The following is a 66,943-nucleotide window of genomic DNA, read 5'->3' on the forward strand; positions in this document are numbered from 1 at the left end:
CTCTCATTCATTTGGACTAGTAATTAGTTTTGGCCTATAAAATGCCACCCTTTAATCATCCAAAGGCAGATGTGATTTGCAGTGCAATTTAATCTTGCTTTAATGAAGAACTAATGGATGCATTGCAAATTACTTTTTTTTTTCCTGTACAGGAGGGAAAAAATCTATTTCCTGCTTTTGAAAAGATCAAGAGTATCTTTGATAATAGCCGGAGAGGGCCGGAGAGCTCCACTGCATCGAGCCAACAAGCTCTTTTACTCGACTCACTATTCAATAGAAAGGAGGCCACAATTAGCAACAAAGCAGTGAAAATGCATCTGTACACCAGAATTGCTCGTCGTGGCTCAACCCCTCGGCTCCCGAAGCCTTGTTAGCGGCAGAGCTAAAGTGTCACGGAGGAACAATGGGCCGTGATAAATTACCCTTCCCCCCAAAAAAAAGATGTACGGCTAATTTTCAATTATAGCCAAAAATGCATTGCAGATTGAAGAGAAATTGGACATGCGCGGGGCACAAACTAATAGATATGCTCGCTCCCGTGTCACCCTCTTCAGTTTTGTCTGATTATGAGAAAATAATTATCATTTTTCACTGAGGAAGATTTTTTTTATTCCCCCCAGTTATGTGCTCTATATGGGTATAGCTCAAAATATTGATGTTTACAAACTTGCGTGCCGCAATACCAAAGTGTTATGGGATGAAATCTGAGAAAATGTAAATTGAGTTCATTTAGTGATAATAGCACATTCATTTTTTGCATATCAAAGGATTTTCATTTCAAATGAAAAGCTGAAAATGTTTGTCTCTGACAGAAATACTGGGAACCAAAGTGTGTTTGAGCAGATGCACCCTTGTGAAAAAGAAGTGCACTTAAATGTATTGAATGTGCACTTGTAGTGTACTTCAAATCTTGAAAGTATATTTTATAAGGTCACTTAAGTGTACATGTTTCACACATAAATATGCATTTAAAAAGTGCACTCAAATGCAAAGTTTTTCTGTAAAGTAGGCCTACATTTTAAATAATGTTTTAATAAACTTTTGTTGTGCATAAAATAAGTAAACTTAAGTAAAATAAAATTACCTTATTATAATTTAAACTGTAGTGTGTTATCCAATGTTGGGGGTAACACAAGTAACATGAGTTAGGTAATCAGATTACTTTTTCAAGCAATGAGAAAGTAACGGATTACTTTTAAATGTACAAAAAATATATCTGAGAAATTTAGTTTTTCAGTTATTTTAGTTACTAAAACAAAATAAGCAAGCACAGCCCAGGTGAGAAAAAGTAACGCAAAAGTAATAAAAATACTTAAAAAAAAAAAAAACACAATTAGTTACTTTTAGGGAGTAACATAATATTGCATTACTTTTGAAAGTAACTTTCTCCAACTGAACTTACATTTAAGGTAAATATCATTTTAATTTCAACTTCATCATTACAAATGTGTAATTATAAATGTATTTAAAAATATATGGCATACAAGTTTCAATTGAAATTACATTAATTTACTATAATTGCTTGTCGGTACATTCAGCAACACTTTAACCACATTTCAAAGGCAAAATAAATAGTTATGAAAAAGTATGAAATTGTATATAAAGATGTACTTAAGTCCTACTTAAGTGGATCACTTTAAAGTTCAGCTAATTGCATTTAATATAATTTCCATTTTTATTTAATTGCAATTAGTATATCCTTTAAAGTAGTATATAGGTAAAGTAAGTAAGCTAAAGTGTACTTCTTACACTTTTTAGGTAACTTTACTTAATGTCTTAACTTAATTGTAAAAATCTAGTAATCTGTACTATTCACATACTATACATTGTTTACTCAGAAAACCCAAGTTATGATTAATTGTTTGGTTTGAGTGCCATTTTGTCAAGCAAAACATCAACAACAACAAAACTCACCATTATGGTGATCAGTGTTCCCTTTGGTTGGGCACTTGGAACATTCATATTATTGTAATTCTCTTCCCATTGATGCAGCGATGCAAAATGTTTTAAAGGAAGATAAGTAATAAACAGGTTGCTTTTAAAAGTTGACCTAGCTTCTGACTGAATACTTAACTTTTAGTTAATGATTAAGTCAGAAATTCTGTCATCTTTTAAGTCTTTCCCCACAAGCATCTAAAAAAAAAGTTGCCAGCCAGTGTTTTTGATAATTTTCACAAAAATGTAATGGCCCATAGAATATTTTGTTGTATGAATATCTGAGCATGCAATATATCAAAAGAAAGACCCTCTGCGTAAAAAAATAAACAGTTTTATTCTAGCTTCATGCATTCCTTTTTTATCAACACTTAAATATGGGTATGTTTCATAAAAAAACATTTTGAACAAAAAGCTGAGAAAATCATGTTTTTGTCAAAGACTACATCCAGATCAGATTCAGAGTGATGATCAAACACAGATGGAGTAGATGGAGTCCATCAACACCCCTAATACTTGCACAGTCCTATAGTTCATCCTGGGTCGACATTTCATTCAGTAACATTCGATCGTTTTGATTTATATTAATGTTGATGATCACGTTATTTTACATATGCATCTGCTTACATACGATCTCGTGTTTTTGTGCGTCTTCTTCGCCTGTGTTTTGATCAGGAGATTCTGTATTCATTCAGAAGATGCTTCTATTTCACTTGTTTTTTTAAGGCAATCGGTTTGCATGCTTTTTTAAAGTAAGTCTAATTTGATTTAACAGTGTAGTTTTGTATAGTAATAATGATTTTTGTTAGCATCTAAGACTGTCAGCACTGAAAAATTGAAGATGGATTTCAGCATATAAACGCATTAAAACCATTGAAACTAAGGACGGGGCTTGGCCAAATGAGTCCTGGAGTATCTCAGTGTGTACGCGTGTTTCCTAAAAATGAGAGAAGACGAAATCCTAATAGAAGTTGGGCTTAACTCCAGAAACAGCCTGCCTGTATATCTGATTACTAGCGGCCAGTAATTTCTTTTTTAAATAAGGGAAAAATTGGATAGAATGAATGAAATTTCCCTGTCATAGTGCAATGGTGGTACCACGGGAGATTATGTATTTTTATAATCATTCATCAGCGGTGAGAGTGCTCGGGCTTAGCATAATGGAATTCGTAAACTGGTTTAAGTCTGAATATGGGGCTATACTATCAGTCAAACCATAAATGCTTATATGGCGGAGCGCTGGTGAACCCAGTCAAACATCTGCACCGGCACACGCTGTGGGTTATTTGCCTGGAGATTTTACACATCTGGGGTGCGAGTGATTGCGGAGACCTTGCCCCAAATATTTATTCCCAGAAACATGAGGCTCTCATGATGAATAACATTTGCCTGAGCTTTGGGCACCCAAACATGATAATGCATGTAAATGCTTAATGCATATCAAATATGAATATAAATCTATAGTGAATGAGTGTTCTGTAAATAAAATATGTGGCATGTGACCTTGCCTATTCCAGTAATGAATTATGTGGACTACAATTTTTAGTATTTTTTATTAATAATCAATGTTAACATTTGAGCATTGATAAGTAATGCTGAAAGTGTGTAAAAATAATTATACATAAATATAATTTCTAAAAGATTATTTGGTATATAAATATACGTTCAAATGAATAGGCATACAACTTATAATAATATTAAGAGGTCATTGTTTTGCTTGACAATCTATTGTTTGTTATTATTTTTCAAACATTCTCTTTTAAAATCAAATATTAATGGCTGGTATCAGTGTATGAGAATATCCAAATAAAATTATTGGTATTTCACCACTAGATGTCAGCATCAGATTTGCACTATTTTTCCAGCTTCTTGCACTTGATTTGTGATCTCATTCTGCTTATGATCAGTTTATCAACAAAGTCAACTTGAAATAAAATACAGTGCATCAGATAACATTTTGGCGTAAGATGCAATTCCAAGTCATCTTAATGGATGCATGAGTGTTTCATATCCAGAACATGGAATGTTTGATTGATTAAATATTTATTATACTCATTACTATGTAATTTCATAATACAAATGACAGCCAAATTTTATATATTTTGTTTTGTTTGTAAAAAATAAATAAATAAAGATATTTTTTTTAACATAAAATGATAATAAAAATATGCTCTGTGTGATGTAAAAGTGTAGGAAAAGTGGGTATAATAAAGGATCAGAGTAATTAAGTGCATCGTACTTAAGTAAAAGTAAAGATACAGTTATGGAAATCTGTTTAACCCTTTCATGCATAGAGATCACTACAGTGGACAGCTATACAAAAAGCATTTACTTGCGTATGCATGGATTTTGATGGCATAGTCGCACATTAACCACTAGTGGACACTAGTGCATCATCCTATAAATTGCCACCAAGTGGCAAACCGTTGTATGTGGATTTTTTCCCCAAACCAGTCAGAAATGCCAAGTTGCTCCAGAATATCAATCCATTCCTTCTATCCTTCACACAGAGAAAAAGGGTGTCAAAATTGTAGCTTTAGGGGTACAACAGTATTTATGTAACAGCTTTAGGCAGTACCCTTAAAAGGACATCTTTGTACCTCTTTTAATCCTAAAAGGTGCATATTAGTACCATAGAGTACAAATGCGTACCCTTAAGGTACTATCTTTTTGTGGTAAAAAAGGTACAGATATGTCATTTTAAAGGGATAGTTCACCCAAAAATGAAAATTGTCACCATTTACTCACCCTCAAGTTGTTCCAAACCTGTATGAGTTTCTTTGTTCTGCTGAAAACAAAGGAAGATATTTGGAAGAGTGTTTGTAACCAAGCAGATAGAGCAACCATTAACTATCATATAGGGAAAAAAATACTATGGTAGTCAATGGTTGCTCTCTCTGCTTTGTTACAAACATTCTAAAATATTTAAAATATCTTCTTTTGTGTTCAGCAGAACAAAGAAACTCATACAGGTTTGGAACATCATGAGGGTGAGTAAATTATGACAGAATTTTCGTTTTTGGGTGAACTATCCCTTTAAGGGTACTGACCCAGTGACAAGCTGTTGTACCCCTAAAGGTGCAATTTTGACACCCAATTTCTCTTTGTAAAGAAGTAACAAATTAAAGAGTCGTATTTAGATTGGGAGAAAATTCTGATTAATCATGTGTCAACTAAATCGGACATCAAGAATCACTAGCTATATTTCAGCTACAATTCTGTGAATGTTGTTCTTGAAAATAATTCAGCTGCAGTAACGTTTATAACATAATAATGTATTCCTGTTATTAGAATGCAGTTACATAAAAAAAGTAATGTAATCCTTGTTACATCAGAAAAGTAATCTGATTATGACGCAATGCATGTTACTTGTAATGCTTTACTTGTTACATCAGAAAGGTAATCTGATAACATAATGCATGTTACTTGTAATGCTTTACTTGTTACATCAGAAAGGTAATCTGATAACATAATGCATGTTACTTGTAATGCTTTACTTGTTACATCAGAAAAGTAATCTGATTATGAAATACATGTTACTTGTAATGCGTTACTTTACTCGTTACATCAGAAAAGTAATCTGATTACATAATGCATGTTACTTGTAATGCTTTACTTGTTACATCAGAAAAGTAATCTGATTACATTATGCATGTTACTTGTAATGCTTTACTTGTTATATCAGAAAAGTAATCTGATTACATAATGCATGTTACTTGTAATGCTTGACTTGTTACATCAGAAAAGTAATCTGATTATTACGTAATGCATGTTACTTGTAATGCTTTACTTGTTAAATCAGAAAAGTAATCTGATTACATAATGCATGTTACTTGTAATGCTTTATTTGTTATATCAGAAAAGTAATCTGATTACATTATGCATGTTACTTGTAATGCTTTACTCGTTACATCAGAAAAGTAATCTGATTGTGTAATGTATGTTACTTGTAGTGCGTTACTCCCAACACTGCTCAGTTCAGATGACATTTGAAAACACATGATCGCTAGTTTTTCATTGATGTTGAAAACATCAATAGATCAACGCAGATTTCAGTCTGAGGTTTTCTCGGAGAGGAGAGCTAAATTTGTCCATTTTGAGCATAATCAGAATTATCAGTTAATAAGGGTAAATCAACATACTCCAGTAGACTGGAGGGAGCAATGGTTGTAGAGATCTTTGATGGAATCACATCTTTATGTTATTCTGATATCAAAGACTTGTTAAACTTGTATGAAGTTCTTAGTTTGCTGGTCAAAAAGGAACTAACTCAAATGTGTTTGCAATAATTGAAGCTGTATCATATTTTTTGTAAATATGTTATAGTTTTCACATGCTTTTATCATTTATCATTTTATTCATTGTTTGTTAACTACACACAGTATTGCTATGTTATTACTATATTATGTTTAATACTGTATCTCTGCAGTTAAAAACAAAAACGTATACTGTCCACTCAAGTGGACATCTGAAAATCTCTTTGAAAAATATGTGTAAAAAAAAAATCATGTCCCAAGAGTAATAAAAACATAACAAAAATCCTGACTGGGGTTGTCATAATTCATGTATGAAAGGGTTGATGATAATATTTGTGAGAATACTTGTATGATGTTTAAAGGGGTCATGAATTGAGAAATCAACTTTCCCTTGAGCTTTTGATATATAAAAGGTCATCGCAATATAAGAATATCCTGTAAGTTTCAGATCTGAAAACTTCATTGTTAGTCAAATTATAGCCAAAAATGCATCGCAGATTGAAGAGAAATTGGACATGCGCGGGGCACAAACTCAAAATATTGATGTTTACAAATTTGCGTGCCACAATACCAAAGTGTTATGGGATGAAAATTGAGAAAATGTAAATTGAGTTCATTTAGTGATAATAGCACGTTCATTTTTTTGCATATCAAAGGATTTTCATTTTGAATGTCTGTCTCTGACAGAAATACTGGGAGCCGAGGTGTGTTTGATCAGATGCACCCTTGTGAAAAAGAAGTGCACTTACAATGCATCCGGAAAATATTCACAGCACTTCACTTTTTTCACATTTTGTTATGTTACAGCCTTATTCCAAAATTTCTACAATTTCTACAAGTTGCTCCCCTGTGCTTAAAGAAGATTAAAGAAAATAGTCCAACGCCGTGGTACAACGAGCACTCTCGGGCCCTTAAAACAGCAGCCCGAAAAATGGAGCGCAGCTGGAAGAAAACAAAATTGGAGGTTTTTCGCATTTTGTGGAAAGAGAGCATGATTGCATACAGAAAGGTCGTAATAACTGCTAGATCTGCTTATTTCTTGACTCTCTTAGAAGAAAACAAACACAACACAAGGTATTTATTCGATACAGTGGCTAAATTAACGAAAAAATAAAGTTTCAACTTCTGATGTTTGTAAACAGCACAGCAGTAATGACTTTATGAACTTCTTTACGTGTAAGATTGATAATATTAGGAAAACAATTATAACCATGCAGCTGTCTACTACAGTATCACATCAGACAGAGCATTGTAGTGTCACTGAGGAAAAATTACACTCATTCACTGCTATAGGAGAAGAAGAATTTGCTAAACTCGTTAAATCATCAAAATCAACAACATGTATGCTCGACCCTATACCAACTAGGCTATTAAAAGAGATGCTTCCAGAGGTCATAGATCCTCTTCTTAATATCGCTAATTTATCCTTGTCATTAGGATATGTACTGGAAACGTTTAAGTTGGCTATTATTAAACTACTTATTAAAAAAACGCAACTCGATCCTACAGAATTAGTAAATTACAGGCCAATCTCAAATCTACCCTTTCTGTCAAAAATACTAGAAAAGGCAGTGTCCTCACAATTATGCTCCCTTTTTAAGAAAGGAATGGTATCTGTGAGGATTTCCAGTCAGAATTTAGACTGTATCATAGTACTAAAACTGCTCTCATCAGAGTTGCAAAATGATTTACTCTTATTATCCGATCGTGGTTATATCTCTCTATTAGTGTTACTCGATCTTAGCGCTGAATTTGATACTATTGACCACAACATTCTTTTGATTCTTTTGAAAATGATGTTGGCATTAGTGGAATTGCAGTTTAAATCATACTTATCTGACTGTTATCAGTTGCTGTAAATGAAGAGATGTCACACCGTTCACAAGTTCAGTATGGAGTACCGCAGGGCTCAGTGCTAGGACCGTTGCTCTTCACCCTGTACATGCTGCCACTGGGAGATATCATTAGGAAGCATGGCGTTAGTTTTCATTGTTATTGTAATGTGACTGCTCTGAGACACAAAGGAATCCAAACGCAGCTTTATTAAAGGACAATCCACAATCGTAGTCAAAAAACTGGCAAAAGTTCATACACAGGCAAGCAGTCCAAACAGGAAACAAGACAGGAGAGAGAGGCAAAAGGGGTAATCCACGGAACAGGCAAGTTATCCAAAACCAAGAGACAAGAAACCAGGGAAAATGCTCATAAATGCAGTTATACAACAAACAAAACTTCACAATGAATGATTAAGATAACCAGGCTTATATAGGGTGAGGTAAACAGGGTAATCAGGGATGATAAATCCGGGCAAAGGATTATGGGAGATGTAGTCTGAGATAGTATGGCAATAGTCCAGGGTGGAGTGCCCTCTGGTGGTAAATCACAGGCACTCTCACTGGTGATCATGACATAGCCCCCCTCCTAAGGAGCGGCTTCCAGACGCTCCTATCCACTTGTTAAGTTGTGACGTAAGGAACGCCGTTTCTGGGTCCAAGCCTCAACTCGTTTCACTTGAGAATGCCATCGACGGCCATTTATGAGTGCTATTTATTCATATTAAACATCAAACATTTTAAAAACGTAAACATTTGAAATACTTACAGTCTACACAACAGTCTCTGTGCTCACAGCGCACATTGTGTGTGTATATTAGAACCGTTTGTTGTTTTTCTTGTGGTATGAGATGGCCAGTGGAGCGGAAGAGGGCCTGGAGACTGTGGCAGAGCAGGAGGCCAAGGCAGAGCAGGCTGGGCAGATGACCAGGGTGGCGAAGGCTGGGCAGATGACCAGGACGGAGCAGGCGGCCAGGGTGGAGCAGACTGGGCAGATGAACTGGGTAGAAGGGCTGACCACCATGGTGGAGCAAACGATCCCCAAAGTAGTGCAGACGGTCTTGAAGACATCCATGGTGGAGCCGGCTGAGCAGGTGGCCCGGTCGTAGTGCTCTCTGGACTCGTGACAGGAGGCGGAGTCCTCTCTGGACTTGTGACGGAAGGAGGCGGAGCCTTCTCTGGACTCGTGACGGAAAGCGGCGGAGCCCTCTCTGGACTCCTGACGGAAGGAGGTGGAGCCCTCTCTGGACTCGTGACGGAAAGAGGCGGAGCCCACTCTGGCCTTGTGACGGAAGGAGGCGGAACCCTCTCTGGACTTGTGACGGAAGGAGGTGGAGCCCACTCTGGCCTTGTGACGGAAGGAGGCGGAACCCTATCTGGACTCTGGCCACGGGGCGGAGCTGGAGCCCTTTCTGGACTCTGGCCACGGGGTGGAGCTGGAGCCCTCTCTGGACGCTGGCCATGGGGTGGAGCTGGAGCCCTCTCTGGATGCTGGTCAGTGGCTGGAGCCATCTCTGAATGCTGGTCAGTGGCTGGAGCCATCTGTGGACGCTGGACGTGAACAGGAGATGTCACTAGGCTCTGGACGGACACTAGGATGGAACTAGACTCTGAACTGACGGGTACTGCGGGAGTGCAGTGTTCCTTTTCCACAACATCCACAGTAAATGTGGAACCACTCAGTTGTAGCGCAATGTCTATATAATATTCTAAGGTCCAGTTGGGATTATAAGGCAAGGCAAGGCAAGTTTATTTGTATAGCACATTTCATACACAGTGGCAATTTAAAGTGCTTTACACAGAAATGAAGTTAAAATAGTCATAAGTGAATAAAATGAAATATATATAGTATAACAGTTATAATAGGAATTAAAATAAAATAAAAATAAAGATGAAATCCCCTATCTGGGGTGGAAGAAAATGGAGAGTCAGGTTTACTTGTATTAATAATATTTGTCAGGTAACTGTGTGTTTAGACAGTACCCTTACAGACAAATCTTCCTGGACAGGAACACCAGGGCTATCTCTACTTTGTTCAACCATCAGAGCGAATCTACACGGTCCTTCCTCTTACCACCAAGGCTATACAGACCTATCGGTCAGAGCATCTAACCGGATTGTCCTCGGGCTGGAGGGATTTCGATTTATCGCTCCCCCGTCTCTCAACCTCTTCCACCCAGAGAGCCTTAACAAAATAAAAAAAATTAAAAATTACATTAAAAAAAGTATAATTAAAACTAAAAATAAAACAGGGTTAAATTGAAACACATAATTAAAGTGCAAGCAGTTCGGACAAAGCACAGAGCTCATTCAGTAAATGCATAAGATAAGGTGCAATCAGTCGGACATACAGTGGCACAGCTCATTCAGCTAAACAGATGTGTTTTTAGTCTGGATTTGAAAGTGGCTACTGTTGGAGCACACTACGGCTGGCATAATAGCTAAAAGCAGACTCTCCTTGCTTTGAGAGAACCTTTGGTATTTCTAATTGACTTGATCCTGATGATCTGAGTGATCTGTTGGGTTTGTACTTTATCAGCATATCTGCAATGTATTGAGGTCTTAGGTCATTGAGTGATTTATATACAAGTAATAGTACTTTAAAATCAATCCTGAATGTAACTGGAAGCCAGTGTAAAGATCTGAGGACTGGTGTGATATGGTCATATTTTCTGGTTCTGCTCAGAATCCTGGCAGCAGCGTTCTGTATGAGCTGCAGCTTTCTAATGGTCTTCTTGGGAAGGCCGGTGAGGAGACCATTACAATAGTCCACCCTACTGGTGATAAAAGCATGAACGAGTTTCTCTAAGTCTTGCCTGGAAACAAAGCATCTAATTCTTGCAATATTTTTCAGATGATAGAAAGCTAATTTAGTTATTGCTTTGACATGACTTGACCATTTGTACAATGGTATTCATGAACTGAGCGGCTCATTAAGGCCTCCTCGAAAAAATATCAGACATACCTTGTCCATAAAAGTCAAATGCGCCAGCTCAATAAAGTCCTCAACATAGTTCTCAATAGATTTTTTTCCTTGACGGAGATACAATAACCGTGCTGCTGGATTAATTGTGGCAAAGTCTTCTGTAACAGAGACTCAGGTAGATTGGGATCCATGTGCAGTTTATTAAAAGAATTCAAACTCACAGTAGAAACAGGCGTAGGTTGGTAAATCAGAGCGAACAGCAATATCAAAGGTAGAGCAGAAAGTGTGGTCATGAAAGGCAAAGTCCGGGGCAGGCAGCAAACAGTCGATGTACAAAGTCCAGGCAAACACAGATCAAAGGGCAGGAAGTCAAAACACATGCAATACTCAGCTCTATATTTCTTCACGCCCTGACAAAATATACCAATTCACAAGATTAACGAAATGCATAGCTGATATAAAAAATTGGATGACTAGTAATTACCTGCAACTTAATTCAGAACAAATTTTTAATTATTGGACAAAAAAACTCCACAAGTAGTAACCTAGAATACTGTCTAAGACTTGATGGCTGCTCTGTCAAGTACTCGTCATCAGTGAGGAACCTGGGTGTGCTCTTTGATACCAATCTTTCATTTAAAAGCAATGTTTCTAGCATCTGTAAAATTTAATTCTACCATCTTAAAAATATATCTAAATTATGGCACATGCTTTCAATGCAAAATGCTGAACAGTTAGTTAATGTGTTCATGACCTCAAGGCTATTTTTGTAATGCTCTACTGGGTGGTTACCCTGCTCGCTTAATAAATAAACTGCAGCTGGTCCAAAACGCAGCAGCTCGAGTTCTTACTAGAAACAGGAAGTATAACCTTATTAGCCCGGTTCTGTCAACACTGCACTGGCTCCCTATTAAACATCACATACATTTTAAAATCTTGCTAATTACTTAAAAAGCACTAAATGGTTTAGCTCCCCAGTACTTGACCGAGCTCTTAACACATTATACTCCATCACGTCTATTGCGGTCTCAAAATTCCGGCCAGTTGATAATACCTAGAATATCAAAATCAAATGCAGGTGGTCGATCCTTTTCCTATTTAGCATCTAAACTGAAACAGTCTTCCTAGCATTGTTCGGGAAGCAGACACACTCTGTCAGTTTAAATCTAGACTAAAAACACATCTCTTTACTATGGCATACACATAACAGATTTTTCATTTATATTATTCAAATCAGTTAAATCATTGTTAGGCTGCATTAACTAGGTCAGCCGGAACCGGGAACACTTCCCATAACACCTGATGTACTTGTTACATCATAAAAAGTATGGCAACTACGCTAATGTTAGTCTCTCTGTTTATCCCGAGGTTTACTGCAGTCAGCCGAATCCGGGCCGTATCCAGATCAGATGGTGGACCTGCGCCCAGACATGACTAATGCATCCCTGAAGTGTCTGCAGAGACCATGTAAATTAGACCCCCCCCAGCCCCCCTGAAATTGCCTCATTGACACGGCATCCTCAATATACCGTCTCCGGCATGATGACTCCGATCTTTCGAATATTCCTATCTAATAATTGCCTCATCGACATGACATCCTCAGTAAACCCGTCTCCGGCGTGATGACTCCGGTCTTTCGAATATTCCTATCTAATAATTGCCTCATCAACACTGCATCCTCAATAAACCGTCTCAGGCGTGATGACTCCGATCTTTCTAATATTCCTATCTAATAATTGCCTCACCGACACGGCATCCTCAATAAACCCATATCCGGCGTGATGACTCCGATCTTTCGAATAACCCTATCTAATAATTGCCTCACCGACACGGCATGATGGCCAGAGGAGAATTGGCACCCCAACTGAGCCTGGTTTCTCCCAAGGTTTATTTTTCTCCATTATGCCACCTGATGGAGTTTTGGTTCTGTCACAGGGTGTTATGGTGTTGGTTCATGTTCATGTTCCATGTTTTCAGTTTATCATGTTCACGGTTATGTTTGAGTGTGTCATGTTCACTGTCTTGCTTTCTGGTTTTTGTCATGTGACTCCCATGCCCTCATGTGATCTTGTGTCTTGTTCTGTCATTGGTTTATTGTTTGATCACTGTTCACAGGTGTCACTTGTCTAGTCATTTGTCTCAGTGTATTTAGCCCTCATGTTTGCCATGCGTCCTTGTCTGTTATTGTGAATGTGTAACCTCTGTTTTTGAGTTTTCTGTTATAGTCAAGTCTGTTGTCAAGAAGTTTAATCAAGCCAAGTCTTTTGTTTATTGTTTGTTTTGCCAAGTCTTTGTTTTATGTTTATACTTTGGAATAAACTGCACTTGGGTTCTAAACTTGCCTCTCCAGTGGACCGTGCCTCTCAAAGACTTCTTACGTTTCATGGATTTTTTGCCCTGTGATGAGGCCATGCTGAAAAGGTGCTTTTGTTCTGGTTTGGACTCTGACTTTTCAGCCCTCATGCCGTCAGAGGAACACCCCTGCACCTTTTGGCAATACGTTGATTTTATTTTGTTTTTAAGTGGTCATGCTCCAGGCCACGTCCATGCTCCAGCCCACAAGCCCGCAGTCCTGCCCAATAATTTTTTTGGGGGGGGCAAGGGGTACATGGGGGCCACGAAGGCCACGCCTCTGTGGGCCCCTGAAACTCCGTTATCAACATGGCCCCTGAACTGCCGTTGCCGCCATGGCCGTCCACGACTCCTGATCCGCCATGGCCGTCCGCGCCTGAGGGTTCAGGTCCGCCCACGCCACAGGGTCCAGGTCCGCCCACGCTCCCAGTCCCATTCATGTTGCGCCTGGGTCTGTGTTCAGTGCCCCTGCACGGGCCTTGCCCACCATCCCTCCCCCAAGACCGCCCCCCAAGACTTTTTTGTTAAGACTGTTAGTGTTTAGGTTATGTTTGGGCGTCAGGGGCCGCCCATAGAGGGGGGATCTGTCACAGGGTCTTTTGGTGTTGGTTCATGTTTTTTTTTGCATAGTTTTTTTGTGTTTTGCCTTTCTGCAGTCCGGATTGTGCGTTGTAGTCTCTTGATGTCAGATTTGGTAGCTGAACCAAACCAGAGAGTGATGGAAGTGCATAAGACAGACTCAATGACAGCCGAGTAGAACTGAATCAACAGCTCCTGTGGGAGGTTGAACTTCCTCAGCTGACGAAGGAAGTACAGTCTCTGCTGGGCCTTTTTCACAATGGAGTCAATGTGATTGTCCCATTTCAGGTCCTGAGAGATGGTAGTGCCCAGGAACCAGTGGAGTGTTGAGCTCAAGGTTGTTATAACTGCACCAGACAGCCAGCTGTTCAACCTCCAGTCTGTAAGCAGACTCGTCACCGTTTTGGATGAGGCCGATGACAGTGGTGTCATCTGCAAATTTCAGGAGCTTCACAGAGGGGTCTTTAGAAGTGCAGTCATTGGTGTACAGGGAGAAGAGCAGTGGGGAGAGAACACACCCCTGGGGGCCGCCAGTGCTGGTAGTGAGAGTCCTAGATGTGAGTTTCCCCAGTCTCACGAGCTGCTGCCGGTCTGTCAGGAAGCTGGAGATCCACTGACAGATTGAGGATGGCATGGAGAGCTGAGTCAGTTTAGCTGTGAGAAGATCAGGCATGATGGTATTGAAGGCCGAACTGAAGTCCACAAATAAGATCCTTGCATAAGTCCCAGGTCTGTTGAGATGTTGCAGGGTATAATGCAGTCCCATGTTGACTGCATCATCCACAGACCTGTTTGCTCTGTAGGCAAATTGTCGTCTTTCAAACGACTTCATGACCACAGACGTGAGAGCGACAGGTCTGTAGTCATTAAGTCCAGTGATTTTGGGTTTTTTGGGGACGGGAATGATAGTGGACCGTTTGAAGCAGCAGGGAACTTCACACTGCTCCAATGATCTGTTGAAGATCTGCGTGAAGACTGGTGCCAATTGGTCAGCGCAAGCTTTCAAACAGGCAGATGAGATGCCGTCTGGGCCTGAAGCTTTCCTAGTCTTTTGTTTTTTGAAGACTCGGCTCACATCCTCCACACAGACCTTAAGCTCAGGTTGGATGGCAGGAGGGGGAGGAGAGGGGGAGCAGGAGGTGATGTGTGGCGTGTGAATTGCAGATCAGAGCGGGTGTGTGGTGTGAGACTGGGTTTTTCAAATCTGCAGTAAAAAGCATTCAGCTCATCAGCCAGTTGTTGATTCTCAGCAGATCGGGGGGATGGTGACTTGTAATTGGTGATATTCTTCAAGCCTGACCAAACTGAAGCTGGGTCGTTGGAAGAAAACTGGTTTCTCAGCTTTTCACAGTAGCTTCTTTTAGCAACTCTGATCTCCTTTGTCAGTCTGTTTCTGGCCTGGTTATACAAGACTTAATCCCCATTTCTGTAAGCATCCTCTTTGGCATGACGAAGCTGTTTGAGTTTCCCAGTAAACCATGGTTTATCATTTGTGAATGATAAGAATGTCCTGGTAGGAATGCATGTATCCTCACAGAAACTGATGTATGATGTAACAGACTCGTCCAGATCGGTGGTAGCAGCTTCAAAAACAGTCCAATCAGTGCAATCGAAGCAGGCTTGTAAGTCCAGCTTTGCTTCATTAGTCCATCTTTTTACAGTCCTTATTACAGGTTTAGCTGATATCAGTTTCTGCCTGTAGGTCGGTATAAGATGAACCACACAGTGATCAGAGAGCCCCAAAGCTGCCTGTGGGACGGAGTGATATGCATTCTTTATTGTGGTGTAACAGTGGTCCAGTATATTACTGTCTCTGGTGGGACATGTAATGTGCTGTCTGTATTTTGGCAGTTCACGGGAGAGATTTGCTTTATTAAAATCCCCAAGAATGATTAAAAGAGAGTCTGGATACCTTTGTTCAGTCTCAGCTATGTGTTCAGCCAGCTGTTGTAGCGCCGCGCTCACACACGCGTCTTGAGCGATGTACACATTCACAAGAATGAACGAGGAAAACTCCCGCGGCAAGTAGAAGGGTTTACAGTTTATGAAGTGCGCCTCTAGATTAGGAGAGCACATCTTCTTCAGCGTTGTTACATCTGAACACCAACTTTTAATAATGTAGAAACACAATCCACCACCTCTCGTTTTCCCTGTTAGTTCCGCGATGCGATCCACTCGGTACAGCTGGAAGCCCGGAAGATATAGTGCATTGTCCGGGATGGCTTCACTCAGCCAGGTTTCAGTGAAGCACAGTGCAGCAGAATTTGAAAAATCCTTGTTAATGCGGGTGAGGAGAAGAAGTTTGTCCGTTTTGTTAGAAAGTGATCGGAGATCCGCAAGATGAATACTAGGGAGTGCAGTTCGGAGGCCGCACGCACAGAGTTTAACCAGCGCGCCGGCTCGCTTCCCCCGTGTGCGTCTGGCCGCACGTTTTAAACACACAGCTGCAGCTCCGACGAGAAAATCAAATAAAACGTCCGAATAATCAAAAACTGCAGAAATGTTGTCTGGTGTGTGTTTCCCAATGTCCAGTAGTTCGTCTTTGGTAAAACTGATCGGAAAAGAATGACTAAACGCAGAACAAACACATGTGACCAATGAAAACAAAAAAGTCCATGAACATGAAACTGAGAACAAACACAACTGAATAAGTGTAACACATATGGATACAAAAACCTGTATTACGTTATTATTATAGCAAAGCTCTGGCAACCACCCAGAACACCATAGCAACCTCATAGCAATAAAGTAAAAAAAATATAGAGAACACCTTAGCAACTACATTGCAATGCCCTTGGATCCACTCTGAAGGTACTAGCAACTGCTCAGCAATGCCCTGGCAACCACCCAGAATGCCCTTGCAACTCCAAAGGAATGGATAAAAACACTGAACACACTGCAACAACTGCTTAGCAACCACCTGACAACCACCCAGAACACCCAACTACAGCATAGTAATGCTCTACAAACTTTTTAGAACACCTTAGCAAATGCATTACTGTAGCAACCACCCATAACTCCTCAGTAACTTCAAAAACAATGCAATAAAAACACGCAGTAACTGCAAAACAATGGATAAAAACTCTAAAAACACAGCAACAAATAATTAGCAGTGCCCAAGCAACTCTCCACCACATCCTAGCAGCTTCATAACAATGCTCGAAAAAACACTGACAATACTTTAGCATCTGCAATGCCCTGGCAATCACCCAGAACAGCCTAGTAACCTAAAACAATGCACTAAAACACTGATTACTTTTTTAACTGCTTAGCAATGCCCTGGCAACCACCCAGAACACCACAATAACCTACAAACAATGCACTAAAAACACTGACAACACCTTAGGGGCTTAATGCATTGGCAACCACCAATACACCCCAGCAACCACATAGTGATGGATAAAAAACAATGAAAGACATCAGAGCAACACCCTGGTAACCAACAGGAACCACTTAGCAACTACATAACAATGTTCTAAAAAACTTTGAGAAAACTTTAGCATCTACAATGCCCTAGCAATCACCCAAAACAGTCTAGTAACTGCAAAACAATTCCTTTAAATGCTGACAACACCCAGGCAACTGCATAACAATGTAACAACTTTAGCAACTGTAACCTTTGCAAACACTGTAACAACTGCTTTGCAATGCCCTGACAACCACTCAGAACACCCTAGCTACTGCATATAAATCTCTGTAAACAACTGAGCAACTGGTGTTTACTCTAGCAAACACCCATAACTCCTTAGTAACCACAAAACAATGCACTAAAAACACTGACAAAACCTTAGCAAGGGCAAAAACTTGTCTAAAATTGTGTTTAAAATTTAAGTCACTTTATATTAAATTTTTATTAGTTTATTGAACATCTGTATAAAATCAATATTACATTTGAAAATAGTTGTTACATTGTTATGCAGTTGCTAGGGTGTTGTCAGCGTGCATTGCATTGTTTTGCATTTACTATGACTGTTAAGGGTGATTTGCATACACAACGTGCAAAACAATGCATTGTTTTGCATTTACTATGACTGTTAAGGGTGATTGCTAGGCCATTGCAGATGCAAACTTTTTCTCAAAGTTTTTATCAATATTAAGTTTGAAATCATGCTCATATTCGTGAAAACAGCTCACTCGCTCTTGTGATATTGCTTATATCCTATGTTATAATATAAAGATCTCATGCAAATACTTTTTGCAGCCATATCTTGAATTTTGTTGGCATTTGTATTCATTTTGGGCATTTTACTTATATGAGACAATTCTGCATTGATTTCGAACCCAGCACCACAGTAACAAAATAAATCTTATTAGAAATACGTTATTGATTAAGTTAACACTTTAAGCCGTAAGTTTTAAATTAAAATCACAATAATGATGTCAACAAATAAATCAACAATTTAGTGATATCCTTGCAGTTGTGGTCTTGACCGGTCTTGAGATAAAATCTTAGTCCTTAGAGTCCTTAGTCTGAGACAGAGACAAGACCAAGACCTTCAAACAAAGATCTTAAAGGAACACTCCACTTTTTTTTATTTTTTAAATAGGCTCATTTTCCAACACCCCTAGAGTTAAACAGTTGAGTTTTACCGATTTCGAATCCATTCCGCCGATCTCCGGGTCTGGCGGTAGCACTTTTAGCATAGCTTAGCATAGATCTTTGAATCTGATAAGGCCGTTAGCATCTTGCTAAAAAAAAAGACCATTTAGACCATTTAGAATATCAAAATGACGTTTAGATATTTTTCCTATTTAAAACTTGACTCTTCTGTAGTTACATCGTGTACTAAGACCAACGGAAAATGAAAACTTTCAATTTTCTAGGCAAATATGTCTAGGAACTATACTCTCATTCCTGCTTAATAATCAAGGAACTTTGCTGCCATACCATGGGAGCTGCAGGCGCATTGATATTACGCAGCACCTGAAAATAGTCCCCCAGTAAAACATCAAAGATTTTATATGTGGTGTGTTTTACTGTGAGCAACTGTTTGGATGGTTACATATGTAACCTGAGACGTTCCCTTTCAAGGGAACTCGCGCTGCGTCAAGCGCTGCGGGAACCCAATACCCACACCGCAATAATCCCAAGTGTGTTGTCATATGTGATGTTTCAGTAGAGATGCGCTGGCCCCTTTAAGAGCAGCAGCGCCTAGATGATGTCATCAATGTTAGACCAGCTACAATCTGCTGCATGGAAGATAGCTGTCCTTTATTGTGATTTCATCTTAAGCCATCTGCCACATATCTTGTCTTTTGAAGGTGTACGGAGAGGACCAACCTGCCGCATCACATACTCCTGAAGAGAAACTCCTGAAAGCAAAGCTGTAGAAGAAGCCATACTCCTAGTAGAGTGGGCTTAGACCCTTAATGGTGAGGGCTCACTGGCCGGCTCATAAGCAATCAAAATAGCCTTGACTATCCACTTGCTTAGCGTCTGTTAAGATGTGGGCTTCCCTTTACTCTGGGACCCAAAACATACAAACAAGTGATCAGTCTTACGCCAGAGGGATGATCTGTGGACATAAGCATCTAGTGCCTTCACTGCGCAGAGCAGATTTAATTTCTCCTGGTCTGGGTTATGAAAAGGAGGTGGAGAAAAGGATTGCAGCATTATGGGACCCACCACATTAGTGGAGACCTTAGGTGTTCTCCAAATCTCCGACTCTCTTAAGAGATGAGATGGCCAGAAGAAACAACGTTTTTAAAGGGGTGGTTCCGTGTTTTTTTTTCTAAGCTTGGTTGTGTTTATGGGGCGCAGTATAACATGTCTTAATACTTCTTTTTTTTAAAAACGCCGTATTTTTCTTATATTTTATCTTTATTCCACACCACTGTCTCCACTGTCCTTTGAACGGCTTGTTTGCTTCCTGCTTCTATGAAGCCCATCCCTCCAAAAAACGCAATGGTCTTAGATTGGTTAGATGGCCAAATGTAGTTTGTAGTTCTGCAACAGCTCTCTCTCTTTCGTAATGACTGCGATGTGGCCTCGCCCACTTTGTTGCGTGTTCGCGGGGGCAGTGTTTATGTTAATAGCACGGGTTTATAATGTCACCAACCCGGGAAGAAGCTTGTTGTAGTCCAAACCGGCCGTTTTTGTAGGCAATAAACTGCCATAACTTTATAAGGCAATATCTACGTTTGCATTGAACTTTCAGCGCTGTAACTTTGCAGATACTGTTTATGCTCAAGCAGCAACATTACACACTAACTAAAGTTTAAAAAGTGAAATCGAATGCAACCACCCCTTTAAAGTAAGAAACTTCTCTGGCACCTCCTCAATAGGTTCAAAGGGAGCCAAAGCTAGCCCTTCTAATACCACGGCCAAATCCCAAGTCGGCACCCTCGAGCCTACGCCTCAGAGTACCACGGGTGTCTACCCACTGATGCACCTTCTAGCGGAATGTGGTATGCAGAAATCGCTGCCACATATACCTTCAAGGTAGAAGGGGATAACCCCGAGGAGAACTTATCCTGAAGAAACTCTAGTGCTGAACCAACCGGGCAGTTAACTGGATTCAACATACGGCTCGTACACCATGAGACAAATACTCTCCATTTAAGGGCATAAAGCCTCCTCGTAGAAGGAGCTCTGGAGTGCAGCATAGTCTCTACTACCTCAGTAGAAAGACCTGAATCTATGACCCAGGCCCCCTCAGAGGCCAGGCCCACAGTTTCCACAGCTCCGGGCATAGGTGCAGAATTGACCCCATCGCCTAGGAGAGAAGGTACCTCCTGACCTGAATTTCCCATGGAGGGCCGTAGAGGAAAGACACAATGTCCGACAGCCATACTCGGCCCGGCCAGAACGGGGCTATTAGCAACAGACGGACCCCATCGTACTCTCTCCAAAACTCCTTATTGCAGGGGAGAAAGGCTTACAGTGTTCGTTCTTTAAATAAGTTTGGTGTTAGTTATTTGATGCTATAAAAATGGGGGTGTGATGTCATGATTGACAATTGAGATTGACAGCTTCTCTGAGTGAAGTTGTCACTGAGGCACCAACTGACTTTTTTCAGGATTTTTTTTGCATCTGCGAGAGTGTGGGCGGGCTTTTGAAATCGCGGTTCTACTTCCTGTTCTCTACAGACTCTGTCCCAAATCTGCGCCAGATATCAGCACCATATTCGGACATTGGCGGCTTCACGGTAGTGAAGACGCATCGTCCATATATTTTTACGGTCTATGGTTCTGACCTTTGTCACCAAGTCGATGCACACACTTTCAATCATTGAAACTTTGGTTTCCATGCTAAAGGTTCATAATAAAACATATTCTAGTATTTGTCCATAAAAATGTTAGGAATTATCATAAAAATTCGAAAGCTTACAAACTCAAAATTCATCCTCTGAAAAACCTTTTGAAATTGGTTACTTTACTGTGGGAACGGTTCTCAAAATTATTTTAGCGGGCTCCTCCCCAAAGGGGGTAATCCACACCCGGAAAGCATACCTTACATAGGGGCAGCCATTGCTAACCAAGCCATCACCTGCTGTTAGCATCCCATTGACTCCCATTCATTTTGGCGTCACTTTGACAGCGAGTAACTTTACATCTGAGGCGTTTAAAGACTCCATTTGTCCATTGTTTATTTCTAAAGAAAAACGACAATGTATAAAAGGCCCCAATACCTTGTATCTTACACTATCGCCCCGTAGAAGCCGTTTTTGTAAAAATAGGCTAACGGATTGCGTCATAACCACGCGACAACCGGCGCACAGTAGATAAATTACCGTATAGACAGGAGGAGAAGCTCACAGGCAATCTTTTACTGTCTATGAGGCAATTTATCAAAATAAATAAATACTATGCAAAATGACAAACGAATTAATCAGAATACTTACCAAAAGTTGCTCCTGCTCACGCTCTCCGTTTCTGCAAGATTCTGTGATTCAGATTTGACTTTGCACAACTACTAGAAGGCTTACAACTGTCACACTGGTTGCTCACGTCACATCTACGTCGTCAAGCTCACTCTGAGGCTGCGCAGTACGCTCAGCCATCAGGAAGTGAGTGCTTCTAACTGACTTCAATTTTCACAGTGGAAGTCTATGGGGTCGCTGTGTCCATTTCTTTTACTGTCTATGGCTCCTCCCCTATGGCCATCGACATGTTTCATAATTTATAATCAAAACCTTTTCTAATCTTGACAAAAGAGAGTCTCAAGGTTCCATATTTTGTGACAGAGATTATATTTGGACAGAAATGTATTAATTTGTTACAGCAGAATAAATCAATTTTTTCCCCCATAGAATGTGTGGCACACGGTGGCTATTTGTGACCGTGGAGCACAAAACCAGTCATAAGTCGCACTGGTAGGCCTATTTGTGGAAATATAGCCAACAATACACAATACATTGTATGGGTCAAAATGATAGATTTTTATTTTTTAAGGAAATTAAGTAAAGATCATGTTCCATTATATATATATTAAGTAGTAATATGTGTTCCTAAGGACTTCATTTGGACAATTTAAAAAATTTTTGGACCCTCAGATTCCAGATTTTCAAATAATTGTATCTCGGCCAAATATTGTCCTATCCTAACAAACCATACATCAATGGAAAGTTTATTTATTCAGAAATAATCTTCAATTTCAATATTCAATTAAAAATACCTTTATGATTGCTTTTGTGGTCCAGGGTCACATTTTTTTGTATTATACCTAAACAAAATCTCATGAGAACTTCCATTTTTGTTATATCAACGTTTATATTAATTTTAGAGTAAAAATATGTATATTTTAAATACATATTTTATGTAAAATAAACAATATTTAGTACAGTACATTTGATTTACAGTAAATTTTAAATTCCATAACTTTTTCATACATTCATTTATTGAATCTCCCGAGTGTCTTCTTTAAAACAAGACCAAACTTAGGTCTTAGGTCCAAAGCATTTTTGAATTACAGCAATTGGGGGGGGGGGGGGGGGGGGGTAACATTATGGGGTTAACATTACAAAGAAAAGTTAAGTACTGTTTAAATACGTCCGTTTTTAATACCTCATTCTGTGTGTAGTATGAAGGAGTTCCTCAGGGTTCACTGCTGAGCCCTGTAGAGTTCGACAACTTTACCCAGCATCCTCTTCGCGCTCAACATGGAGGAATTGACGGTGGAGGTCCGTGGCTCCAATGGAGCTTATTATAAGGTAAATACACTATTTCACTTCATCATCTATTACTTCACTCTCGTATTAGTCTCTTAATACAGCGTTGATGCTAAAACCTTCAAAAAATTATCGGAAAACGATCTGTATCATGTACTTTTAACGCGTATAAAGTGTCTGTTAGCCGTTAGCCGCTTAGCAGCAGCGCGAGGATGTTTAAATAATAAAAAAACATTGCACCATATAATGCGAAGTTTTATTTTTACCTCAACTACATATACAAAAAGAAGTTTACATGAAAAGAAACTAGGTTTTAAGGGTCTGACTTTTAGTTTCACTTTGTTTATCTGCTAACTGTTATTGAACATTATTCAATCAGGCGTTTGACTGTGAGCGATTTATATGAATATAATCCTAACAAATGCTTAGATAAAAAAAAAAAAATACTATCTTAAAGTCAGTAATTGGTCATTGTTGTTCATCGAACCTGCTATCGGTCATGTTTGTTAGTTTTACTGATATTTTGTTGAATCCCACAACCTATTAACCCTCCACATCCATTTATTAATGCAAGTAAAACTGTTTATCTGAACATGTATAATTATGTTTCTCATATGTATGTTTAGTCAAGCTAAAAAGATTCCAGGAATCTCATAATCATAATTTAAGGTGTGGTCAGATCATAAAAGCTGCTTGTGCTCTTCAGATGATTTCATTGCGAAATTGAGAAATCTGTCTTTGTGCAGTCCTCTTAAAATGACTCTGTGTGCCATGCCATTACTTTCTACTTAAAGTATATATTAATAAGTCCCAGTTGGACAGTCTAGTTGAAGTTATTATTCCGTCTCCATCTCATCCCTCAGTCATTTTGCTCATGCTTATCTCAATGCTTGTCAGCTGTTGGCTTTCCATCTGCAGCTGTCAACCAGCACCGCAGATATTTTAACACCCGTCTATTTTGAGATGAGGTTTAAGAGATACCAACTTCCATTTTGGAGTCAGTTGCCATTGAGAGGCAGTGCTGACCAGTTAGTTGATCCTAAGTATCAGTTTGTTTTTATGTAATATCAATATAACTTTTTATTTGATTGATCACACTGTATAATTGGTCCTACCTACAATGCCTACAAAAATGCTCCTTTTTTGTAACATGTTTTAATCATAATACTATTTATTAAAACAAAATGCATGTGAACGTATAACCACACTTCATAAACAAGCTCTCTGACATACTCAAAAGTTATTCATTAAAACAGTGTCATTCGTATGTCAAACTACACTGGTTGTACTATATGTATATTTTACTATATGTGACCCTGGACCACAAAACCAGTCATAAGGTTTTTTTAAATTGAGATTTATACATGAATAAATACGCTTTCAATTGATGTATGGTTTGTTAGGATAGGACAATACTTGGCCGACTTCAACTTATTTCCGTTAGTTGCCAAGGCATAATTTTAAATTTTCATTTAAGTTTGTTTTAATTTTTATATATATAAACTAAACAAATGAATTAACTAAATTTAGTACCTGGAAATAAATAACTAAAACTAATATATATATATATATATGTTTTAGTTATTTATTTCCAGGTACTAAATTTAGTTAATTCATTTGTTTAGTTTAGGTTTTTTGTCTAATGTTTATATTTGAACAGCTTAATTTCACTTTAGAAAATGTTTTTAATAATTCTAGTTTTAGTTAATGATAATAACCCCAAAATTTCACAACTTGAATAGTAGCATTAGTGGATTTCTATTTATAAATATATTTACTTGTTTACATTTATTTGAATGTATAATACATCTTATTATTCCAGGGCTTTGTCAAAGATGTTCACGACGACTCTCTCTCCATTTCGTTTGAAAACAAGTGAGTAGAAGCTAATAGTTCACAATGATGAAAATATTGCTTATGAAATGAGAAATACTGTCGGATGAGCATCATAATATGAACATTATTTTCTCAGCTGGCAACCTGAAAGACAAGTCCCCTTCAGCGATGTGCGGCTACCACCTGCTGATGGCAAAAAGGAAATCATTGAAGGAGAAGAAGTGGAGGTGAGGAAATATGTTTATTATTAGTGTTGTGCTGTATTTGACAGCGAGCCACAAAACTCTTAACAAGTGGCTTCTGCTGTGCAGATTTTCTCCAGAGCAAATGAGCAGGAGCCCTGCGGCTGGTGGCTGGCTAAAGTGCGCATGATGAAAGGAGATGTGAGTATGACACGCACTACGCTTGCTCAATTAACTTTCGGTTTCTTCTGAAGATCTCTGAGTTCACTTTCACTTTTGTTTCCTGCAGTTCTATGTGATCGAGTACGCTGCATGTGACGCAACCTACAACGAAATTGTAACGTTTGAACGTCTCCGCCCAGTCAACCGCAATAAAGCTGTGACAAAGAGCACATTCTTTAAGTGTACTGTTCCTGTCCCAGATGATCTCAGTGCAGCGTGAGTACTGGCCTCAACATGACTACCATTACTTGCATACCATTGTAATGTGTAGAATACAGTAATAATTGACACACCAACACTTTGTAGTGACTGAAAATGTTTCACAAATCATGAGGTCATGAGTCTCAGAGAGACTTCAAATATAAAAAACGGTGTCTCCTTAGGCAATGTTTTCTCTGTAAAATCATATAATATCCTATTAATTCAATAGAATGCGTGAGCTTACTAGGGAATACCAATATGGCGGTGTGACAAGCCACTTTTTATGATGTCATGAGCAATCCAGTTCTCTATATAGATCAGTGCTCGTAACAATTTTTTTTTCTTAGAATTATGAATTTTGCAATTAAGAGGTCATTGAATTATGCAATTGCAAGTTTATTTCGAGTTTAAAGTCAGAATTGCGAGGAAAAAAAGGCAGAATTGTGAGAAGTTGCAATTACGTTTTTATATTTTAATCCGTGGCGGAAACAAGCGTCAAAATTATCACCACAGAGAATGAGAATTAAAAAACAAATAAACTCAAACCATTTTGATGCTTTACAGCAAAAATAATTGAAAAACTATTATGATGTCTTCTGTTTCTTTAAGAAGAACAACATTTTCTTTTGATTTTCTGTGATGATGCTACAATAAACTGTGCTGATGTTAAAACCATGAACTCATTTCTTTTTTGCTCTTGTTAGATGTGAGAGCGAAAATGCCCACAAGGATTTCAAAAAGGCGGTTGGAGCCATTCGGATTGTTTACAGCCCGGAGCAAAATGAACTGGTTGTACTGGTGAGTCTCAGTTAACTTTGGTGCTTCTGTAAGTAGGTTTGATTATGACAAAAGCTTAATCCACGTTCTCTGAACACCCCTAGTCCATGACCGAAGCCACCATCAAGCGCGTCTCCCTGCTGAGTGACATGCATTTGCGGAGCATCCGCACGAAACTCATGCTCATGTCCAGGAACGAGGAGGCCACAAAACATCTTGAGGTAAATCAGCTCTCGTGTCAACTGCCACAATCTTATTTTTCTTGATTATTTATGTGGGGCTTTTCACACCGCACTTAACCCTGTTTAAAATGTGTGTGTTCATTTAGAGTACAAAGCAGTTGGCCTCAGCGTTTCAAGAGGAGTTCACTGTGAGAGAGGACCTCATAGGTCTCGCCATCGGAAGCCACGGCAGTAACATTCAGCAAGCCAGAAAGGTGCAGGGAGTGACCGCCATCGAATTGGACGAGGAGGCTCGAACCTTCAGGATTTACGGAGAGGTGCGTCCGCTTTCTGCCCATGGTGTCGTTTAATCAAACCACTTCCTTGTAATGAATACAATGCATTTTTTAAATGTTTCTTTACAGAGTGTAGAGGCGGTTCAGAAAGCAAGAAATTATCTGGAGTTTCTGGAAGATTCGGTGCAGATTCCTCGCAACCTTGTTGGTATGTATGTTTTTCATTTAGAAACAGTTTGCATAAAGTCATTGTGAAATATTTAAAGTGCAATTTTAGTATACTATTTAGTATTTATTAGGGATGGGCATGATTAATCGACGATCGATAATTGATCGTTAAGAATTTCGTCGATCACGTTAATTTGTTATCGATTAATCTAATGCATTTTTTTTATCTAGCCTAATGCAGATTGCGTTGCGTAGTGTGAGTTTTGAAGCAATTAAATTAATTTCACTGTGTGGTGAAGTTCACTGCAAACATTGCAATGGCGTATATAAGTACAACACGGCCACGACTCAAATGATGTACCACTTAAACAAAGTGCGTCCGTCCCTGGTTAATGTCGGTGGCGGTGCATTCTCAGTCTCAACCTAGCATCAAGTCGGCGTTAGCACGTACTCGGAGCTGTGATGCACAACGAGCAGAGAAAATTACCCAAGGGATCTGCAAGTTCATTGAGTTGGATATTCTGCCCTTAAGTATTGTTGAGGGCAATGGTTTTCGAGAACTTATACATTTATTGGAACCAGCATATCAAATTCCATCACAACGTACCATCACCAGACTGGTAGAAACTCACTACGAAGAACGAAAGCAGCTGCTGTTAAAAGAATTGAGCAAAGCTGAGAGAGTTGCTCTAACTACAGACTGCTGGACCGCTTTAACAGCTGAGAGCTACATCACCATAACCTGCCAGCTACATCATTCGCTGCGTTTCCATTACAGATTTTCTCAAAACTTTTGCGGTATTTTCTAAAGGTTGATAAAAAAATATTTCGAAATGACGGCGTTTCCATTAACTGATGTAATGCGACTAAAACAATTTTTTTTCTTCTCGTGATAAGTCAATCCAAAAATTATGCTACGGATGTTGTTAGGTTTATGTATATCCCAGCCACCGCACGCCATTATTATTAATGGAAAGAGACGTGTGTTATTCAAGCACTGATGGCAAGGAAGGCGGATACTTGAGCGGCACATATGAGGTGTTATGATAAATTGTGGCATTTTATATTCTATTGTTTTTTATGAGTTTAATAAAGAACTGTCTCGTCTTCTGTCCAAACATACCATCATCTGTAAAGAATGATCCACTTTGACGCATTGCCACATACAGAGACGAGCGAAAAGTTTGAATCTTCATGGTGATAACTCAACCTTTTTTTTACCACTTCGTTATTTTGGCTTGGCATTTCGTTTGTTGGAAATATAAACTGAATTTAGAAATGCTTTTGAAATGAAAAACTTTGCGTTTAATAAAAAATATATATTTTTGAAATGAAGACGTTTGGAGTGGAGTGCAAAATAATATGTTCCCAGAATCCACGGCCTTTGCCGTTATTGTGAGTGTACACAAATGAAAGTAGAGAGTTTACTGTTTATTATAATTATGTCTTGCACTTATCTGTAGTATGGCCAGACATTATGGAGTATTGTTATTTGTTTCCGCGCTGTCATAAAGGATAAAATCCATCAGAAGGCGCAGACGACTTTGTTGGACAGAGGGTTAAAGAAAACGCAGCCTATTTAGTTTCATATAGTTAGGCTATGTTAAAATATTATAATTTTTTAAATTTCATTTGTTAATTATGAAAAGTGAGCAGCATGAGTAAGGCACATAATCAGATGCGCATGTCTGGGGACATAGATTTTGAGCACTTAATTGAATTGTGTTTTCTAGAAAGTCTTTCTTTAAAATTAATTTAGTTTTGTATACATTTTATTTTAATTTTGATCAATGTTTAATACACTATTTGCCTGTATATTTAATAATAAGAAGCAAACCAAGATCGTCGGCAATGGATTGACGTGCGTAACTGGGCTGTTTCCGCGGCCTTTGAGTAAGTCTGAAACTACAGCGTCTTTCTGTCAGAAAGCCTGCCAGTTTTGAGTTTCATGTTGACAAAACCTGTCAGATCTAAGTCTTATGTTTTTTGTTTAAGTTATTGTTTAACATGTTTCTTTTGTATTATTATTATTTTGGAACAAACGAGGTCTCTGTTTAAGAACGCTGGCTCACAGCTGCAGGTTCCGCTGCTTTAGAGCACCGCATATGCACACGCATTATATGTTCTAACTGAACGTAGTTTAACTGTCTGCCACATGTTGATCTTGTAATAAAGGTCTCATCGAGGAAAAACACGCTGTATTTTTGTATTCATTGCATTTTTGAATTATAAAAGTTAAATAATTAATTTTATTATAAAAATATTAATGATTAATCGATAGTCGATCGTTAATTCTCCCGAAAATTTAATCAAATGCCCATCCCTAGTATTTATTTAAACATTGAATTAGGTTCGCAAAGTTTCTTGGGGAATTCAATAGTTTAACAAGAAAACGCAAATGTTTTGTGAGTGAAGTCACTCAGTTGTAGTAAATTTATTGAATTTAACCATCAAAATTGTGTGTTGACATCATTTTCATACAAATTTTCCATTTATAGGGAAGGTTATTGGAAAAAATGGCAAGGTTATCCAGGAGATTGTCGATAAATCCGGTGTGGTGAGAGTGCGCATCGAAGGTGACAATGACAACAAACTCCCCCGACAGGAAGTAAGACACCTGAGAGTAGCACAAAAAAAGCTAGCTAGATGAATGTATATACACACTAATGCATTTTTATAATTTTTTTCAATAGGGAATGGTGCCATTTACATTTGTTGGAACGAAGGAGAGTATCAGCAATGTGCAGGTCCTACTGGAATACCATATTGCTTACCTAAACGTGAGTATTAGAGATAAATGCAGCAGCCGTGGTGGCGAAAGGCCGGTGATGTTTGAGGAACTCAAGCGCTAGTTTGTGTTATGCAGGAGGTGGAACAGCTGCGACTGGAGCGGCTGCAGATTGACGAGCAGCTGCGTCAGATCGGGATGGGTTACAGGCCTGTCCCAAACCGACCTGGAGATAAGGACAAGGGCTACGCCACTGAAGAGAGCACATCCAACACCACCATCCATGTCAATCGCTCCTATGCTGGCAGGGGCCGTGGCCGCCGGGGTCCTGGATACACGTCTGGCTACGGTAGGGCATTTGCTTAAAGAGAAGACATAATACGATACAGTTTTCAGAGATAAACCCACCCTTACAATAACTGTTCTGTTAATAACCCTCTGACGATTAGACTGCCTGTGGGCAGGAAACAAAAATACAGAAGTACAACCTGTAGTTTTCACAAAAAGCCCTGGAGCTGTCCATCTACTGGACTTTTGCTGACTAATAAACGTGAATTTCTCGGTCAAGATAAAACCGAGGAGTAAAAATTGTTAATTTTCATGCACTACCGGCATTTAAACAATAAAAAGCGGGGTTGAAAATCTACAAAGTTACACGTTCACATTTCTCATGACTTTCAGGCACTAACTCCGAGCACTCGTATGCGTCTGAGACGGACTCTGAGCGCAAAGAAGAGCTGAGCGACTGGTCCCTGGCAGGAGAGGAGCCCGAGCGCAACCCCAGACAGCAGAGAGACAGCAGGAGGAGACCAGGAGAGGGCCGTGGCAGAGGACGTGGAGGACCTGGTGGCAGAGGCCGTGGCTCAGGGAGAGGGGCGTCCAACTCCATTAGCTCAGGTACACTGGATCCCTTACACACTTACAGTGTGGAATATAAGTATTTGAACACCCTGCTATTTTGCAAGTTCTCCCACTTAGAAATCATGGAGGGGTCTTAAATTGTCATCGTAGGTGCATGTCCACTGTGAGAGACATAATAAAAAAAAAAAAATCCAGAAATCACAATGTATGATTTTTTTAACTCGATGACAATTTCAGACCCCTCCATGATTTCTAAGTGGGAGAACTTGCAAAATAGCAGGGTGTTCAAATACTTATTTTCCTCACTGTAAGCTGTAACACATTTTATTCAAAGCACACGTTTTAGGGCCCTATGAAATCCATTTGGAATCCATTTTTGTGGATTCCATTTTAATAGTTTATTGGAATGTCTAATAATTTAATTTTTTAAAACTTTAATAGTTTACTAAAGTTTTAGCAATAATAGGGCCCAATGAATTTTTCCCCCCAGAATTCTCTGTTTTCTCTTTAAATTTCTCTGGATTCTGTGTTTTATGATTTATTATAAACTTTTAATCAAAAATAATGGTAATAAAATTAATGCATAAAACTTTAACTATTTAACCCGCTGGTGCGCTTTGGTCAATTTTGAGTAAAAAATTAGAATTTTTACTTCATCAGAATGGTATGACACATGACTTTTGAGGCACTTGCTATGTGAACACACTCACAAAAAATTTGTATACTTGTTTCGAAAAAATGTGTACACTTGTTGTCTCCAGACGGTGAACTTTTTTTCTTGCTGGTGCAAGTAACTTTTGTTAGAGGTCCCTCTGATAAGAGCTTCCATTTCTTTTGCATATGAGAAACATTAAACGGCCAACGAAACGAAAGCGGAACAAAACAAGCAGCGTTCAAATGCAGTGCAGAATTCTCTGTTATAACTAGGGTTGGGAACCGAAATCCGGTTCCAATATGGCACCGGTACTTATATAACCGGTATGTACCGGACCGAATCAGAACGCAGATTTCGGTTCCTCATTTCGGTGCCAAAATTCAAACGTGCTTTCGCGCTTTGGCTGAGCCAGAGACAGACGCTCAGCGCTCGTCACATCACAACTCATGACAACTATTCAGTGTTTTCAACGACATCATGTTTATTTCAGGTTTCAGACATTTAAATGCTCATAAGTAGGCTACTAGCAAAAAACACACACTGATGTCTATGAAAGCGGCTATGACAATCCTTTCAGACGGTTATAATTTGACTAACGTTACGTGTTTTATTCACATCAGATAAATGCACATTATATAGTAACTATATAGTTTACTCTATTCTTCTTCCAGTTCACTGGTCACTTACTTTCATGTATTTCGTGAGACGAGATTGAGCTCAAGTGTTGTAAATCTGACAGATCCGATTCTGAGGCGCAAACTAACATGGCGCCGCCCATTGCGCTTTATAGATCAACTAACACACATTCACTCACACATTTGAACATCAGATAGTTCGTGACACAGTTAAGAAGTTTGTGAATATTTTGAATAAAAAGAAAAAACGAAATAAACCCGATACAGCTGAGCTGTCAGCGCTATTGCGGCTGCTGTGGGTCATGTGAGAAACATGACGCGTCACCATGGAAACATTAAGGCGATGTGTTCTAAAATATTTAGCCAGAGAATATGATCATATTTCAAAATAAAGCTGAAGCTCGAAGCTGGTTTGTAGCAGAGCAAGAATACAGACGACTGCTGTTATTACTGTAACTGTTTAGAGTTATATTAGGCTTGTTGTAGTTGGGTGGCTTAGGTTTTACTGTGAATTTGTAAATATGTCAATTATAATTTGTAAATAAGTAAATTGTGTTTTGTATTTATTTATATTCATACATTTAAGTATACATTAAACTTTTAATAAATGGTTCAATTTAAATAATAAATAAATAAATAAAAAGCCATTTAATGTCGTCCACCTCGTTTTGTGGCCTTTTAAAAAAAAAAAAGTATCGGTTCAGGCACCGTTTAGGCACCGGAACCGTTTTAAAAGTATCGGTTTGGCACCGGAATCGAAAAAAACCCAAACGATACCCAACCCTAGTTATAACCATATCAGATCAAACGGCGCTGATGTGTAAACCAGGAGAAACATTGTGCCATGAATGAACAAGTTATAGAAGGCTTTTCACTCCACAAATCACCAACAATCGCCATAGATTTAAGACTAACTGTAACCATGGTATTGTGGCAGAAACAAGTTTATGTTTTTACATTATTAATTTCAGGGTTCATACAACCTTTTGATTGTGTAATTCAAGCACACTTTTTTTTTTTTTTAAACCGAGATAACGTTTCTGAACAAACAACTAAACAAAATAACCTAATTTATTAGAAGTTCTGACAAAATGTTAATTGATGTATTTAAAATGTTTAATTGAATTGAACTATTTAAAAATAAAAATCATGACAGATTCAATGACTCACCCATAAATACTTCACTTCTTTCATTACATATTATTCCGGGTTCCCGCGGGGTCTTAAAAAGTCTAAAATTTAATTGTTTTAATTTAAGGCCTTAAAACGTCTTAAAAACGGCCAGATTTTCATCCGAGGTCTTAAATTTCATATAGTTAGGTCTAAAAAAAAGGTTTTTATCCTCGTTCATTTCTAGAAACGCTGGCCGCAGAAAGTTATTAACGTTACACAGTAGCAAAAAAGTATCGAATCGTAGACTACAAAGCGGAGCTCTAGAGTCTTTGCTACGCTGCCCTCAGAACGTTCGTTCGGTGTGTAGTAGTTCTTTCTGGGGGATATTGGTGGTGGAACATGTACGTGGTGATAACTACAAATCCCATGATTAATGTAATTACCTGCCCGCAAAATATGTCTACGTTTAATAACATTGTATTTTGTTGGACCGAATAATTAATAATAATAATTAGTTACATTTATATAGCGCTTTTCTAGGCACTCAAAGCGCTTTACATATAGAAGGGGGAATCTCCTCAACCACCACCACCAATCTCCTCAACCACCACCAATAAGGCAGACATGCATTGTTTTATATTATTCTATACAGTGATAAAGTCTGCACTCAATCAGCACTGCATACCTTATTATTATGAAAATAGTGAAGGCTTGAAGAACTCAAATACACCATATCTTGATGCAGTCGTGTTTATTGTCTTCGTTTCATCAGTCAAAGCGTTTCTATCTTCTGTTTTTTCCTACATCGCTAGCTTCACATTAGGGCTAACAATTACTTCTGTGAGGCAAATGTGGAGTTTCTGCTCGAGGGCGCCCTCTGGCTTCAGTATGTGTGAAACGTTTAGGTAATAAAATGAAAAATAATACTGCTCTCTAAATAAATGTATATGACAATCCATATGTTTTTCTCCAATGTACAGTTTTTCCCCCACAGTAGATGCATAAGAGGCTCATATTTCATATTAAATACATAGACTTTAAGAAATTGATATCACAGATAAAAAGCAGGTTTTTTTTTTTTACACAATAAATCTTTAGACCTTTCCAATGATTTTTAGTCATAGGCTGTCTGCATATTAACAGGTAATCCAGCAGTTTTTTTGTAAAATAAGTTTTCTGTAAAATATACTTGTTGTTGTTGTTATTATTATTATTATTATTATTATTATATTGTTATATTTATTCTTAAATACTCTATTTTTTATTTTTAAATAATTAAAAAGTTATTGTAGTAGTAATATTTCTAATTTTGTTAAATATTTGTATTTATCGAATATAATAATTATTATTAAAGGGGGGGTGAAATGCTGTTTCATGCATACTGATCTTTTGGCACTGTTAAAGACTTGGATTCCCATGCTAAACATGGACACCGTTTCATAAGCTAAGGTGGACGTTTAATGGGAGTATTTCTTTGCCAAAATTAGTACTTCCTGTTAGTCATAAGTTTCGGAAAGTTTTTTTCGATCATGGGTCCGCTTGACGTCAACAGGGCGGAATTTCCTTGTATGGGCCGTACGGACAATTCTACCGGAAGAGCGCGCGCGAGAGAGAGAGAGAGAGAGCGTGAAAGCAATAGGCTACGCCCATCAGAGCGCTGGCTCGTACAGATGGAATTTGCTTTTCCGGATCAACAACTGAGTTGCGCAAATATTTATGTCTGTTCCCTGCATTTCGGTGCCGATTGTTTTATAAACAAGGCCCAGTTCGACGGCGGATTTTCAGATCGCCTAATACTGAAGGATGGAGCGGTCCCAACGATAAAGGTCCCAACGTTGGAACCGCAGGTTTGACTGCTTCAAATGTCTGTTTTTGCCTATGCCCATCAAGTAGCCCAAACATGATCACGGTATAGTGTGTGTACATTTGTTTAGCTGGCCACTATATGTGTATGTTTGTGTATTGTAAAAGCACTCCAAACAACCATACACAAAGAATGGGGAAATATGTTGAACTAAATAAGCGCGGTTCTTCATTCAAATGCGCTACTATTCCATGTCTTTCTATGTAAACACTAGCCTGACGCGCAAAACCAGTCCGCTTACTACAAATCATGTCTTCACAAACCACGCGTAAACACACACACACACACACACACACACACACACACACACACACACACTGTAACACTCGCGCTTGACATGGTGTTCTAAATAACACAAGCCGCTAAACATATTATATAGTTAGTGTAACTTATACCACATAGTCGACGTCCTGCTCTAGTCGTTTTTGCTGCTGCTCCTGTTCAACTTCAGCCTCTGGGTCTGATTCCGGATCATAGATGTATGGCTGTATCTGATTAAAAGCCATTTTTTATGTTGAATAAAGTTTTTCCCCGCTTTTAGGGATGACGCAGCTTTCAGACGCACTCAACACCGTAACAGCGGCGCGCGCTCGACATTCTTTAGCTCCGCCCACACGATACGCCCCCAGCCGCACGGCTTTTTCCGGAAAGACTCGGAACAGCGCATCTTTCTTTTATAATTATAATAAAAATAAAGACTTTTCGGAGATATGCAGGATGCAGTGCTACTCTATAGGTACTCAAGATTGACATGAGACTGACTGAAACTGAGTGTCCCCCCCCCCTTTAATCTCATTAATATATAAACATTAATATATAAAATGTTATATGCATACACTTTTCATTTGTAATAAAAAACAAAAAGCATTTTAACGAGAATAATCGCAATTAGATATCTTCCCCAAATCGTGCATCCCTAGTTTGGAGTAGCCTGTTCAATCTCTATTAGGCTATTAATATGCTGTTTTGTAATCTAGTCTATTTGAGGGCAAGTTTGTTTTAGCCTATTTTCATTTTGCGCCTAAGGTTTTGGGCATTTGGCACCTTGTTGGCTGTGGAGGGTTACTAATGTCATTGCTTTATCTGTAAATTAAATTAATGCTAATTAATGCTTTTTCAATGACTGAATTCAAAACCTCTTAATGTTAAAGTATTTTACACAGGCAAGCAGCATTGAAACATATAAAAGAGCTTTGTTCTGTAATTTGTCTATGCATGTTGCATTGCACATTGAATATTTTTATTCGTCTTTTCATGTCAGTCCTGAACGATCCCGATGGAAACCCATACAGTCTGTTGGACAACACTGAGACTGATCAGACAGCAGACACAGATGCCAGTGACTCGCAGATGAACACCAGCCGTCGCAGACGCTCCCGTCGCCGCCGCACAGATGAAGACACCACCGTTATGGACGGCATGAGTGAGTCCGACAACACCTCCCTCAGCGAGAACGGCCTCGGTAAGGACAGCCTCAGAGGATTTACTGCATCCATTTCATTTATTGATTAGAGCTGTGGAATATAATAATTTTTACGATGTATCGCGATGCTGAAGTGAACGATTCTGCATCAATGCATTAAAACAAAAGAACCAAATTAAAAAAAAAATGCCTATATTACATATTAATGTACTGTTTTCTTGTAGGCTAAATAAAGAATTCTCATTATATATAAAAAAAAAAAGTTGCGTATGTCCATCGGAAGCAAAGTTTCACTTTAATTTATTTTATTTTATGAAAAGAACATGCAGGAATGAGAGTGCGGGACGTGCCTGATGTTTAGAGTTAAGCTTAATAAGCCACGAAAAGATCTTCATGGCACACACACAGAAAAACACCTCAGACGCGATCCTGAATTCAGTAACGTATTGTGCTTAAACGATCAGATACACACAGAATTCTGAGATTCTCCTCTTTACGATGCATTTTACAGAAAACAGATTGGATTAGCAAACAGATTGGATTAGCGGTTTAAAAGTTATTAAACATTTTAGAACGATAGTTATTTTTAGCCGCGGGCGGCTGTCTAGGTCTTTAAGGGTTAAACAACTATAAATAATGTTGAATGTATAATAATGCAATGGGGAAATATTTGTGGGTCCTGAACTCCTGATAATAATACACTAATAATAATATTATTTAAATAATAAGAAAAGTTTTTTAAAAAAAGTCTTTATTTTGGCTTAAAATATTGGAAACATTTTGTATAATGAGTTCAGTATCGCGATTTATATCGAAACGTGACACGAGTGTATCGTTACACCGCTAGGAAATATGAAATTAGTTTTAATGAAATTGTACTTTAAATAAAAAATAAAACTGCCAGTAGGTGGCGGTAAATGTCTAATTGAGTAAGTAATTGAGTCAATTCGTTCAAATGGCTGATTCATTCAGGAGTAGTAAATGGTTCTTTTTATGATTTGTTTAAAGCGCGGATTCAGAAATAAAACGCCACTGTGTATTCGGAGCCGAACAGTTCTCGGGTTTTCAGAGTCGAAAGGGTTTACAGAGGGCTTACAAATAGGAAAAAGAGGCTACAATTTGCACAAGCTCACCAAAATTGGACCGTTGAAGACTGGAAAAATGTTGCCTGGTCTGATGGTTCTCGATTTCTGTTGAGACATTCAGATGGTAGAGTCAGAATTTGGCGTAAACAGAATGAGAACATGGATCCATCATGCCTTGTTACCACTGTGCAGGCTGCTGGTGGTGGTGTAATTGTGTGGGGGATGTTTTCTTGGCACACTTTAGGCCCCTTAGTGCCAATTGGGCATCGTTTAAATGCCACGGCCTACCTGTGCATTGTTTCTGACCATGTCCATCCCTTTATGACCACCATGTTCCCATCCTCTGATGGCTACTTCCAGCAGGATAATGCACCATGTCACAAAGCTCGAATCATTTCAAATTGGTTTCTTGAACATGACAGATATGACAGACATGAGTTCACTGTACTAAAATGGCCCCCACAGTCACCAGATCTCAACCCAATAGAGCATCTTTGGGATGTGGTGGAACGGGAGCTTCGTGCCCTGGATGTGCATCCCACAAATCTCCATCAACTGCAAGATGCTATCCTATCAATATGGCCCAACATTTCTAAAGAATGCTTTCAGCACCTTGTTGAATCAATGGCACGTAGAATTAAGGCAGTTCTGAAGGCTAAAGGGGGTCAAACACAGTATTAGTATGGTGTTCCTAATAATCCTTTAGGTGTGTGTGTTTGTATATATATATATATATATATAATTAGGGATGCTCCGATCAGGATTTTTGCAGCCGTTACCAAGTACCGATTTCAGTGTTTCCCCTAGGTTTACAGCTTTGGGGGGGGGGACCTCCCGAAACTACCAGTGTCGCGGAGCGGGAGTGTTACGGATACGTGGTGTTGCCATAGACAATAAATTAATTAATTTGGTAAAAAAATATAAACAATATATATACTATATTTCAGGGCTCAATGCTAAGGATATTTTTCAGGGGTTCAAATTTTTACTTGCCCTGTCAGAATTTTCACTGACCCCACCACAAAAAAAAGACAAATAAAATAAAATAGGCCTAGTATTGTTTTTGAGCCATATAAGCTTAATAAATAAGGTTATGACTCTAAAAACTAAAATCCTAACTCATATATTTTTTTTATATTGTTAAAGACCGTCAGTAATAAAATAAGAACAAATAATCAAATTATGAGCAAAAGCACAAATAAATAAAGCAGAACAAACATATACAAATTAAATAAACAGTTATTTTCATGTAGGTCTAAACTAGATTGTCAGGTACAAAAATAGTAATCAAATGTAAAATATAACTGCATAATCTGCATAAAATGATATGCCACTGCATATAAATACAGATTAACCCTTTATTAAAAGTTATTCAGTCAAGAGCAGTGAGTGATTTTTTTTTTTTGTCTTTTGTTATCTCAATATTTATATAGCCAATGACGATATTTTCCGGCTTTCCATGTTTTCACTGTTATACGGTAGGGGGCGCTGTAGCGCATTTCCTGCACGAGAACAGAATCTCCTGATCAAAACACTGCCGAAGAAGCAACGTGCGATATCATGTGTAAGCAGATGCATATGTAAAATAACGCGATCATCACCACTAAACAGCATATAAATCAAAACTGCCTAATGTTATTGAATGAAATGTCAACCCAGGACGAGTTCTAGGACTGTCAAGCTTTGGGGTGTTGATGGACTCCATCTACAACATCTGTGTTTTGTTCATCGTTCAGACGTAACGTTAGTCTTTTACAAAAACGTGATTTTTTTCAGCTTTATGCTCAAAATGTTGCTTTTTCATGAAACTTGCAACATTCAAGTGTTGATTAAAAAAATTATGTATGAAGCTGGAATAAAACAGTGGGTCTGTTCTTTCTTTGATATATTGCAAGATATTCTGTGGACAATTAAAACTTGTGAAAATGACCATAAATGCTGGCGGTGAATGGCAAATTTCATGTTTACGTTCATTTAAAAGACCTAACCGACTATGTTTACGATGATACTCAACAAGACAGTCATTTTGATATAATTTTGTGTGAATATTCGCGCACTGAGACGCGTGGCCGTGCGTGTGTGTGTGTGTGTGTGGTGTGTTGCTGCCCTTCGCGACGAGCAAACTGAGAGACACACTTTCTCGTATGAGCGTTTGAATATTTAAATTGGCAAGGCTTAAAAATGCGCAAATGATCAGTTTCCGTGAAGATGCAGCTCTGGGAGTGTCTTTCACGCTGGCACTGAACCATCAGGCAATTCTTATTGTCGACCGTAATGACAAATATTTTTTGTCATTCATTCAGGGGGGGCGGGGGGTCGTTTTAGGAGGGCGGGGCGCCCCCCCAAAACAATGGTAGGGGAAACACTGGATTTCTTGTCATGGTGATCGGCCGATACCGCCGAAATTCCACACCGACATGACTGCGGCACCAAATCATTTAAGTCCCAATGTGTCATGTACGTCCTCAAGCGCTGACGTCATCAAATTGCGATCGGTTCGTGAGAACGCCCAAGTTTAGTGAGTACCGATCGAGTCATAAAATATGATTCTTTTTTTTGCCAAATATAATTGGTTGCCAATAACACAGACAAATTCCACAAGCTGCAAACTGCTCAAATGGCATTTTATAAAACAGCCACAGTGTTTAAGGTCAGGTTTTGCACCGATCTTTTGTAGATGATGCTGAAGCTAAACCACAGCGGCGCAATCGTAGCCGTCGCCGCCATTTCCCCCCTCCTGAGGAGAGGCAGCCAGGTAACGGTATGAATTAACACTGGGTTTGTGTTCAAGCGGGTGCTAATCCAAACTGCATGGCATTGAACGCCAGGCCTTTCAACTGAACCACCGCCCACATGATCAACATGCCACATCACAACAATAGGTTTATTAATACAGACATTTGTGTGAAATAACATCAAAAAACTATCTTTATCTAGAACTTTTGAATTCATTGGCTACACGATTGCAAATAACATTGGTTTATAAAGCTGTAGTTATTAATTTGCATGGTTGATATAAATGTCTTTTTTACCTTCTCAACCTGGAAGATTCAGCCAAAAAGGAGATTTTTCCAAGCTGCCCTTTTCCATACAGTGAAAGTGAATCTTCCTCTCCGCCACAGCTCTCCAATCTCTACTTGCCACATCACACATCGGATCAGGTTTAACCTCCAAGTTTAAGGTTTCTTGAAACTCGCATCCAATTGGAAGGGCAAATGAGAGTCGAAAGCTCTGGCAGAGGAACATTTCCAACACTAAACGTTTGGCCTGTTCATCACACAAAGCTGTTCAAGAATAATAAAGATCCTTTGCGAATGAAATCTTTGACATCTCTTGCAGTGACCGTGGCTGACTACATATCACGAGCTGATTCTCAAAGCAGACAGAGGAACCCAAGAGACCTGAGGAAGAACAAAAAGGAGATGGTGACTAGATTTCTTCTTTCTTATCACTCTGATTTAACCACTTAAACTCGGGCCGACGGGGGGCACCAGAGTCAAACAAAAAAGTTGTCATCATGTAACTTCATAACCACTTGCTTGACCAACGAAAAACAGGTGTCATTTTAAAGCTTAGAAGCTTGGCTTTACAGTGAATATAATGAATACGACTAACTCTTAACAAGTGCTTTTAAATTTGCTATAATATTAGAGGAACACCATTTTTATAGTGTGTGAAATGACTTTTTACATGCAATGTGGTCTGTGAAAGCATCATCAATAACTGATAGTCTTTTGTTATATCATTGAAAAGTCTCAACTAGCAGAATACAAAAATCATATTTGTTTCAGTCTGAGACCAAACTATACCAAGTATTCGTATGAAAGGACCACTGCCAATGCATAACACTACACAGATGAGGCTTTTGCGTTACGTTTTTCTATATAACTTCGTGAAACATCAGTAAACCATAGCAAATCACACTTGTCTGTAGAGAGCAATCAGACATTTACCGTGCACCATAGAATAGGAGAGCATGCTGAAAAATCATCAACCATCGTCTAGGATCTTAACTTGTTACCTATTCTATGTAGTTATAAATATTTGTACGCTTTATTGTGGTGTTTACACATGTAAGTAGTTCTTATGTTCAGTTAAACACTAACCTAAAATTTGGCTCTGATGTAGTTGACATGAATAGCCGGGTTTCCACTGCTGGGCCACTGCGAGCCAGGGCTTTCATCAGGCCGGGCCGGGCCGGGCTGGGCTAATAGCCTTGGACCTGTAGCACCGTGCCCAAAACCTCACTGTTGGGCCAGAAGCTCTGCATCGCTTCACTAAAACCCGCCCGTAACACGCCTCTCTGGAACAAAAGTGGACAGTGGAAACACGGCTATTGGACATCATTGTGTCATCATGCCTACCATCAATAATAACAAAATAAATGGCATCACTTTTTCTGAGATTTTCTCAGCAGTGACGTAACATAAGAACTTCCAAACATTATTAAAATATATATTTGTTTCAAAATTTGAAAGATCAAATGAGACCATGCACTTGTATATATCTTGTTTTTTATAGCGTTATAAGCCATTACTGTAAGTATGTCACTTAGATGTGAAATCATAAATGCCTTCAGGGTGTAAGTGGTTAAATCTGTGAGAACAGGGATGCACAATATTTATAATATGTAATAGGGATGGGCATTTTTGTAAATTTCTCATTTCGATCATCGATAGGTTTCAAAAACGAGTACTCGGGGGCGGGGCATGTGCAGGGGGCGGGGCATGTCCGTCATTGAGATAATGAAAACTGTTATGAAAAAGGTTGTTGACAAATACAAACGTGACATGAAAACAGGTATATGAAAACATGAACATATAAAACAAAAAATAACTGCTAGATTATGATGCATAAATGTATTTGAAAAAGAAACATCTTTATAAAATGACCGTCTCAAATAACCAAGTCAGTAATATCGAGCATTGCCTTTGAGCTGAAACTGTGAAATAACACCACCCTGCAGAGCTTGCTAGCTGGTTAATAAACTCAACCAAACGCACCATATATCAATATTAATATGAAGATTATTATGAACCTATTACGACATAAATCAACACAAAAGGACGTGAATGCGCACGTGAACTTCAGCGTGCTAGATTTTACAGGCTATGGTTTGAAACGGAACATTTTGAATGCGCTCTCCCCTTAACAACGCTGATACACGGACAACGAAAGCACACAGAAACATTTTATTAAAATCCTGTTCTCATTATAATGCTTTGACAGATTGACTCTGCACATCATGCACTTAATTTTATTATTCATGATCGAAGTGTTTACAGACATCACTGCGCGTTTTCGAACTCATAACGAAAAACAACTTTAAATAAACTAGGTCTACTGTTAAAAAATACGAGAACAGTATAGCAGTGCTGCATTACTAATATCAATGATTCTGAGAAAGAAATAGCCTATCTGAAAAGAATATGACTGTCTCTAAACCATCATGTCGAGCATGAAATGCGTTTGAGCTGAAACTTAAGAGAATGAACAACAGCCGTTATAACGGCAGCGCTTTGCTAGCTTCTTAAGCTCAACCAAACGCTTCTTATATTAGATTAACCAGATATACAACATAAAAGTAATCTTACAACGTGCAGAAAAGGACGCGAATGCGCACATGAACTTCACGCGCTTCTCGCTAGTTTCTCTGTGGAGCAGCTGATACACGGGGAACTAAGCACAGATCATTTACAGCATCGTGTTCTCATTATAATGCTATGTAGGCTATGACATATTGGCGCTGCACATCTTGCACTAACCATTAATGATCACAGTGATTCCAGACATCACTGCAGTGCACGCCTCAGTTTCACTTTATTTCGCCGCGGTCTGGACTCTGGAGGCGTGCTGTATAACCAATCAGACCTCCGGTACTGCGCAAAACGACGCAATAACCAATAAAAAAGAGAAAACATTTTTTTTTTCAGGGCGATCATCGTTCTCATGATCGATGGTCGCGGTCACGTTCGAGTACTCGATTACTCGACCACTGTTGCCCATCCCTAATATGTAATCATAAGTAAGTAATGGTATTTAATCATTGGATGATATTGGATATTTGTTTCTGCTTATTTTAAGAGATTTTAAACGACCCTTTTGTGTATAGCAGATTTTGAAAGAAATATTTATGCATTTTTTGTGCAGAATATTATCATGTGATCAGGGTTATTATTGTTATCTAACACTAAAAATGAACAAATTATCATAACTTATTAAAACATATTAAAAACTTTTTTAAAAATAAGCTATTCAAAATTAAATAATTTTTATTTAGTTTAACTTGATGTACTAAAATAAATAAAACTTCTATAAAAACTAAATTCGAGAAAAAAAAGACTAATAAAATAATAAAAATGACAAAACAAAATGACCAAATCTTCAACTAAAATGAAAAATATAAAAAATATAAACCAATTCAAAATATTACAAAAAGCCTGAATGTACTTTTAGCATATACAAACCATTATTTATTTATTTAATGGTTTCGATTTATAATATTGCTCATATTTCAGTTATCTGCAATTATGTGGCCTAAAATGTTGTGCATTTCTAATTTACGGCTATTTTTACAGGTTTCCATCTGTCATGGAAAACCTCAAAATATTTCCAGAAAGTCGTGAAAAGTGTTATAAAACCCATAGAAGTTTCCATGATGTTTCCTAGTTACTCAGCTTTAGAGTAAACCCTTGTTGGTCAATCACCATAAACAGCTGAAAGAGTGACGGTAACTCATTGGTGGAGGTGCTGTATTTGGATTAAATGTGTTTCCCGTCCTCCGCAGGCTCAAGTGGAGTTCATATCGGAGCACGGCCCCGCCGACGCCGTGAGCAACGGCCCCACCAAAGCAGACGATCAGAGCAAGACGACCGAAGCCACGCCAGCCGTCGTCAACGGAGTCTCCTAATCAGTTTGCTCTCTTTCTCCAAACTCATAACCTTTACAGTTTTACAATAGTGCTTGTACAAGCTTGCCAAAGATAGACGTACGGACTTCCACATTCTCGATTGCACTTTTCAGTTCCTTCACTATGGAACAGATAATTACAATGAGAAAAAAAACAAATTATGAGATGACAAAAAAACAAAACCTTAAGTCACACCTTATGTTCCTGATCAGATGTTGTGCCTTCAGAGCGTAGTTTCAACATGATGTTGGCTGGCTAATGAGAAAACGAACAGAATACAAGACTCCCAGACATCCTTAGCTGCTTTTTGTTACGTTTTAATATGCAACCACTTCTTCACGAGGGGTTATGGGAAAAAAAAAAAAGGATGTTTTGCACTGAATAGTCATTTCTTGACCTTTAGAATAATGTTAGTCTGGAAACTGGTCTGCTAACTCTGTCCATTTTAAATGCTGTATGTAAAACACTTCCTGAACGATTGAATTTGGGTTTCATCTTTCGCCTGTTGGGTCGTGACGGTGGCAACCGAGACTGTTTCGCTAAAGGAGCCTTTTTTTGGTTTATTTATTTTAAAATGTACAGTATTTAAAATTAACTAGGCAGTTGTTTTTAACACTAAGCTGTCAGAACTTCTTAGCACGCCGATTGCAAATTTGGACTACTGAAAGATCAATTTCCAGATGTTCTGTTCTGTAAACTACGTTCGTTAGTCTTTATGGGTTTTTTTTAAAGATCATTCTGGTTGTTTGATGTGCAATATGTTTTGTATGCAGGTAGTTCATAAATAAACATTTGATCTTCCAGCCAACCTTTCAGAGTTGGTCTATCCGTTGTTTTGGTCTTTGCCTCCTGAAGATTTCAACTTCCTTTGTGTTAAGGTGCGGTAGTTTTCCGTGAGGGCGAACGCTTTTACCACGCAGATTTAGCAACGGGTTCAAGCTGGCTACACTGATTTGCAAGCTTGATCAACAGAAAGCTGTTGAAAGCACAAAACCAGTCATAAGTCGCATGGGTATATTTGTGGCAATAGCCAACAATACATTGTATGGGTCAAAATGATAATGCCAAAAATCATCAAGATATTAAGTAAAGATCATGTTCCATGAAGATATTTTGTAAATTTCCTAATGAAATATATAAAAAATGTATTATTATTAGTAATATGCATTGCTAAGGACTTGTATCTCAGCTCCAATCCTAACAAACCATACATCAATGGAAAGCTTATTTATTCAGCTTTCAGATAATGTATACATCTCAATTAAAAAAAAGACCCTTATGACTAGTTTTGTGGTCCAGGGTCACGACTCAATTGATGATTCTTTCATTATTGGTGAAGACCCACACCCTATAATAATCCAAACTATATATAAAAAAATATTTTATCACTCATTACAATTACCTGCAATTGCTTTGTTGAGAATATGTATTTACACAGATTCATTCAAATTGATAACTCGTCTGTTCAAGAGTCTTTTTGGCTGAGTCATTTAAAAGAACCGGTTCATATGAGTCATTGGCTCATGAATCCAACCACACTGGCTGTGATGTACGGGATTGTTCAATTTAAGTTTTCAGTCACACTTTAGATTAGGGTCCAATTTTCACCCATGAAGGTGCTGTACTCTTTTTAGGTCGGGTAGAATCTGTGATCTCTGACCCAGTTTGTTTGCTGGTTTCCATGGTAGCAATACGCGGTGTTTTCTACCAACTGTCAACCCGTGGTGTCTAAATACTATTGGGTAAACTGGCGGCGTGCTGTATCACACAGATCAAAACATTCCCACACGAAACGCACATTTCAATGTTTGCATGTTTCCTAAATATCTGTAAATATATGATGTTTCTTTTATGCTTTAGTACAGTCAAACACTTACATACAGCACCTTTAACTATGACTTTTGCCTCAAACTCCTAATTACTGCTTATTAATAGTAAGGTAGTTGTTAAGTTTAGGTATTGGGTAGGATTAAGGGATGTAGAATAAGGTCATCCAGAATAAGGCATTATGTGCTTTATAAGTACTAATAAACCGCCAATTTCTAGGTAATATGCATGATAATAAGCAACTAGTTAATAGTGAGAATTGGAACCTGATCTAAAGTGTTACCACATTTTCTTCTTGTAGTAATTGGCCTTAATAAGGGGCCAAGTACCGAAGGTCTTGAGTCTGTGGAGTCTATCTGCCCATAGAACTGCTTGCGGAAAGTTTTGAAATTTGGCTGAAGTTTTGAAAATGTCTGAAGAACTGCCCAAAGTTGCACTTATGTTTAACTTTTGACCCGTAAGGCCTAGAAACAATTTTTTTTCCTCTGATTCCTTGGCTCAAGATGATTCGATTGCACCATATGACATTATTTTCCATCATAAATATGTTTCGGCCATTTTGGATTTTTACAAAAAAACTAATTTTTTCAAACTCCTTGACCGCTGCTCCGATTTTCACAAAAATTGATCCAGATGATCTTCAGACAATGCAGACAAAAAGTAAAAGCAATTCAAGTTGGTTCTTCAAACTGTTCTCAAATAATGTGTAAACAAATTCGACAAAGAGTGTGCCAAAATGAGCGCAAGGCTATATCTCCGCAATGCTTTATCGTATTCTGACCAAACTTGGTGTGTGTTATGACAACCATGACCTGAGGCTACCTGCACCGTTTCAGCACAGTGCCACCTAGTGGTCAGAAGATTTACATTTTTGCTTATAACTTTTCATTGGTTTGGCTAAAAATCACGTCTCTTTAGATCCGGTGCATCATGCCGAGTCATACGATACCCAAACTTCCCATGTCGGCCATTTTTAATTTTGCTTTATTTTGCTGTATTTTATGAGCGCATTGGTGTATCATTATGAAACACGGTATGTGTCTTCAGTTCACCCACCGTGCCCTGAAGGTACTTAATTTTTGGATACATTTTTTTTTCTTTCAGGTTATAATGTATAATAAAGTCAGAATTTATAATGAAATTTCCAAAAATGCTATAACTTTTTATTAAATTAGCCTGCTCTTAATAGATTCCTTGGGTCAGGCCTAGAACATAGATACCAATTTTGCCATATTTGGCCAAACTTTCTGTCTGCCATTTTGATTTTCTTTCAAAACCTACTTTTCCTAACTCCTCCTAGACCGTTGGCCTGATTTTCAACATTGAAACTTCAGAAAAAAAGATGAGAATTGACCTATTGGCTTGCCTGTTCACACTGATGAAAGTGGGCCACTTTGAGATTAAAATTGCTTTCACAACAGGTTCAAGCTGCTTACATGGATCCACTGCGTTGACCAACAGGAAGCCGTGCTTCATACATCATAAACATATGATAGTGTCCCACATTGGAACTGAATTCAAATTAAATGTGATCTTGCTGTTCACATTGGCCTACACAAAAGGGAATAAATCTGATTCAGCTGCAGTGTAAATATATTCATTTTCATACAAAAGGAGATCAGATTGAGATGACAACATGGTGTTTAATGATCAGGTAAGAATTCAAGTGCGTCAGACAGGGCTTGTTCAAACATTCAATGAAGGTCTAGTTCTTTGTTTGTCCATCAAGTAAATCTTTAGCCTCGTTGATTTTTGTTGCCAGATATGGGGATCCACCTGCCAAAAAAATAACACCGACCGCTCAAGGGAATTCACATACTGCAGAGTTTTGTACCTTTTGTATTTTATGATTGAGCTAACACAAAATATGAAATAAAGTCTCACCTCGGTCAGGATGGTTTAAAGTCATCATTTTTCTGTGTGCCTCTCTAATCTTGTTTTTGTTAGCAGTAGGACTAAAGGAAAGAGAATGAAACATGGGTCCAATTTACATTTAAAAATACATTTATATATGTATTTTTTATGGCTTAGAAAGCAGACTAAAGCCCCGTTCACACAAAGGACAATAAATATAACTAAAGTTTTAGTAATCATTCTAATTCTATGAGTCCACACTATAATGATGACACAGAAACAACATTATTGGAATCATTTTCCGAATGTGTTTTTTTTTCTAACTGATAAATTATAAAAACTTGAACAGCCCCACTTTAAAGTGTGTGAGCATTTAAAGCGGCAGATGACAAAACTGTGGTGCGCTTATAATAAAACCATGGTATTGTGTGTTGATGTGAATGCTAATATAGTTATCTTTATCACTCTCTGTGTGAACGGGTCAACTTTAACTATACAATTATAATAATTGTTCTAATTCTATAGCAACGTCAACACCACAGCTATAAGGACACAGAGAAACGGTATTGTTGGATTCACTTTCAAAACGTCTTTCACTCTTTTTTCTGCTGATGAACGATAAAATCACTGACAACCAATCACAATCCATCCGACTTTAAAAAGCGAAAGCATTTAAAGTGATACGACAACAAATGCGGCATGAGCTTATAAAAAACAATGTTAACATCGTAGCTGATCTTAGGGTGCTTTCACACTTTTGCTGTCAGTGTTTGGTTAGTTTAGATTATGTGAACGTGGTCTTCCGAACTCGGGTGCGCACCCGCGAACCGTACTACCAGAGTCTGCTTAAAAAGGGTGGTCTGGGGTATGGTTCATGTGAACTCCGGTACGGTTCGCTGCTTATGTGAATGCAATCGCTATTAATGACGTCTGATTTGATAAAAATGTGTGTTTGTGTGAGTTTCACTCATTTCCCGGGTGAGCGTGACTGATGTACTGCAAGCAGAGAGCTGTAAATCTAATTTTTGCTCGTCTTCAGCGTTCTTTAGAGCATTTGCAGTACATCCGCGGCAGATAGACGCAAGCGCCATTACGTACTGAAGCTTTGACCAAAAATGTAAGCAATTGGCCGTTACAAAACCAACGGTTAAAAAAAATATAAAAGTGAGTTCAGCAACGCTATGCATTTTCCACCTTCTAGCTCGCCGTCATTACCAAGCAACCGAGTAAACAGCTGCTGCTTTGATGACGCAAACGCACCCCGGTTCGGACCCAAATAATATGAACACAGTCCAGCGGGGGCAGAGGGAGGGGGGAGCAATCGAACTCGGGTTCGGTCCAGGCAATCGAACCAAGTGTGAAAAAGCTTGGGCTGGGTATTGTTCAAAATCTTTCGATCCGGTGCCAATTTCGATACCTCAGTTTCCATACCGGTTCCTAACGATACTTTTTTTCGATACCATATGTTTTAAAATCCATTTCAACATCAACAAAAATACATTAAACACAAAACTTTTATTTTTCACCTTAATTAAAACTCTGGTAACACTTCTCACTCAGGGTAACATTATTAATAAAACTGGTTGTGCTTTTTGTAATGGCGCTCCGATCAGGATTTTTGGAGCCGATCACAGGAAGCAATATCTGTCGATACGATCACCGATACCGATCTATTTGAAGCCTTCTTTTTATCATGTAGAATTATTTATAGGGAATTTTACAGGGCCTGAATTGTATTTCTGACAATGGGGGAATACCCCCCTTAGGTGACTCTTGTCATATAAATGTATATAATTATCTCACCTAAATATTTGATCATGCAGTGCATTTTTGTTTTTTAAGACCAATTTTCAGGTAGGTCTAACATTAGTATTGAGGTAAGAAATACTAAAGACATTTAATAAGAAATCAAATATAAATTAATATTGGTCTTCCCTGAATAAATTAAATTAGATTAATCCTTACACTTAAGGTTGCAAAATGTTGTCATTCAAAAGCAGTGAGTGTCATAAAGGTTAATCAAACAACACAAGACAAAGAGAAACTCAGAGACAGCAGCAGTTTATTCGACAGCTCTCACTTTAAGAGCAAACACGGATACGGTTACATGCAGTTGCACAAATGTTCACTCGCGAGTCACAACGGGGTTTACGTGCATACTCGTCAAGACGGTAATTTAGTACATACATTTGTGTGTATTTGGCCATTTCAGCGCAATTTGTACTTGTGAGCTGTTTGTGAGATAGCCTGTGTGTGTGTGCTGAGCGGTTTGAACACTGGCAAGACTTAAAAATACATGCAAATTATAAACTTTATTGACGATGCGACACTGCCTCGATTGTGGAAGTGGCAAATCCTGTGTCAACAGTTCAGCTCGATTTTAGTGCAGATGCGATGCGCTGATGTGAAGCCATTTCACCATTTTGAAAGGGAGAGAGAGAGAGTGCGCGCACGCAGTGATTCACTCGCGCTGTTTGTGAACTTACGTCTCACAGATAGGTTTCCTTTTGCGCCTTTGGTTGCAATACTTATCGCATATGTTGCACTTTGCTGACTCGGCATCCACTTTTATAAGTGTATAAAAGCCGCTTGGCTTTTGGAACCAAAATTTGGCACCGAAAGATAAATCATTTTTCGATACTCATAGTATTGGAGTTTTTCGTTCAATACCATAAAAGTATTGACGTTCGGTGCCCAGCCCTAGAAAAAGCACCCTTAAAGGGTTAGTTCACCCAAAAATGAAAATTCTGTCAGTAATTACTCACCCTCATGTTGTTCCAACCATGTAAGACCTTCGTTCATCTTCAGAACATAATTTAGTATATTTTTGATGAAATCTGAGAGCTGTCTCACTCCTCCATAGGCTTTCAGAGGGAACGAAACTTGATGGCCCAGAATAGTAAGTAAAAACGTCATTTAAGGAGTCCAAATGACTACAGTTGCTCTGTATTAAGTCTATCATGCGACGAAAATACTTTTTGAGCGGAAAAACAACAAAAATAACGACTTTATCACACTATTATTGTTGTTCAATTTGAGCCTCTGACGAGAGTTCGCGGGAGTGCCACGACGCATGCGCGAGAACTGAGATTAACCCTACTCCGAAAGAGTGAGCAGCCAGTCAAGTAGTAGTAGAAGAAGAACGCCGTAATCTCAGTTCTCGCACATCGTGGCACTCCCGCGAACTCTCGTCAGAGGCTCAAATTGAACAACAATAATAGTGTGATAAAGTCGTTATTTTTGTTGTTTTTCCGCTCAAAAAGTATTTTCGTCGCATGATAGACCTAATACAGAGCCACTGTAGTCATTTGGACTCCTTAAATGACGTTTTTACTTACTATTCTGGGCCATCAAGTTTCATTCCCTCTGAAAGCCTATGGAGGAGTGAGACAGCTCTCAGATTTCATCAAAAATATACTAAATTATGTTCCGAAGATGAACGAAGGTCTTACATGGTTGGAACAACATGAGGGTGAGTAATTACTGACAGAATTTTCATTTTTGGGTGAACTAACCCTTTAATGTGAATGGGTCTTGTGTGTTCATGTCTGTATAGCGCATGTTAACATAAAAACAAAAAAGCAGTGTATTGTAAAAATCATGTTCTAATCACATTTTAGAAATAAAGAAATGTGGCGTAACAGGGTTGAAGAAACAATCAAAATTCAACTTTGTCATTTGTACATATTCTCTGATTACAAATGAATGACTTATTAAAATCAACTACACTGTAATATATATTCTACACCGATGTGTAACAGGGTGGATCCTAACATGGTAGAACATAAAGTAAAAATGTTAAGTTAACACCGATAATGTATATGTGACAAGCAGGGCGGGCGAGAGCCATGAGAGAACCTGTGGGTTACACCGGTCTCTTATCTCTCGGAGGAGCTCGGATGCATAAAAGGAGGAGCGACGACAGTGAAGGACGAGAGAGGACCAGGCCTGGATTTTATGTTGTGTTTTGTTTATGTTGTATTATGTGTGTGCGGCAGTCATCCGTGAGGAGGCTACTGTTTTTACTTTCATTTCGTGTAAATTTATTTATTAAAGTTGATGAACGTTCACCGGTTCCTGCCTCTTTCGGTTAGGGTCAGTGACTGACCTTGACGGTTTAATTGTTTCTCTTGAAATTTTGCCTAACAGGGTGGAATTACATTTAGATTTATTAACATCTCCATTAACATACGTTTATGGCTCAGAGAGCGGATTATGTGGAGTAACTGGATTGAAGAAACACTCAAATTTCAACTATCATTGTTACATATTCTCTGATTACAAATTAAAGGTCCTGTTCTTCGTGATCCCATTATTCAAACTTTAGTTAGTGTGTAATGTTGCTGTTAGAGCATAAATAATACCTGTCAAATTATAAAGCTCAAAGTTCAATACCAAGCGAGATATTTTATTTAACAGAAGTTCCCTTTCAAAGCCTACAACGAACGGCCGGTTTGGACTACATCCCTATACATCCTGCTTTAATGACGGCAGTAGAACAGTTTGTTGACTAACCTCCGCCCACAAGAATATGCAAAAAAGGGGGCGTGGTCTTGTTGCTCTCCCACGTGGAGAAGAGGAAGTGTTGCGTTTGTAGCGGTTTTTAGAGTGTGTTTGTCGCCATGTCGTCCAGACGCTGTTATTTTCATCCCGGAGTCAAATCACCTTTCTTTGGCCAGAGACGCTGTACTTTGAGCGCATGCATCTCCCCGTTATGGTAAGAGGCGTGACCTTTCCGGGCAACGTGCGCTAAGCTGCTGTCGAATCACAACACGGGAACCGCTGGCACAATCAGAACTCGTTACGTATTTCTAAAGGAGGGACTTCATAGAATAAGGAAATCCTCAAGCTGTTTTTAGGACAGTGAAAACAGCAGTATACAGATAAGTAAACTGTGTGAAAAATACTGTTTTTTTTTTACACGCGAAACATGAACACATGTTATATTGCACACTGTAAACACAATCAAAGCTTAAAAAAACAGGAAAAACGGGACCTTTAATGACTTATTAAAATCAGTTGCACTGTAATATATATATTCTACACTGATATGTAACAGTGTGGAAATGTATGTAAAGGAAATTTTGCGTAACAGTGGAAATTTGCGCGACACCAAGTACATATTAACAGGGTGGGAGGCAGCAGAAAACATACTATTTTTGAATAAAAATTATTGGAATTAAAAACTAAAATATTCCTGTTTTCGTTTTAATTTTAGCATTCTGTTTTTTAAATATGTCTAAATTTCTATTTTAGTTTTACTTATTTTATAGTTGCATCAAGTTAAACTAAATTAATTAGTTAAAGTTTATTTTATTTCAAGTAGCGAATTTTTTTTATTTTTTTTTAAATGGGTTTAGTATATATAATAACCATGGTCTTAATGTTTGAATATTTCTATTATTTTTGTGCAAATACAGGCTATATCAAAACTCAAAACAAGCAATTTCAGTATATGATATTTTCCTCATTTCTGAATATCACAGTGTTTATGAAAACATAAGACTACCTGATGCCAAGAATAAGGGAAGCTTCTCTCCTGGTCATCTTTGGATCAAAACCGCCTTTGTAGTATCCGCTACCAAAAGCCTGTCACACATATATATCATTTGCATGAGTTTACAAAGATAAAGCATGGATGGATCTTAATGTGAGAAATATAACTTGCAGATTTGGATGCTTCCAGAGCTTGTTTCACTTGCGGCTCCATATGTTTCATGGCCTGCATTGCATAGCGACCTGTAAAAAAATGGACCAATAGAAAACAATCAGGCTTAATTAATGCACAGATGTATAATGTTCCTGTGCAAATTCATCATATTTTCCTGGAATCGTACCTGCAAACCCTGCTGCTGCCAGGGTAAGGCCCACGGCCACCATGCTACTGGCCTAAAACACACAAAACAATAACCCTTGATTGAGCAATTTGCATTAATTGAGAGGCAATTTGCATTATTCAATGCAACCACACATCAGACACGTCAATCATAAAAAACATCCCTTATATACAGATTATTTCTCATCTACTACATTGATTACATGCATCATATAATCATATCTTACCAATTTACAGTATCAGACAATATTACACAAGCTAGGGTTATCCAACCAGACAGGGAAAGTTTAATGTTTTACATATGGCACGTCAAACAAACATATAACATATCCTGAATGTCACTGACAGTTAGCAATGCGCTAATGCTACCTTTCATTTTCTATTAAATTACTCAATAAACGCTCCAGAATTACGCCAGACGCCAGGGTTAAAGTGAAGGAGGAAACACTTGCCATTTTCTCTGCTAAGATCCTGTGTTGCGATCGCCTATAGTTATAACTGTAATCATAACTGACTGCAAAAAGTCAGGCTCATGTGTTGTTGTTATGGTGACTTCTGAACTTCAGACAGCGACCTGCCGCAAAGCAAGCCAGTGCGTCGCAACGCCCGAATTTACGTCGTAAAACGTCAGTTGCAAGTTATTATTAGCTCCTTGGGTGCAGAAAGGTGAAGGTAGCAACAGCATTGACCAATATAACTACCTAATATCATTTATTAATGACAAGCTGAGATGGTTTCCGAATCCCATTTGAAAACGGAAGCAAAGTCTGTTTGTAGAGAAATAAATATATCATAGACGAAATATAATATTTTATTTACAGGCTATAGCCTATGCGACTTTCTATATAACCTGAATGAGTGAGTCCCATATTTCACAGGTCATATTTCCCCCAAAATCAATATTAAGGCTTAATAATACATCTCAAATATTCATTAGCCTACTGTTGTTGGGCAAAATTCCCATTCCCATTACCTTTTAATGCAAATAGTTATGACAGTGTTTATTTACTGACTGCTAAACTTATTTGGCAAAGCTGATTTTCAATACATACACACATTTCTGTAATTCAAAAACAATTGTGTAAAAAGTTTATACTGTACCGTCACAAGGGCTGTTCGCGCCAAAGTAAAGTGACAGCTGACTTGATGTAAAGCCAATAAAAGTTCGTGTTCTTGTCCTTCGAAATAGGCTACTATAATAATGAAAAGACTTAGCTAAAATTAGACTGTGTAGAGTGATGCTGTATTATTCTGCTTGTTAAAAATGTATTGCAGGAACATATATTTCTCTTTGCGTGAGACTGTGCGTGTGACAGTGATTCATGCGCACATGTCAGTCAGACTCAGCCAGCTTCGCACGTCAGGCTCGTATAGAGAGCTTATTCAGTCCATTCAAATTCTGATTTTGGCCGCCTCTGAGTCTGAAATGGTCAAACCTTTAAAGTTCAAGTAAATATGCTACAAATACAGGAGAATTGCATGGATGGAGAAAGCACGGACGCCTGCAGGATTTCATCTGATGGGAAGGTAGGCCTACGCACAGGTTTTGTTATTTAACACTATAAAGTTATGCTGCGTTCCAGGCAACCAGTGGCAGTAACTCATGTTTTGCCAACCTTCTAACCATGAAGTGCTCTGGAACGGCATTGTGACTTACCACCCGTGAACTCGTACTAGATCGATATACTCCTATACGAGCTCCGACGTCACACATAGCCCGCGAAACAGCAATGGCAGCCCCTATGGGCGTGGTGTTTATGGAAGTCGTACACGTTATTTTACAAATAACGTAAAATAAAAGGTTTAACAGCTTCTTGCCTTATTCTCCTCTGTTTCCCCCACATAAACAAGGAGTGAGCACCTTTGGCGATATAAATGATTGTAAATAAGCATAAGCCCGGTATGGTCCTTCATGCTTTGTTTACATCTAGCTACCACAATTCCTTGGGCTCGGGCAGCTGGAACACTACTCCGTGAGTCGTGGTTTGAAGTCGTGGCTTACCGGCTCACAAACCTGCCTGGAGCGCAGCATTAAATACGCTATTACACACCTTTCGGAGCATCAGTGAGAGCAACGGCACCACCGAACGAGTGTAGATAGAGACATTTTAAACGTTTTTAATTCTGAAAACTGCAAAAAGCAACAAAATTTTCAGACATCCATTTAACGGTTGTTCACAGAGAAAAACTATTGAAAACAGTATTGTTTTCTCAATACTGACTGTTTGTCTTACTGACTGAGAAATCCCTTCAGATGACTCAGTGAGAGAGCAGTCCAAACTAATAATTCAGACCATTTGATCCATTCATAATTAAAGTCCCAGTGAACCGGGAGTTGCAACTGATTTTATTTCAGTGCTGTGACGTATTTCCAAGTGAAACGGAATATTGATAAGAGGGCAGGCTCCCCCTCTCCATCTCTCGCTCATAGCCAGAGCCGGCCTGTCCAACAGACGGTCTTATCTGGGGGGCCCACCACGGCCGCCGCAAAACTAATAATTGGAGTGTTTATTTGCACTAAATGCGAATAAAGTCTGGTTGGGACAGACAAAATTATAAAAGCCGTCTATAACTTCTCTGTAGCAGTGGCATAGGTCGTTAAACGGGTATGGTGCAATACGGACACTTTTGATGCAAATCGTTCGAATCCGCCTTTTGCCGAGCTCGTTCTTCTTGCTTTTTCCTTCGCATATAAGATTGGAATGGCATTTTTTTTCTACAAATATGAAAAAAAAACTATGTGAAACAACAGAACAACAGAATAAATACAATCCGAAAACATAAGAAACATACACAGTAGAGGGCTGTGCCGGTAAACGCGACAACCGCGATGGCTGAGTAGCACCGGCGGTGGGCGGCCAAAACACTTTTTTTGTATGTGAATTCTGTTTTATGTGAATATTATGACACGAGTGAAGCACAAAGGTTTATTTACAAAATAAATAATAGGTTCGCGATTAAATGTTACATGGCATCCATGGAAACATGGATTCATGCATACGAGTAGTGGCGTAGCGTCTGGGCATGCAGGGTATGCATGTGCATATGGCATTTGGGGGCCCGCCCATGGGGAACTTTTAAAGGGTAATTAAACCCCTGCTCAGAGCTTAACTCCGTCCACTGGCAAAAAGTGGGCAGAGCCCAGCGGAGACAGAGGGGACGAACCGAGGGCGGGGCTGAGCGGAGGGCGTGCACCTGAGACCCGCAGTGACGGATTGATTGACAGCTGTCAGACTCGCGAGTCGCAGAGATGGAGAATGACTGGAGTGACGCCAGCTTTGCAACTGAGCGGTCATCTGAAGTGGAGGAGGGTGAATTGTCTGTAGACACAGACCCAGAGCCTTATCAATGCGAGCCGCTGGCTCAAACTGCGTTAACTCCCGATGCCGACGATGCTAGCAAAACAGCAGCGCAAGAGAACTGACCTAATCTATGAACAGTCAGATCCTACATTGAATGCCACTAAAAATAGATCAGATATCTGATACATACGATGTATTTTCATTCAAATTCACTGAATCAGCGCAGCAACGCAGGACCAATAAGTTCAGACCTAAAATATTATTATAAACAGATTTCCTCAAATAAGTTAGACTATATATGCCAGCACGTTACAGTATTGTTGTTCGTTACCGTGTCCGCGGCAACCACTTGCGTGTCAGGGTTTGAAAGCGCGTCTCATGTATGAAAATTATCTGTACATATGACGGGCAGCAATAATATCGCAAGAAAAATCTGACGTGTACTGGCAACTGCATTATTTAACCGTATTTTCTTCAATACAATGTTAAAGCAAGTGTCAAGTCAGTTTCATTCATAATGTTTCTACTTCATGTAATATGACAGTTCATACTGGAGTGAAGCCGTTCTCATCATGTGATTGGGGGAAACATTTCTGAGGGCGTGGTGAGCTCGTGCCAGGGGCGCGGATAGTGAGCCGTTGGAAGTACCATCTTACGTCACGATGTACTACAACGTCCAATAGGAAAATTCAACTGCAGTAGCCACCGTTCAACCTTAAGAGGGCAGCACTTTGGCGGTTTTACACCATATTTTATAGAATTAAAACACTTTATACTCAAATGTCAAAACATTTACTCGAATCAATGAACAGCTTTAATAAAGCCCCAGTTTTACAGATCATTAACTAAAAAAAGTTGGTGTAGGGTTTAGTTACCCTTTAAATAAAACGAGGGAATTCATTTTTAACTTGTAACCACAATAAATATATATTTGTATTCATTTCATGTGTAGTAATTTCTTGTTTCTCCGTAATGTCTAATTTCTCCGTCATTTCTTGTGTGCGTTTATTATTTTTTGCATCCCGCGACTGCAGTAGAACTAGGTAGGCTGACAACAGTTCAAGATCTGACCAGTTTTTTGATTGTTGAGGACACCACATCTAGCTTCAGTGACGTGCACCGATTTTATTCTCTTTTTCATCCCTGTTACTGTTGCATCGTCGGAGCGCTCATTTTCAAAACTGAAAGGTAATAAAACATTATTACACTTCGTTATTTTTCCTTGGAATACCGTTTGTTGGAAATATGAACTAAATTTAGAAATGCGTTTGAAATATTATTTTTTTTTACGTTTAATAAACAAAATACCTTTTATAAATGAAGACAGCGTTTGGAGCGAATGCAAAATAATCCGTTCCCTGAATACACGGCATTTGTTGTTATTATGAGTGTACACAAATAAAAGTAGACAGTTTATAGTTTATAATTATGTCTTGAATTTATCTGTATGGCTAAAAATGACGGAGTAGGCTATTGGGAGTTGTTTCCGCTGTCATAAAGGAAAAAATGTGCTGGCACCTTCGACGGAAAGAGGGTTAAATAAAACGTAGCCTATTTAGTTTCATAGTTAGGCTATGTTTAAATATTAGCCTATGATATATTTTTTTGGATTATGAAAAGTGAGCAGCATGAGTAAGCTACATTGTAAGATGCGCAATATGTCTGGAGACATGGGGTCAGACATGATTTTGACAATTGAGTTTTGTTTTGTAGAAAGTCTTTCTTTAAAGTGAATTTCGTTTTGTATAAATTGTATTTTATTTTATTTTGATCTATATTTCATCATGTAATTGCTTGTATATTTAATAAATAAGAAGCAAACCAAGATCGTCGGGAATGGATTGACTTGTGGCCTGTTTCCGTGGCCTCTGAGTAAGGCTGAAATTATAGCGTCTTTCTGTTTTTAATACATTCCTTGAATATATGTCTTAATTACAGTAGGCCTATAGTTAAGATATTTTTGGCTGCACCGAGGTCTGTCATTACTAGGTTAAAGCTACGCCACTGAGGCGAATCATGAGCAGTCTATAAATATCTATAAATATCTCTTCCATGTAGCCTACTTGGGGGGCCGTACAATTTATTTTGCATATGGGCCCGGGACTGACTTGCTACGTCACTGCGAACGAGGTAGACTTTGTGATGTGAGCCAAATTTAAGCTTTGCGTTTTGCGATCTGGTCACCCTATTTTCCACGAATTTAACAATAAGCTTACTCCATTTTTATTCTACTGGACATGGAATCTCTTATTTATTTGACCAAATCTTCATTTTCATTTTCGTCTATCATGGGGGATAGTCTATAAATGTTTCTTCCTTTTGTTTGCTTTTAAAATAGCTTTTTTAATTCGGAATTTAATTCATCATCGGAAAGGGAATGCCATTCCAGACCGGAAGTTACTTTTCAGATTTTAATTAAAGATTACCACGGCAAACTATTTTTTTTCTGAGGAAAGGAAATAAGATCGATTTTGATTTCATGAGGACTTTAAGCGTCAAAATGTGCGCACTGCGCAATTCACAGTTTACACAGATTAACTTGAACCTATAATGTTAAACTGAATACATTCAGTATATTCCCAAAAATGTTTTTCTTAAATATCCACATGAACAACAAATTGTTTGTCACTATAGCAACAGTAGACCCCTGTTAACATATTCATAATTTTGACTAATTGAGTAATTTATGACGTTTTTCTCATAGGCCTAATTATAACTTAGTATCTCATAATTTCAACTTTTTGTCATTATGACTCAAGTATCTCACAATTTAGACTCATAATTGACTAAATTTTCAAATTTATCTCACAATTATGACTTAGTATTGTAACGTGTAGAGTCCAAAGAGGAAGATGAGAAGACGATGAAAGTAAAAATAAAGTAATACTTTAATCAAAATAAACAAAAGCAGATTTCCCGGCATGATAAATGAACGTTACAGTACTCAGTAAACACCAGACAAATCAACAAAAAGAACTGAAGGGAATAAATACACACATGATAAGGCATGGTAAGGCATGGCCTCGCGCCGTAACACTTCGATGGGGATGGGGGCAGGGGTTCTGGAGGAGGATGAGGAGCTGGTGAAGGGCTGGAAACGTGCAGGAGGGCAGACGAGAACAACCAGGGAGGAGTAGATGGTGGCAGATTCCTGGGAGGAGCCAATGGCGGAAGGATCCAAGATGGCTTTGATAGGAGGAGTTGGGATCCAGAGCCCAGCCAGTGTGAGTAGACGAGGGGTATACGGAGAGCTGAAGTGGCTGAATGACTCTGATGGCTTAGTAGACCAGGAGTTTGAGGACTGCGGTGACGACGTGGAGACTGAGGACAGAGGAGGTGCTCGAGGGAAGGAGGAGCCTGGTGAAGCTGTAGGGATGGAGGGACTGAGAGTAGCTGACGACCCAGAATGCCGTAGCGAAGATTGACAAAGACATAGGAAATTCTGAGATGGGTGGGATTAGCGGTGTCAGGAGAAAAAAGACTTCCTCCTCTAAACTTTCCACAACTTCAGCTCACCCTCAGCAGTGGGATGGTGGACTGGGTCTTTCTCCATGCCCTCATAATCCACCAGGCCAGTGTTGCCAACTTAGAAACTTTGTCGCTATATTCAGCGACTTTTCAGACCCCTTTTGCAACTTTTTTTTCAATAAAGTGCCTAGCGACAAATCTAGCTACCTTTTGAACAAATCCTCAGTAAATTTCCAAATGTCACAGCATTGCCAGTACTGTCCTGTGAGTGTGAGGTCTTGCTTTCCCCCTGCGTCACACCTCTCCCTGAGTCTACCCTGTTCAGTGAGTGGCTGAGAGGAGCAGCAGCGTATGCTTTTGAAGGCGTTAAGCAGCTGACAGACGTGAATGATCTAGCTGCACATGAGCACACAGGTTTCCACGGATTTATCACTTATCTGCTTCCTTTGTTTTATCTTTAAAGAATTTACTTTGACCATTTATATTACTCAGTATCACAGAGTTTTAGTTCATCCAGTGTCTGAATTCAATTCAGATGATTTTACACATACAAAAAGTTATTTTGTCTGACAGAAATATATTGGAAAAGAGAACATCTTTATTGGACAGCCGGCTATATTATTAAAGGGAGAAGACAAGTCAGGTTTTAGGAATGAGACATAAAACGTGGGGTTAATTCTAAGGGAGTGAGGGAGAAACAAACAATAAGAAACAGGGTTAACTTTCCTTGCTATGCAAAATGTATTTCAAGGAAAGCTTCTTGGATTCGACCCTGAGTGGCAGGTTCTTATTGGCTTACCAAACTCTTTGACCGGCTCGGAAGTTAGGGGCCATCCAGCGGTGACGATTAACCTGGCTTTTGTATCACTGGGAGGTACGAAGGAGGGTACGCCTGGCCCCTACCTCCAGGTCTGCCTGGAATCCGAACAAGCATTCGGAGGGGATAATCCAGTGGCCAAGTACTGGAGGGTGTTTTGCATATTCAGCCCAAACAATATAGGTGGCCCAAGACGTGGGATTACTGGCCGCCATACATCGCAAGGTGGTCTCCAGATCCTGATTAATCCGTTCCGTCTGGCCATTAGACTCCAGATGGAACCCAGATGATAGGCTGGCTGTGGCCTCAATAAGCCTGCAGAAGGCACCCCAGAACCGGGACGTGGATTGGGGACCGGACTGTTAATGTCCTGGGGAATTCCAAAAATCTGGAAGACATGGTTCAGGAGCTCAGCAGGAGGTTGGAGCTTCAGGAGGAGCTCAGCAATCTCCTTGGCCGAAGGCAGCTTAGGCATGGGAATAAACCGGGCAGCCTTAGAGAACCGGTCAACAACCAGCAGGATAACTGTGTTGCCCTGGGATGGAGGAAGTCCTGTCACAAAGTCCAGAGAAAGGTGCGACCATGGCCTGCGGGGAATAGGTAAGGGATGGAGCAGTCTCTGGGGTATAGACTTCCCCTGGTTGCACACGGGGCAGGCCTCCACATAGACCTGAACGTCCCTCTTGATGGATGGCCACCAAAACTGCCGCTGGAGGATGTCCAAAGTGTGAGCACTTCCTGGATGGCACATCAAGGGCGACTCATGACCCCACTGCAAGACCCGGACCCGGGCAGATAGAGGGACCCCCGCCTGGATCGGGCTCATGGGCAAGGGCCTCTTGTACCACTCTTTCTAGTTCCCACTGAAGAGGTGCGACGATCCTAGAGCTCGGAATAATCGATGCCAAGGGCTTGAGACAGGGCATCCAGCTTGGCATTCTTGGTGCCGGGTCTCTAAGATAGGAGAAACTGGAATTGATTAAAAAACAAGGACCATCACGCTTGCCGTGGGTTCAACCGCTTCGCCTGCTGGAGGTATTCCAGGTTCTTGTGGTCCGTGAGAACCTGGAAAGGATGCTGACCCCCATCAAGCAAATGGTGCCACTCCTCCAAGGCAAGTTTTACCGCGAGCAACTCTCGATCCCCCACGTGAATCTTGGTTCCTCCTCCCTTGGTAAGTCCCGTCAAGCCACCACAGAGCTGAAATTCTTAATGAACCTCCTATAGAAGTTTGCAAAGCCAATGAAACATTGAACTTCCTTGACTATAGCAGGTGTGGGCCAGTAATGGACTGCCTTGACCTTCTTAGTGTCCATCTCCAGATGGCCAGGAGTGACAATGAACCATAGAAACTGAGTCTGAGAGACATGAAATTCACACTTCTCAGGTTTTACGTAGAGATGATTATCAAGGAGTCTCTGGAGGACTCTGCTTACATGCCCCTCATGCTCTTTCAGTGACCTCAAGATCACTCGGATATCGTCCAGGTATATGAAGACGAATAGATTAAGCAGGTCCCGGAGAACATCATTAATCAGGGTTTGGAATACTACGGCATCACTAGATATTCATAGTGGCCCGTGGGGTTGTTGAAGGTCGTCTTCCATTCATCCCCTTGCCGGATCCGCACGAGATGGTAAACATTGCGGAGATCCAGTATAGTAAAAATGAAAGCCATGTGGTTATGAGAGGAAGGGGGTATCGATTCCAAACCATGATCTTGTTGAGGGCCGATAATCCATACAAGGCCTAAGAGACCACCGTCTTTCTTCTCTACATGCTCCAGCCGGGGAAGTAGAGGCACGGATGATGCCAGCTGCCAAGGGCTCCTTAATGTAGGTCTCCATAGCTGAGCGCTCAGGGGAAGATAAGGAGAAGATTCGACCCCTGGGAGGGGAGGACCCAGGGAGTAGATCAATGGCGTAAGTGTGGTGAGGTGGTAAGGAGGTAGCCCGGGACTTGCTGAATACTGCCTTGAACTGATGGGAAACACTGGGGACTCTGGACAGGTCGACAGGCTCATGAAACTCAGAACTAGGGACTGAGGGACTCTGTAGCAGGCAGGTGAGTTGGCAAGTGGAACCCCAGTTCAGAATGGTGCCAGTGGACCAGTCGATCTGGGGATCATGTCTGCGCAGCTAAGGGTGACCCAGTATAATTGGATACTCTGGGGAGTCAATGAGATAGAAGGTCTCCTCCTGCTGGTGTTGAAATATGGTAAGTCGCTGGGACTGAGTCACCTCTGTGACTTTGCCTGGTTCCACAGGTCTGCCATCCAAGGCTGTTACTGCCTGGGGTTGAGGAAGTAGTTGGGTAGGGATCTAAAGTTCCTTAGCCAAGGTTAGATCAAGGCAATAGCCTGCGGGGCCGGAATCGATCATAGCCTGGACCCGGTGTTGGTGGTCCTCCCAGGACAGAATGGCTGGAACAGCTAGGATAGCTTTAGTAGAAGGAGCTCTAATTTCCCCCATCACAGCCCTCCTGAAGCTGGGCGGGAAGCTCGGGGGCAAGTGGAGCGGAAGTGGCCGGAAGCATGGCAGTATAGGCACCAACCCTCTCTCATGCACCATTCCCTCTCGTTAGGAGAAAGCCTGGAACGGCCCAACTGCATGTCCTCCGGGGAATCCTGGAGCTATTATGGGGCAGAGGAAGCTCTGGATGAAGGAACACTTACTGGAGAAACAAACCTGCTCAGAGGAACTTGGGACTGAGACATCTGGTGGCGAGCCGCTCTCCGCTCTCTCAGAGCATTGTCCAGGCGGATGGCCATTGCTATGAGGGACTCGAGATCCTTAGCTGGTTTCTGGGTGGCTAACCCATCTTGAAGGGACTCAGACAATTTTGACCTTTTATCTCACAATTATGACTTAATATGTCAATTTTAACTTTATACCTCATAATTATGACTTAGCATGTCAATTTTGACTTTTTATCTTATAATTATGACTCACAATTTTGACTTTTTAATCTCATAATTATTACTCACAATTTTGACTTTTTATCTCATGACTTGCAATTTTGGCTTTGTATCCCACAATTATGACTTAGTATGTCATCATTTTGACTTTTCATCTTATAATTCTGATTTAGTATGTCGTAATTTGGACTTTTCATCTCATAATTCTGATTTAGTATGTCATCATTTAGACATTTTATCTCACAATTATCACTTTTGTCTTTTTAAGTAATAAACCATGATTTTTTCCAGCTTACATGGCAGAAATGGCCTTTCATAGATAACGCATCATAACTATGCTCACAGGGTTGAAGATCATATGATTTTATCTTAATTCACTCATAGAAATTATCAAGTTTGGCTCAAGTTTCCCCCGACTGGGAATACAAGGCAAAACACAGGGCTCTTCCCATCGGGATGGATTTCACTGCAGCAACACAATGAACGGTTGAAGGTCCTAATTATTGCCCCCCCCCCCCCCCCCCCCTCATTTGCATAATTACAGTGTTTTTTTCACAGCCACAGGACAGTATAGAAATTGTAAATTGTAGTGGACGGGGCCGCAGTCAGCGAAAGTCACGTCTAATGACAAACGCGTCCCCTGCAAGCTCTCGGCACGCCGGCTGGAGCTTCAATAGGATTGCAAAAGCCAATGGCGTGCAAAGAATGAGAGTTTTGCCCCCAAATCATATGGAATTACAGTGGCGGGTGCATGTGCTGCATCTCCACACAAAAAGCCCAGAGGAAACCGCGATTCTGTTGGTTTTATTAAACCAACCAAGCAATTTAATTCTTTTGTTCAGGAGAGTTCTACTTCATTGATTAACAAAAGCAGGGATATAATTTTTTCAGCCTTTTTCAAAAGCCTGAAATGTCAAGCCTTTTAAAGCAGATTATTCTGCCTGTGTGCAGTGAATGCAGCCCGAGTAACCTTTTGTCTACAATTAAATATTCCAGCATAAATATAAAAGAAAATCAGAGATGGGGAAGATTGACTCAGGAGAGATTGGCGAGGTAGATCCTCACACTGATAGTGCAAACAGCTTGCTTCTAATTAAATATGCCACAGAGTCTCAAAGCATTCGCTTTCTGCCGCAGAGAGAGGAAGCTGCTGAGAATGTGAGGAAGAAATGTATCGCCCCATCTCTCCGGCCGCAGGCTTCCTTTGGGCATCTCAAGGTATTTGGGGATCTTTTTTTGTTGTTGTTGTTTGTTTGCTCGGATAATTATTTGCTTTAATATCAAAGGCTATTCCTGCCGGGAGGCTCTTGAATGGAGTCGAAATGAAAAGTTCCGGGCTTGTTTATGATGCGCACTCTGATAATTGGGCTTGACAATGTGACTTCAGGGACGTGAGATGTTTATTTGCCATTTGTGCGTGGGGAGTTTTTTCTAGAAATGCATGTTTAAGAGCTTTCTGTTTGCATGCATGTTGACTTGTGGAAGTTTAGGGTTTATTTTTACTCCTTTAAAATGACAGTTATTCGCTAAATTGAGAATTTAGATGACCTTATTTATTTTTGGAGTAAAAGGAGCTTTAGATTTAAGCAATTTTGATTCTATATTATAAGACACAAAGTGTTAGAATGGCAGTGTGCAAAATTATGAATATTTTTCAACATTATTATGCAATAAGATTTAATCTTTGCAAGGAACCCAAGAGACTAAACTTTCCCCATCTGACCTGAAGGTTTATGTTATTGCTCAACTCTTGATAAATTCATTAATATTAAATATGTATTATTTTTATTTACTTATTATTTAATAAAATATTGTTCTGATGCAATAATAATTAAGTTCCTAAATGTTGCAAGTTATTTTAATGCACAATTACATTTTTATTTACATTATTATGCAGTGATATCTAAAAAAATGTTTTGCCTAGCATGATGCTTTTAATGTCTTTAATGAAACTACTGTAACAAGTAAAAAGCCATGAAAACTAGTGTTGAATTAAAAAAAAAATTATAATAATGTTGGTTTAACTTAAAAAAGTAAGTTACCTGGTTGCCTTAAAATTTTAAGTTAATTGAAATTAAAAATGTGAGTTAATACAATACGATTGGTTTAATAAACAGAAACTCAAAATATTATGTTATCTGAACCACATTAATTATTCAATTTAATTTGACAAAATAATTATGACACATATTTGGCTTTTTATCTCACAATAATGACTTGGTACGTCATCATTTTGAATTTTTATCTTACAATTATGACACAATTTTGCCTTTTTATCCCATGACTACATTTTTTACTTTTTATCTCACAATTTTTATTTAGTATGCCATAATTTTGACCTTTCATCTCATAATTCATAATTAGTATGCCATAATTTTTACCTTTTATGTCATACTCACAATTTTGATGTTTATAATAATTAAATATATATTAATGAGGATTATACAAGTATGAAACTCACTTGACCTATTTGCGTCTTTGAAATTTAAGGTATGAAGTTGTAATAAATCTTCATATCTCTACATAAATAACTGATGTAAAACACACAAAAACTGACTGCAAATTTCTTGACTTCAGCCAAAGGTCTGAGGTGTAGGCCATTACTTTAAAAATCAGAATTGACGTCTGCATTTGTGGGTATTATGGATTTGGAGAGTCTCTCTTTAGACAGATAATGGATGTGCTCCAGGTCGCACACGTCAGTCTCACATTATGCTGGATTTTACTTGCAGAAATAAGACTGCCACGTGTGCAAAAAGGAAACAAGAAATATTCTAATCAAATTGGCAGATTTTTCTGCAGAACTGTAATGTGC

General features: G+C 39.0%; 2 protein-coding genes across 3 annotated transcripts; one reads left to right on the forward strand and one right to left on the reverse strand.

Moving 5' to 3' along the window:
- Nucleotides 1-22,925: 22,925 nt before the first annotated feature.
- Nucleotides 22,926-44,933, forward strand: fxr1 (FMR1 autosomal homolog 1). Of its 2 annotated transcripts, XM_079808323.1 has the most exons (17): nt 22,926-23,032; nt 24,813-24,865; nt 24,963-25,053; nt 25,138-25,209; nt 25,298-25,446; nt 26,136-26,229; nt 26,313-26,429; nt 26,537-26,707; nt 26,795-26,873; nt 29,332-29,441; nt 29,527-29,613; nt 29,700-29,910; nt 30,243-30,458; nt 35,951-36,151; nt 39,875-39,952; nt 40,537-40,622; nt 43,985-44,933. In XM_079808323.1, the coding sequence occupies exons 1-17, from the start codon at nt 22,982-22,984 to the stop codon at nt 44,105-44,107; spliced, it is 1,989 nt and encodes a 662-aa protein (XP_079664449.1). In that variant the 5' UTR covers nt 22,926-22,981; the 3' UTR covers nt 44,108-44,933. The 2 variants fall into 2 exon arrangements, with proteins under 2 accessions (XP_079664449.1, XP_079664450.1); XM_079808324.1 differs by lacking the exon at nt 39,875-39,952 and having other exon boundaries at nt 22,967-23,032.
- A 2,624-nt stretch (nt 44,934-47,557) lies between these two features.
- dnajc19 (DnaJ (Hsp40) homolog, subfamily C, member 19) lies at nt 47,558-54,205 on the reverse strand. Its single transcript, XM_079808325.1, has 6 exons — nt 54,077-54,205; nt 53,626-53,677; nt 53,457-53,527; nt 53,298-53,377; nt 47,819-47,889; nt 47,558-47,710 (listed from the first exon to the last, which is right to left on the reverse strand). Exons 1-6 carry the CDS (start codon nt 54,077-54,079, stop codon nt 47,640-47,642), a joined length of 348 nt encoding a protein of 115 aa, XP_079664451.1. The 5' UTR covers nt 54,080-54,205; the 3' UTR covers nt 47,558-47,639.
- Between the last annotated feature and the right edge of the window lie 12,738 nt (nt 54,206-66,943).

Source organism: Gobio gobio (assembly GCF_949357685.1).
Source record: "Gobio gobio genome assembly, chromosome: 24".
In the NCBI taxonomy this organism is placed as follows: Eukaryota; Metazoa; Chordata; class Actinopteri; order Cypriniformes; family Gobionidae; genus Gobio; species Gobio gobio.

Excerpts from the sequence above, each read along its gene's own strand:
- dnajc19 (XM_079808325.1), bottom strand. Across the intron at positions 53,528-53,625 it reads GGCAGCAGCAGGGTTTGCAG|GTCGCTATGCAATGCAGGCC; the intron begins GTACGATTCCAG and ends ATTTTTTTACAG. Across the intron at positions 47,890-53,297 it reads TCCCTTATTCTTGGCATCAG|TCCTACTGCTAACAAAAACA; the intron begins GTAGTCTTATGT and ends TCTTTCCTTTAG.
- fxr1 (XM_079808323.1), top strand. The coding sequence starts at position 22,982 with ATGGAGGAATTGACGGTGGAGGTCCGTGGCTCCAATGGAGCTTATTAT. Across the intron at positions 26,230-26,312 it reads AAAATGAACTGGTTGTACTG|TCCATGACCGAAGCCACCAT; the intron begins GTGAGTCTCAGT and ends GAACACCCCTAG. Across the intron at positions 40,623-43,984 it reads GGAAGAACAAAAAGGAGATG|GCTCAAGTGGAGTTCATATC; the intron begins GTGACTAGATTT and ends CGTCCTCCGCAG.